The 60,948-nt window shown below is 34.9% G+C and overlaps 4 protein-coding genes across 5 annotated transcripts; 2 read left to right on the top strand and 2 right to left on the bottom strand.

Moving 5' to 3' along the window:
• Positions 1-391: 391 nt before the first annotated feature.
• LOC110778395 (DEAD-box ATP-dependent RNA helicase 8-like) lies at positions 392-19,147 on the bottom strand. The gene is made up of 10 exons (XM_021982958.2): positions 18,612-19,147; positions 9,664-9,724; positions 5,484-5,718; positions 5,130-5,368; positions 3,470-3,721; positions 3,200-3,380; positions 1,630-1,718; positions 1,480-1,553; positions 1,306-1,398; positions 392-958 (listed from the first exon to the last, which is right to left on the bottom strand). Exons 1-9 carry the CDS (start codon positions 18,929-18,931, stop codon positions 1,320-1,322), a joined length of 1,530 nt encoding a protein of 509 aa, XP_021838650.1. The 5' UTR covers positions 18,932-19,147; the 3' UTR covers positions 392-958; positions 1,306-1,319.
• A 6,012-nt stretch (positions 19,148-25,159) lies between these two features.
• LOC110777804 (LIM domain-containing protein WLIM2b-like) lies at positions 25,160-26,776 on the top strand. Its single transcript, XM_021982397.2, has 5 exons — positions 25,160-25,407; positions 25,570-25,672; positions 25,785-25,801; positions 25,921-26,010; positions 26,107-26,776. The coding sequence occupies exons 1-5, from the start codon at positions 25,273-25,275 to the stop codon at positions 26,389-26,391; spliced, it is 630 nt and encodes a 209-aa protein (XP_021838089.1). The 5' UTR covers positions 25,160-25,272; the 3' UTR covers positions 26,392-26,776.
• A 5,262-nt stretch (positions 26,777-32,038) lies between these two features.
• Positions 32,039-40,285, top strand: LOC110778386 (uncharacterized). Of its 2 annotated transcripts, XM_056833979.1 has the most exons (15): positions 32,060-32,444; positions 32,667-33,411; positions 33,507-33,636; positions 33,720-33,843; positions 33,925-34,023; positions 34,104-34,403; positions 34,497-34,604; positions 36,278-36,349; positions 36,465-36,551; positions 36,825-36,896; positions 37,000-37,086; positions 37,893-38,000; positions 38,804-38,872; positions 39,641-39,692; positions 39,931-40,285. In XM_056833979.1, the coding sequence occupies exons 1-15, from the start codon at positions 32,202-32,204 to the stop codon at positions 39,954-39,956; spliced, it is 2,322 nt and encodes a 773-aa protein (XP_056689957.1). In that variant the 5' UTR covers positions 32,060-32,201; the 3' UTR covers positions 39,957-40,285. The 2 variants fall into 2 exon arrangements, with proteins under 2 accessions (XP_021838638.1, XP_056689957.1); XM_021982946.2 differs by lacking the exon at positions 39,641-39,692 and having other exon boundaries at positions 32,039-32,444.
• A 15,239-nt stretch (positions 40,286-55,524) lies between these two features.
• LOC110778381 (ethylene-responsive transcription factor CRF2) lies at positions 55,525-57,557 on the bottom strand. The gene has a single exon (XM_021982940.2). It carries the CDS (start codon positions 56,961-56,963, stop codon positions 55,833-55,835), a length of 1,131 nt encoding a protein of 376 aa, XP_021838632.1. The 5' UTR covers positions 56,964-57,557; the 3' UTR covers positions 55,525-55,832.
• Between the last annotated feature and the right edge of the window lie 3,391 nt (positions 57,558-60,948).

Here is a 60,948-nt window from a genome sequence, read left to right as displayed (position 1 = left end):
AGGGTTGCAACTTTCAACTTCTCATCATCCCCATGTGCTACTTGAATTATTAGTATCTTTGATATCTTCTAATGCTTGGTGCAAATTGAGGGATTAGTTGGGACAGCTAACCTAGAACTTTAATTCCACAACTACATTAAGAATGTGATGACGTCCAACATCACCTGTCTTCTATTCTTAACTGTCAATTTATACCAAACATATGCTCTCACCCATGAAGCGTGGTAGATTTGCTGAACGAGGGCATCTCCACGACATACACTAGTCCATGGCATGCATCTCTCAAGTAATACACTAATTTATTCAACGAGGAGCAAACATCATCGGTCAACAAAAAAAATGACACAACAGTAATGCTCAGCTTGAGGTGGAAACCCAGAAAAACAGAGGGTTGAAGCACCAAAGTGCTGGAAATAAACATCTATTGCATTAAAACTCCACTTCCTTATAGTTAATATGCAACAACACGATGAATACATAGTCTAAAACTCTAAACTCTAAAAGATTGAGAGAGAAAAAAAACCCAAAGAAATTCAAGCTCCAAGCATCCTCTACATGTACCTAAGATTAAATGCTATTAGCTTATATGAGAGTTACATGCCTACATTTTTTTTTGTTTTTTTTCCTTTTTTTTGTTTTTTTTTTGTTTTTCTTTTTGTGGGGGAGGGGGGTGGGGGGTAGGGGAGGGAGGGAGGGAGGGAGGGGAGGGAGGGAGGGTGGGCGAATTGACAACTACAGTTAAATGCGAGTAAAGAATATGAAAACAGCAAGTTACAGAAACCTTTTTCACTGCTAGGATATGTGAACGTCAAACATGAGTCTTCAAGCAGTTGGGCTTCATCAATTTGGGGGAGTCTAACCGACGGCCCCTTAAAATCATCTCACAAATCAGCATAGGTCTTCAGCTGCCTCTTGTAAAAAAGTGTTGCTAGCTTCTTCTACAACCTTTGCATTGATCCTTGAACCAGAAACATGTTCAAACATAAGCACACCCTTGTGGAGAGATATTACGAAGGCTGAACTTAGAAACAAAATATAAGCACGTAGAACATGCGAAAAATGGAGAGGTGAGAGGGAGAAGAAAAGCCTTGATTAGTTAACTGATCATTTACAGCAAGCCCAACTAAATTTTTGGGAAAATCATAAACCAGAACTCCATAACCTATGTTCACAAATACGAATCATTTCTCTATCACCAAAAGATGCTCATCAAGTAGGTGGCTGGGGAGGTAGAATTATGAAATGAGTTACTTATTCGATATGAAATTAACTATTGTAATTAAAATGAGTATTTGGCCCACTCACCATAAAAGACTTTGTTACCGGCAGTAGATACCCTGATCTATGTGCGGAGGAATTTGCTTAATTTCAGTCCCGAGCTCTTGCTCAATCTTGTACCTGAAAATCAAGACAAGACATTAACATCCCAATTGATTTCACCCCGTGCGATGGCTGTGAAAGTCAAACTAGAACACATACAAGTTAAAGCGATCCTCAAATGTGATTAGGTTAACAGCCAATCCAAGGTGCCCATATCTTCCAGAACGACCAACCTGCACAGTGGGTGGATATAAGTACATTACAGAAAAGTATGCATCTGAAAAAATCAAAAGGAAGAACCTAACATACTCTGTGCAGATAGGTTTCCGAGTTTTTTGGGAAATCAAAATTGATTACAACATTTACTGCTTGAATGTCTATACCCCTTGTAAACAAATCTGGAAATAGGCCAAAAAGAAACACTAGCTGTAAGCAAGTAATGCCTATGAGTGCAAAACATGAGAAAAATAAAGTCATCCTACATACCCGCAGCAAAAAGAGCAACCAAGCATGCAATTTGAGACTTTGCCACAGAAGCATATAAATATTGGGAGAGTATGTAAATAACAGAATATTTAGTGATTGACGCAAAGAAAAGAATAATCGCCACTAATAATTTACCCAATATGTAAAGAAAGAAGTCCGGAGTTTTAGAAGACTTAAAATATATAACGTATTTTCACTCTTCATTTGCCATGTGATCAATAGCCTTTCTTATCCCTCCATCCATAAAAGGCTAAGTAGCCATACTTCGTTCAAACAGGAGTCCATATAGGCTGAACTGACTACGCCAAACCTTGAAAAAAGTCTTAAAATAAAATATGAAACAAGCCAATACTTCGTATGCTTGTGGTGATAACTGTAATGAGTTTTTAGGTTGCCTGCGGTAATTATGAGCTAACAAGCCTGTTACCTATTTCCACAACCCCCCCCCCCCCCCCCCCTCTTCCCAAAAAGAAAGGTAAACAGAAGAGGGAAGACAAATTGTTCCTGGTAATTAAGGTTGGTCTCATGGATTCTCAAGATAACACCTAAAGGTTGTCATAAATTTTCGAGGGTCCTTTCTCTACCTCTCCTTCACCAATTGCAAGGGATTTCGTTTGTCGCAAACCCCATTTATCAACATCTTGGAACAGTAATATCTAACATGACCACAAAACATGAGTCTTGCGGTGCTACTAGGCACAGCTCTGTTCTAAGATATTCAGAAGAAAATCTCCTGCAGTCCCTCATGAACAAAAAGAAGAGTTCAAATTTGACATCCTCCAAACATTTTGACTAAGCAACTCATTTCAGTTGTCACTGGTTTATAGGACAGTTTGACAAAATAACTCCATTATTTCAGTTGTCGCCGGTTTATCATTTACTCAGTAGTGTAGTTGGTATGTATGTTTTTCATTACTTAGGATCTAAGGGAAGGGAAAATATCATCATATGCCGTCAATTTCCTTGCAAATAAAAAAATTAGGACAAAATTATTATTCCAAAGAAAAATCAAGCAAACACTGGTTCACTGGCAATACGACAACATTGACAAGCAATGAAAACTTACAAACACTTGCAAAGGACAGCAGTAGAGGAAAGACAGGAGCAGACTTCTTAAGACATCACCCTAGTCCTATAACCAAATAAAAGAGAATACCCAAGGCCTACACTCCTACAGATACAGCCCACAAGCAAATAATCACCACAATAATAACATTACCCTGGCGAACAAATAACACGGAGCAGTCCATCATTAATATAGAATCTCATCGAAACCACTAACACATGGCCAGTGGAGCAGAGGATATGCAAAACGAGGAACTCCCAAGGTCATCCAACAAGTACACCAAATGTCAGGCTTGCTTATAACAGAAGGATCACATGATATTATTACCTGTGCAAACAAGATTCCTGCAGGCACCATTGCGGAAATCATGAAATACTCTGTTTCGATGGTCCTGGAGCATCTTCGCATGGATGTAAAAGCAAGAATAACCAAGCTCTGTAATTTTCTTGGCCAACAATTCCACTCGATTCACAGAATTGCAAAAAATAATGGATTGGTTTATTTGCAGCTGGAAAACCAACCCCGTAACAATGTCAGAAAGCCGTCAGTTATATGCAAAAAGGGTGAAAACATACAACACATAAGATGACAGCAAACCTTTGAGAAAAGCGTGTTCAGGCAATGGAGCTTCTGTCTTTCTTCAACAAAAGCATAAAACTGGGTAATACCTTTGAGAGTAAGCTCATCCATAAGGTTGATGACGTAAGGCTTTTGCAAATATCTATCTTTGAAATCTTTGACAGTTACAGGAAAAGTAGCTGAAAACATCAATATCTGCCTGTTTCCAGGAAGAAAACTAATCAACTGCTCCAAAGAAGGTTGGAATTCGGGGGACAAAAGTTTGTCAGCCTGAAGATAAAAGAGGTATTGAGCATCAGATACATCCACACTAATTGAAATAGCCACAGCGTTTGACACTCAACTTCAAAGAGCTTTTAAGTGAAGCCATTAAAGATCAATCGGAGCAATGTAGTTCGTAAAGCAATTTGTAAGAGAGAGAGAGAGAGATGGAAATTAAAATATATTGAATTATTCTTTTCAAGAAAATATGTAGTAAATGTATTTTTATGAAAGAAAATATGATTAACCCTGTAGCTGCGAGATGAAAACCTTATATAGCAGCACTCTTTTTTTTCAGGGAGGACAGAAAGCCAGAGACCAACTCTAACCTTTCCATGAAGGATAAGAAATCTTTAATACTTCGTCTATTTTTTTATAATCGCAACGCATCCCTCTTGGTACACATTTTAAGGCAGAGATTAGAGAAGGTAAACAGACAAATTAGTTAAAGTAAATTAAACACCCGTAACCCAACCCTTTCCTCTTACCGGTGTGTGTTTAATTTACTTTAATTAATTTGTCCGGTTTCCTTCTTCCATAATCTCTTCCTTAAGACGTGTACTAAGGGATCAAGTCGCGATTATTATTATTTTTTTAAAAGCAAAAGATATACAAAAATGAAAGAGGTAACAAAAATTTCTTACCCTCGCCTTTTACCAGACAACTACTACTCTCCCCACCCCATCTTCCCTGGCATTTTTCTGACTGAAGAAAAGACGGATGACAAAGAAAATAATAGAGAGATAAAGCTGCCAGGCATAACCTTCTACCAGACAGCTGAAATTAATTGATGCTGGAAGAGATTTTCTGTGGAAAGCCCTGTCAGAGCTACTGACCGAGACCCAACAGAATAGCAGAGATAGACAGAGTGAGCAAGAGGACAAGGATAACTGCTTCACGAGCCTGAGGAATTTCTCAGGGTGGTAAAACTACTAATTAAGAGGGGTTTTCGTTATGATGTGTCTGGAAAAAAGAGGGGCAAAGTAAACGATCTGCACGTCTGTCTCAAAGAATCCCCAAACCTCATTGACATTCCAAGACCTAGAAACAAATTATATGCCACCCTGGCATTTTATAAAGTATTGAACACGTTTAGAGTTTATTGTCTGAAAATTCTGGAAATCGGTGGAAATGCCAATGAATCACAACGCCTACCCGACGTTTCCACAACATTTCTGCGCTTCATAGATTAGAAATTTTACTAAGTTTTAACATGTTAAGGTTAAGATAAATTTCTATAAAAGTAAGATGACGATAAAGCAACTTCAGGATGATGACAGGTCAGGGGCAGGGGCGCAGGGCATGCATTCAGCAAGGAAGCCAATAGTCAGCAGCTTGTCAAACTAGATAAAAATTCACACAAAAGGGAAGAACTTGTAGAATAGAAGTGGAAGAATTCAGATCAAGCTGCATGTACCTCGTCCATAACAAGCATGGAGCAGTCCTTCAGAACACATATACCCCTTTTTGCAAGATCTAGTATTCTTCCTGGTGTTCCGACTAGCAAATGCACTGGTTGGTACAGACGCATTATATCGTCCTTCAAACTAGTCCCTCCTGTCGTTACCATGACCTGGACGTTCAAATGCTTGCCAAGTTCTTTACATACTTGTGATGTTTGAAGGGCTAACTCTCTGGTAGGAACAAGTATAACAGCTGCAGTGAACAACCAGGACACCAATTGAGCTACTAGACAAGCGATTATAAATAGATTGTGCAGCTGAGGCAGTGGTCTTAAATTGCTTGAATAACTAACATATCAGATCATCACCTTGAATTACATTGTTGTCTTGGTCAATTTTTTCCAGCACAGGGACGCAAAATGCGGCTGTTTTACCAGTTCCATTTTTAGCTCTTGCAAGAATATCACTTCCTGTCAAAGCAATTGGTATACTTTCCTCCTGGATTGGAGAAGGACGTTCGAATCCCTTCTCATATATTCCCATAAGTAGTTCACGTTTCAAGAAATAATCCTCAAACTCATTTCCTTTTGTAGCAGTGACATCCTAATACAGGATGAAGAGTACATCAGCTTAGAATCATTCGACAAATAGCATGTTAATGAGAATTTCTGAAAATAAAACTACAAACTTCAGTCATGATCAAGAACGCTTCAATAAAAAATGAAATTCATGATTTTGTTTTCTTTCTAATTGGACTATTGATTATTCTCACAGCATTACGTAAATAAATACGATACACCAGTCTTCAATCTCTTGACTTGTCCCACAAATCCATGGGTAAATCAAGCAGCCGACTGAAGACTAATATTTGGAAAACATACACCAAATTACATAAATCTCAAATTAACCGCATCATCTCTGTTACCTTGACTCTTCATTTTACCACAAATACCCGTGTCGGATCCTCGACACTCGGGCATGGGTATAGACACTTGGACACTTCATTTTAGACCAAAATCATGCAATTTTTTCACGAAATAGCCGCGTCGGACACTTGGAAACGTATCCGTGTCCGATATTGGTAACATAGCTCATCATAGTCGTCAAAACCAAACAACGAAGATATCTGATATCTGAAACAGATACATAAAGCCATAAGGCTCTAGTTCTCGAAGAAATTTGTTCCCAAAAAGGAAAACACACATACAACTAGGAAGCTAGGCAGCGTTGACAATAGACTTTGATTTTCATCTCAGCATCTAAGCTTCATTTTTTGCATTAGAATTCCCCTTAACTGAACTTAATTGAAATTGGGTTTTATATTTACTGTAAAATGAACTTGGTATTCCTGTGTGAGCCTTCCCAAACATATTGCCACCTATTAGAACTTATTACTCCGTAGCATTTAATCAAACTTAATTAAATAAATCAAATTTATATGTTGCCTCTGTTGTTTTAGTTAACATAGTTAACAAAAACAAACCCATAGGCCATAGCCCATCCAGAATTCCCTTTAAAACTGGTCAATTACTGGAGTCAAAATCTCAAAATTAACCCGAAATTGCTGAATAAACTTGAACAAAACATAAACCCAAAGGGACTCAAATTTCACTCGATGCAATCCATTTCTCATATAAGAGTATCCTATCGCATTTTACATAAATTTTAAATAGTTTGAGCACACGCCCATGTTACTTAAGAACCAGCCCCGTTTACCTTAACAGTAAAGCTCTATTATAGTTCATAGATGAAATTACGGAAGTGAATCTATGAGAGGATCCTAAAACTAAAGCAACTCATTGAGGGCATCCCTTAAGGGAACAAAGCACAAAGGAAAACAGCCTGAAAGAGTATAGTGAATTAGTGATACCTTGCTTGACAAGGAGACAAAATTTGTGATGGCCTGGAAATATTTGTTTTTTCAGGAAAAACAAAAAAGATGGCTAGCTTCCTTCTGTATTATAGAGTAACATATAGGAACATATGAATGATGAAATTCACCTTTTTTTAGGAAACACTTATTTGAGGAAAACAGAGACACTTGAGCTACCTAAGTACAGATCCATTACTCTTTAGGAGAATCCACCCAAGACAAACTACCCACCTTATAGTGTCTCGACTTCCCTCGATTTTCTATAACTTTCTTCTATGTTAGTATTGCTTGGTTGCTTTCCAACGAAGAGGATAGAATTCATGTCATTTACCAAGTCCCACCTGTCCCAACCTAATAGTGCCACTACTCCATGTCCCAACACCATAAGCCTGTTTTTTCTACCTCACATCTTTCCCAAGAAGTATCACATTTATTTTGAATGAAAAACCAGAATGGATCATGAAAATTCGTCTTTCGATGTCAAAAGAAAAGTGGCTGCTACTAAAAGATAATACATGCTGTTAAGCAGCTGAAAGAGAAGCTACCAGGCAACAACAAAAAATCTCCCATTTCTCCTATGCACTAGCATGCTCCAAGAAAAAGCTAAGCTGTGGAGACCCTAACAAATTCTGCATTCATTTCCTAGTGTAAAGCACTAAATTAACACGTTACGATCTTCTCCTCATGGTGAGGGTTTTCGGTAATGCAGGAATTGTTCATAAGAAAAAGACAAATGGGTTTTTAGTTGTGTTACATATCCTTCATTTCTTTCATCTGTCTACTGCTTAAAGTGATCGTGAAGAAAGTTCCATTATACGGAGTAGGAAAATCTCAAGAGACTTTTCTATATGTAGAGAGTCTACAGTGCTACAGAACACCAGGGTACTTCTCCTTTCAATAATTAGGTATATATTACCAGATTCAAACGCATCACAATTGCAATAAATTGCTAGGCAATTTTTCGCAAAACCACTTTACAAGTTACAAGACATTGTCAGTTTGCCTAATCCATGTATTCTAATTATCCCATTTTCTAGTCAAATGAATAAATTGGTTTAGAATTTTCCTTGGAAGAGATTATTCCCCTTACAACGCTAATGAAGGATATCAAATTTTCCACACTTTATTTTAAAGCCCTGGAAGTCATTCAAAGAAAATAACTTGTAGGAGTCAGTTTCCATATTATTATTAGCGACAGCCTGTAGTAATAAATTCCTAATTCTTAAAACTCCAAAATAGTCGATCTACCATTTTTGTACCAGGAATCAAAAACTCTTTCTTCCATACCATCTCCTATCTCCGAGGACTGGGAGGGTCTGTTGTCTTTCACCTTCCTATAGATCTCATTGCAAAACTCATTTCCGTGTCTTTCTTGAACAAATCTGACCGTATATTCTCTGATTGGCAAGCGAGAGGTAAGTTCATATCCTCAATGGCTAGAAGTTTCATTAGTGACCAGAAAATCATGTCCCATAACCAAAGTCAGGAGTGGGATTGGGTCTGGAAAGCTGCTGGGTACCCGATTAATGATTTTATTTTTTTGGCAGGATTGGTGGGATAGAATTGCCACTAAAAAAATCTCAATTTTCGTCTTAATTCGAATCCTTACTGCTCTTTTTGTCCTTCCTCTATAGAAGATAATGATAACATTCTTAGAATTTGTCCTAGAGCCAAGGAATTTTGGTCGGCTTTGAATCTCACCATTGACTACTCCAAACCTTTTAAGGAATGGTTTAGGTCTTCTCTTAGGTACCCCAAGGTAAACTCGGTTGTCCCCCCTCCTAGTGTTTTTTTTGCCTTTGGGTGTTGGTTCATTTGGAAAAGAAGGAATGCTTGGTCAATTTCTCAAAACAATATCCCTATTGTCTCTTTCTCTAATCAGGTTCTTGGGCTGCTAAGGAGTTGGTTTTTCTCCTAAAACAGCCAACCTTAGAAGTAAAGCCCAACCCGTCTGGTTCCCTCCACCCATTGGCCAACACAAAATCAACCTGGATGCCTCTTTCTGTAGGCCCCTTACTCTGTCAGGTCTCGCGGCGGTATGTAGGGACCACTTGGGTTCATGGGCTGAAGGTATGGCTTGGAGTTTATATGCTCATGACTCTCTTGAAGCAGAATTGCAGGCTATCAACAACACTCTCATTTGGTTACAATCAAAGATTTGGAACCCCTGCATCATTGTGTCTGATTGCCTTGTGGCTGTGCAGCTTATTAGTAACAATTGGGATACCAACTCAAGGCACAAAACCATGAATTTGAATTGCAGGGAGCTTCTTAACAGCATCCCAGGAGCTCGTCTGAATTTTGAGGGAAGATCAACGAACAAGGCAGCTGATGCTCTAGCAAAAAACTCAAGGAAGCAGTTTGTTTTGTGTAATCAAGCTTGTATTCTTAATTCCCTTCCCCTGGTTTGTTTATCTTTTTTAGTTGAAGACTCCCCTAATTTTTCCTGTGTTGAACCTGGCCATGTGTGTGCCAACGATTCTAGTAACTCTATGTCTGTATTTCTAAGGGGTGAAAACTCTTCGAGGCCCAACTCTTCGGCTAATTAATACAGTTCCTTTTATTACCAAAAAAAAAAAAAAAATCACGGTTATCCAGAAACTGATACGCAGTATCAATGTGCATTTGATGTGGAAGTTTGAAACAACCATAAATGGCAAGATTATATGCAATACCTCTGTCATGTAACGAGTATCAGGCGGTGGAAGCTTAAGGTTTGCCTTCCAATCTTCGGAACTGAATCAAAGGCAATATAAAGTCACATAACAACAACCTTCACAATTAGAAATGAAGTTAAGCAACACAACTACACAAGCACATGATTTATTTATCAATAACTTTGACATCCAACTCTATAATACAGTAGCAATCTCATTGTTCTATCTAACAGGAGTTCATACTATCTCTGATCCAACGTTTTTCCTGCTTCAAATTTGAAACATTGATCCCTGCGTCTAAAAGTAAGTCATGTACGCTATTCTGGGATGTCAATTGTCATGTTTCCAATACATAAAATATTTATGGTTAGGTTTGCCATCATAAACCCCCCCCCCTCCCCTCTCTCGCTATAGAGTATCGAGAGACAAATGGGAAGGAGAATACCAAAACAAAGGGTATTTCAGTAAATTCTTAAGTACGAGAGAGTGAATAGTGTGACAATTAGTTCTGAATAAAAAATATTTGTGTAATCACTTTATCATACAAATCTCAGTACACTTTTATCAACATATTTTAAGAGATTGATGGTCAAAGTTTTATCTCAAATGATGAAAACAGCTCATAAAATGATGAAAAATATATTAAACAAATGAATAAATAAAAAGATAACAGATTTTGAAGCTCATTGTTATAGTATTTCACAGCTGATCAGCAGAGCTTAAAGCATGACCTGATTGACCTCAAAGGAAAGGAGAGGAGTATGCGACCATATTTTAAACAATAAAGACATTGACTAAGCAAAACATGTTTTCTGAAAGGTAACTTAGATCAAGATATCATAAAAAGAAATATATTATATACTTAAACAAAACATGTTTTCTGAAAGGTAACTTAGATCAAGATATCATAAAAAGAAATATATTATATACTTAAACAAAACATGAAATATGGTCACTCCTATTTTGTGATATCTTTCTACTCATACACTCCACATTGATCAGGGGGTATCACCACCAAAGCCTCACTCGGTCTTCTCTCCCATCAGTGGTGACACGCTTAGGCAATAAAGCTGATATAGCGGCTACCTGAGTGCAGACCCTTTTGATTAACGATGTCTCGGAAGGAAAAAGTTTCATTTGTTTCCCTGCCATCATGGGCTAACGAAAACCCATATAAATCTAGTAAAATAATTAAAGTAGATATAAGACTCCACAAACCAAACAAATCTTTAACAGAGCATTCTCAACCTCAACTTTGTCATCTTCAACAACAAACCAGTAAGAAATTCACTATCTTTATTAACTTCAGTAAGACCTTTACAAAATTTGAGAATCTACACATATTCACGTAGCAACAATGGAAACTTATTGGGTTTTTTCCAAGGGTCCGATCATCCATATCTAATCTAAAAACTAGTCTGAATTGATCACATAGCCAAACCAAGTCCTATGGTACATCAATCCACAAAAGGGGAAAATTTGTGTCCGAAGCTCACACATCATGCAATGAACCAATTAACACAACCTTCCCACCTAAGAATGAATAATAGCACCAACAACGCAAGGAAGGGATAGGTAAAGCCCTAACAAAAGCTATGAACGCATACTATATTCAACTCGGATTTAAAAATTATAGAGTCCATCCTTCAAAAATAACAGTAGGTGATTTACATCATCAGATCAACCAATCATCTTAACTTCCCAGTCTCCCAGATCCAATACATCCAGGGGCATGAGGAATAAGGAAAGGCCCATTGCACATCTCGACAATAGGATTGTTTAAAAAGTATACAGCTCTTTGGATAAACTTAATTCCATATCGCCTAGTAAATGCAAATTGAAATGTACCTCGGCAACTAAGAAATTATTAAATGAGTTGGGACAACAAACTTTGAAATAAGGCATGAGAATTGACTTCAACACCCATCAAAGAATACGGAAGTTATAACAGCATGCACATTTGCTACTGAAATAGTCAAGTAGTACTTATAACTTGACAAAGAAAAAAATAATCTGAATCACATAATGCTATAGTTTTTTTTATAAGAACAAGGTTATATTATATTAACAGTAGGGAAAAAAAAGGAGAGCAAAACAATGAGAACAAGTCGTCCTCTGTTTTAGAAAGCAAAATTACAGATTGCCCCAGTTTCTTTGTACCTCCCCCACCGAGTAACTATTGAAAGCCGTACTGGCCTTGGCCCATAAAGATGCTAAAAATGTGACTTCGTTCCACAATAACTCACAGGCCAACGAATCTTGTGAAAACACCCTCGAATTTCTCTCCAACCACACACACCACATAATTTCCATGAAAGCATTGCGCCATAGCAATCTCTTCTCCTTACCCTTACCAAACCCTCTAAATCTAATTTGCAGTCAATCAAATATCTCTGAAGGGCATACCCAAGTCTCATCATGGAGCGCAAACAATCTCCTCCAAACTTGCTACTTCCACAATGTAAAACAACAGGTTAACATGACTCGCTATAAGCAGGGCAATGCAAGCACATATTTGGGGAATAACCAAACTTTGCCCACGCTTTTGGAGCATATCATTAGTGCTACTTTTTCCCTGCCGTAAGAGAGGTACTTCCACCACCAAAAGATCATTTTCTTCTAGCCAACAAGTTTCATGCTACCCAAGACAGCGAAAAGAGATGGCTTCCCTGACTGATCAAAGTATACTAGCCTTTAAAGGGTCTTTACTCTTTAGGGCTGTTCATGAACAACAAGTCTAGCACAATAAGATATACAATGTTTTCAAGAACTTCCATCCATCAAAACTTTCTTCGATAAATTTGCAGAAAATCCTTGACTAAACCTAGGAAAATAGCTTATTTATATATATTAAGCAAGTCTTACAAAGTCTAAGGGTGAACATTTAGTCTCTTCCAATAGCGTTCTCTTCCTAGAATAACTTTGTATGCTGAATGAGTAAAACAAAATGAGACAAGACATTTAAGCTAAAGTATGATAAACTGATCAAAAAAGACCTACCCTGTCAAGAATGACAAAAATATTTAATATTCAACAGAATGTTGGCAGCCTTGCCCTCTAGCCTATCTTTCCTCTCTTTATTCTTCGTGAAGTAGAAAATTCATACTAAAGGCGTGCTAACATAAAAGCAATCCGACACAGTTGATACTCCTCCTTTTTAGTCACAAATACCATGAATATCTTTATCTACTCAAATTACAACACTAAAAAAGATGTTGACATTACATCTAACGACCCTAGTAACCAAAATAACCTCCTTTTTTCATCCTCCACCTCGTCAATCTCCTAGCCCTAGCTAGGACTTAGACCTTTAAGGCAATAGCACCAAATATCTTGCTCTATCCAGTACCACATACTACCTCCAAATGCCACAAACTATATAAGTGAGCCAAGTGGCTAAAAATAAAATAAAATGAGGTAATCCATCACAGCTTCACCTATACCTTCAAGTTGAATACCCCACAAGGCACATTAACATGTGGACAGATATTGTTGTTCAACAGTACCCCTCCCTAAGGTCTTAAGTTACCCACAAGAAAGTTCCATGTGAAAGGAAACTGGATTCTCAAATTCAAATCGGACACAAGACAGTAATCCATGAGAAGACATGGTTCAGACACTTTCCAGAAATGCTATAACAGATGAAATTAAATCAAGGTCGTTCCATCGAATAAACTCATTCTACCAAGGATATCAAATCACACCCGACACAACATAGCTATAGACAATTCATTAGCAATTATAGCAATTTGTCAAAGTTGTTATAATTGACACCAAATTCACATAAAAATAGTGAAGTCATATTTTAGTCATTTAAAATATAGAACGCTATATTTCTTCACATAATAACAAGATAAGGTACTAAGAGTACGTTTTCTAGTGTAAAAAAAGGTCACAAAATCAAAAATTGTAGGTTACCATGTCGAAATGGAACTTTTACCAATTATCCAATGCACAGCAGAATGAACACAAAATGTGAAGTGACACCCGTGAGATACCACTAGTCTGACACAGCGAACAGGATTGTTACCGCTATTTTTGTCCTATCACAAGTTTAAGTGAGTCTTTCAAACAAGTATAATTTTTACTCGACATTTTGCTAAATTAACAAAAAGATTAGTTGTTAGCATACCTCACAACTATTTCTAAAGGGTTAATGAAATAGTGACATGAACAATGGAATGTCATCTTTTCGAAACTTCCTAGTGATTGGGATTCTAAGCCTTTTGGAACACCTTTCCGATAGCGTGGTCTTTCCGGAAGGGGGTGATGTGATCATTCGGCCGCATGCCAACATGGTATGAGTGGCTCTTTTAGATTGGATAAGGAGGAGAGAAAGAAGAGATCAAAGGAGAAAACTAGAAAAACCAACCCAAAGTTTTTCTTCAAATTAAATCTTAACCAAACTTTAGAATTCTATAATGAACCAAGTGTAAGGGAAGGGCATAATAGGTAATGAGTGATATTAGGTAGAAGACAAATTAGGTAGGTGTAGTAGAATGGTTACAAATACTAGCACACTAGGTTATGAGAGGTATGTTGAGAAATTAGTAAAGCTTGGGCTTTGGAGAGTGGTGACCTCAAGTCACTAAATCTGGAGATTTGTGGCCTCAAGTCACTACCTTTGTATCCCCTTTTATGTTCACCATCTTTCTAACAAATTAAATATAATTTAGCCATTAATTTTCTGCCCAAAAATATCAGTTCATTACACTTGGTATCAAAGCTGTACAATTCTGGGTAACTGATCTGATTTTCTGGAGGAAACAAAAAAAAAAAAAAGAACATGTTTACATACCAGAAATCCCAGGAGAAGTGGGATGAGATTTTCCAAAAATGTAAGGAAGATCTCGTGAAAAATATTATGGAAGGTCTTTCTCCAATCTTTTCTTCGTTCCGGCAAGAATTGAAGGAAATCGGAGAGAAAATTACTGAAATTAGAGAAGAGATACATGAAGAGGAAGAGAAAGAAGTGGCTGCTCTGGAGAACCAAGCAGATTCGGAGGTGGTTGAAATGGAAGTGGTGGAAAATGCAAGTATGGTGGCACCAGGTGGAGGAGCTGAATATGGTAGCCCAGGTGGTGCTGAATATGGTAGCCCAGGTGGTGCTGAAAACATTTTTGTGGGTGGGTCCAACAAGGGTCAGAGTTGCATCGTCGGCATAGGTCATAAGGATGATGGGAGCCGAAACGAATCTCCGTCGCCAAGGGTGGGGGAAAGACATGTCGATTTTGCTGGAGGTTTTAGCGGTGGAGGACGAGGTGGTCTCGCCGGTGAAGTAGGTGGTGGTCCTGCGAGGGGTTACATAAGAGGGCACAATGGTGGTTGTCAAAACCTCCTTGGAAATAACCACAGGGGAGGTGTTTTCGAAAGGGGTGGTGCGGGAGGAATCGGATTTGGCGGAGGGATGAGTAGATCTTACCACATCAGATGTGAACCAAAGAGAAGAGAATTTTTGAGCGAGGTGGATCTGGTGGTGGTCCTGGTTTCGTCGCCGGTAAGAATTCCGGTGGTCGAGTACAGCGGCAATCACGACGGTACTGGAACTTGAGCCCAGAAGAAGAGGTGTCTTGGAGAAGTTTTAATGGCTTACCTGTTGGCTTGGAAAGGAAGACAAAAGATATTATTAAGGGCAATTTAGTAAGTGCAAAAATGGCTGACACAACTAATAAAGTCAGGCTGCAAACAAGTGATTTACATTCAGGTTTGAATATAACTGTTGAAAGATGAGTCAATTTGGATTGTTTTCTATTCAGTGAGGTCTTGACTGATTTTGGGCCTACAAACTCAAAGCCCAATGCTGAATTTACCAATTGTAATCCCATTTCTTCAGCCCAGTCGTTTGAAACCATAGTTGCACCCATTTTTTTGAACCCCATTTGTCTACCCTTGAACCCACACTACCACCGAATTGCAAAACCAAGTTTCAAACCCTTTCATCCACAACTAAACCCAATTCAACAATTATTAATCCCAGACCATCTACCACATTAATCTATCATTACCCCCACAATTTAGACCAACATCCCATTGTTAATTTCCCCAACTTACATCCTTACAATTCCAAGTCAGAAACCCAAACCTTACTTCCAGCTCATGACAGCTTCAAGGATAATTTCTTCTTAGCTACACTACCAGAGGAGGTACAAGGACTTACCAGTAAAGAGCTTGGGCGCCAATGGAAACCGAACGTCAATTTCAGAAAACAGAATGGCACTGACTATTACCGAGGCTGTAAATTCTCTGCTAATTACTACCCACCTTGAGGACAAGGTGGAAGTTTAGGGGGGCGGTATTGTAATGAACCAAGTGTAAGGGAAGGGCATAATAGGTAATGAGTGATATTAGGTAGAAGACAAATTAGGTAGGTGTAGTAGAATGGTAATAAATACTAGCACACTAGGTTATGAGAGGTATGTTGAGAATTTGGTAAAGCTTAGGCTTCGGAGAGTAGTGACCTCAAGTCACTAAACTTGGAGATTGGTGGCCTCAAGTCACTACTTTTATCCCCTTTTGTGTTCTTCATCCATCAAGCAAATTAATATAATTTATGCCATTAATTTTCTGCAAAAAAAATAGTCAGTTCATCTCAAATTCACATCCAAACAAAAGCCTCAATTGGTTGCATAAAACCACTTCTAACTTCATCTTTAAATCAAAATCCCTAATCTTGAAAGAAAAACCTTAGTCACCAAGTTTTCAGTTATGATAAAGATTTCCAATGAGCCACGGTCTTCGATGGTCATTTTGGGGTAAGTTATTTTCTTTCTCTCTCTTTGATTTATCTTTCCCTATAAGACACAATATGGCTATATATAATCCAAAACCTTCAAATCATACCTCAAAACAAACTTCTATAACAATGTTATACTGTGTTCCTCATAAATTGAAAAAATTTCCTTTCCACCTTTTACAAGAAAGGGTCCACTATTAATTATTTTCTCTCTCCTTTGTTTTTGCCCCTATCTCCTTTGAATCCATTTTATCAATAAAACACAAAGTTAAACTCCATATCTTCCCTTTCTTCACCAAAATAATATACTCCGTATCATAACTCCCATAACAATATCACATCAACTTTTACATAAAACAACAAAATAAATGGCCCACAAGCTACCTCTCCTAAGTTATGATACGCTCTCCTAATATTATTGATACGCTCTCCTAATATTATGTATTAGAAGCTAGTGTTGCTATTATTCTAAGACGAAGAAACTACGAGAATCCATAAATGCTCCAACAACTTTCGGTTATGAACATATGATGTAAGCTCTTGATCAAAGTCCAAAAAAATGAATTTCTTCTAGTGGCCAGCCCAAACAGTCTATTTAGGAACTTGAAATCTCAAAACAAAGGGGATGGTAACCCTTTTTCCTAGGCCTCAAAAAACAATGAGTAGTAGTGCTCCAAGTCATGACTACCCATTAGAAGATCACCATAAAACTATTAAGGCTAGAATAACATATTTTGTGTTGACTAAATTAGAGGATTAGGTAAAGCTCCCAGCATTTCTATTTTCTTTTTGTCAATATTTACTTGTTGAAGGTTAAATGTCTACACTTCTGGCTGAAAAGGCAGCTGAACCCGCCCAGAGTGGCAGACTTAAACCCAAAACGAATGCACTATAACCAACTTCATCAAATTTCGTCGAACTTGTATTATTCTATTGGTATCAAAAAGCATGGATTGTACCTTTAATATCCAATAGACAAAAGCATACCATTCCATCGGTTCAGAACCCCAAACTGTATCTCTACACCAAAACTGCCATATAATGCTGGTTAAATGTGGTTATTAGATAAACTTTGGGTATTGGGAAATTGGAATCATGGTAATATTGAATATCTTCGCATGTAACTTTGAAAGTTTGGTCATTCTTATTTCTTCACCTATTAGTCTAGAATCTGATTAGTTAGTACAGGGGAGCAAAAGGTCATCTAGACATGTTATTGCACATGGAAGGTAGCATTCCAAACCATAACTGGTTGAACATTTAACAATTAATTGCAAAACTGCAGTCATTCACCAAACCTCGCACAAGATCCACCTGAATCAGATGCTTCTCCACCCTCAAAGTACAGGGGAGCAAAAGGTCATCTAGACATGTTCTTGCACACGGAATGTAGCATTCCAAACCATAACTGGTTGAATTAATTAATTGCAAAACTGCAGTCATGCACCAAACCTCACACAAGATCCACCTGAATCAGATGCTTCTCCACCCTCAGATACCATAATAACAAATATGAAATATATAGGCTGAATCAATAAAATGGCCATAAAAAATAAGGACATCTTCTTTCAAGAATTATTGTGTCAAATCTCGTGAAATTTCCCATACAAAACATTTTAGTGCTGACAATAATGCTAATTATATATAGATTCAGCATAAAACCACTGCCACCAACAAATGACTTCTCCATAGTCAATATACGATGAGAAGGTGCCAAGGAATGTTATTGAAGAAAATAAGTGTAAACTATAAAAGAACCCGCATTAATCGGACTCCAGCAAGGATCAAATAAACTTGTTGTCTAAAGTAGCAAACCATTCTCTTTTGAGTAACACATTGTCCATCCAATTTTACCTGACTCACAATATCACACCTCCCCTTAGCCATCCTATCCGCATACAAAAGAAGGTAAAGGAGGCACCGAGAATTCAGACATTTCTACAAGAAGTACTCGGACACAAGACAAAGCAAGCATAAGTTCAAATCAAATGCAAAATACTAATTCCACCCCAGAATTGAATCAAACATGGCAATTCTCCGAATCAGTAGATGTCTTTTCCTAGTTATCTTTCTAATTCTAACAACTTCAAGTGTAAAATCTTTCACGCTGTTTCAAAGCAATTATAGAGCAACTTAAATCACACTCTCTTGGATTAGTTCCAATAACATCATAAAATCATGAAAGAAAACCAATAATAAAACTAAAAAACCCTAGAATTCGGAGGGAAGTTACCTAGAATCCACAGCAGAACGAGGTGTTTGAGCAGATTTCTCAATTTCGTCAGCAGAATTAGCAGGTCGTCTCATCATCCACTGCTGCTGTTGTTGTTGTTGTTGTTGCTGCTGCTGCTGTTGTTGCTGTTGGTGCTGTTGTTGTTGGTATTGATGTTGATTCTGCGGCGGTGCGTTTCGCGGCACATAATGAGGCTGATTGTGGTGTTGTTGGTGGTGGTACGGCGGCCTGGTTTGAAAATTAGGGTTTTGTTGCGCGTAACCTCCACCGCGACCATTGCCGATCCCCGGCGGATAGCGCGGCCGGGAGTTGTGGTTCATCGGAATCTGGAAAATGAGCGAAAGAGCGAGCGAAGAGTGGTACGAAGAAGGTCAAAGGAAGAGTGAAGATGGAGTAGTGGGAGTGGGTAGTTTTTTTTGGATCTAAAAGAAGAAATGGAACATTCTTGGAGAGTAACGAATACTGGGAGTCTCAGAGTGGGTGTTTTTGGATCAGTTCACTGCCTCGACGTTTTTACTTGTGTTGTAACGAGGGAGAGGCTTTTGTCTGGTTTTTAACCTTTTTATCATCATGAGCTTTTTGGGGTTTGATTTGATTCATGGGTAGAAATGTCTTTGTACGGTCGCATTAATAATCGCTTGATAATTTATTTATTTTTTGGTATAGGCAGAGCCAGAAATGATATTATTGTAGATGGATTTTGATATTCCGTACAAATATTGGTACTCTTGATAATACTCCGTATTGCACAAAACTTTTTTTAAGATAAAAAATTTTAAGACACGTATCATGATCGAGGTTTGAGTTTAAGTTTTGTAAAGTCGTGCGGAACATAAAATATTTATTATAAATCATATTTATATTCGACACTATTTTTCATTTTTCGAAAAAAAAAATACAAACAACAATAAATGATAACAAAACAGCATAATTAGCGGAGTAAATTAAGATAACATTAGGAGCGGACAAGATGAAAAAGACGAGGTTAATAGCATTAGGAGCTAAAGTTCAAGAAGAAATTAAAGATAATGAAAATGTATGGATTGTTTAGTTGTTTAGTTGTTTCGCACCAAGAAAAAAATATTAAAGTAATGCTTCATATATTTTTATTTTTTGTGTGTGTTGCAAGTGAGGAAAATTTGGACCTCCACTTAGTTTCACCCAAGCTTCATCCATTCCACCAAATAAAAAGACAAAGTTAAACTACAAAGAAAGAACAAAATAGAAACTACGGATTGAAACTCAAATGCATACAAGGAAACAAAACCAACTCCTCAATCCACGGCCTTGCAGACACAACTCCTCCCATTTTACTTTCAAACAGCTACAACAGGTACTTGACGCAATAGTCCCACGCCACTAAGGTCCTCCAATGTTCTAACACCCGTTGGGGCCGCCTCCATGATCACGAGCTTAGGTGAGAGCCCAACACCATAATTAGCCAACCAATTTGTTGCCCGATTAGCCTCTCTATAACAGTGTTGAACCTCTAACTTCCACCCTTGATTTCGAACCATTTCCTCACAACAACGAATAATGTGGTAATATAGAGAACTATGACATAAGTCTCCTAGCAAACAATTCACCACCACCATGGAGTCAACTTCTGACACCACTTTCTTGTACCTTTTGTTCCATACTAATGTTAATCCCCTTAACACCGCGAGCAGCTCAGCCTTGGTACTGGTAGTAATTCCACAATTAGCTGAAAACAGTCCTAGAGTTTCTCCATGGTCACCCCTGATCAAGCCACATGCCCCAAATAGTCTCGGGTTTCCTTTCGACGCACCATCAGTATTAATCTTAACCCACCCGTTAGGAGGGTATTGCCAAGCTACCCACCTGTCCTGCCGACTATTGCTACTCCAAGCCACATTCTGCTCTCTATCCATTGCCTGCAAAATTAATTTTCTAGTTTAATTATTTTAGATTTTTTTTAAAAAAAAATTTTTTTATTAATTAATTAAAATAATTAAAATGGGATTAACGGTTGATTATGATATGATTAGTGACTAATTGGTCGGAATATGGGATAAGGTAGAAATTGACAACAATAACTAAACATCTAATTACTGTAACACCATCGTGGCAACAAAGACAGAGCTCCGGAGAGATTGAAGCAACAACAAAGCAACAAAACAAAAACTTACATCACCATCGGCGAGCAGGGAGACAGAGAAGGGAGGCGACACGCTCCACCAAAACAATGCACAACAGCACAATCAATCGGGGGAAGAGGGACAAAAGCAATTGAAGGAAATAATGCCCTTGGTCCAAGTTTGCATTAAATGTATTTATGCTAAGTCTAATCAATGTGGTTCAGTATTAATTAAAAAAAGTTAATTATTCTGTGAGATCAATTGATCTGAATGCCTAGCTATAGGCCGCTTTAGTTCAAGTGGAATTAATAAAATGCCACAACTTACTCTTGACTGAACCCGTAGGATCACACAAATAGTATGTGAACGGATCAAGTATTTAGGTGAATATTGAAGGAAATAATTCCCTTGGTCCAAGTATGCATTTAATGGTAAGTCTAATAAATGCGGTTCAGTATTAATTATACAAGTTAATAATTCAGTGAGATCAAGTGAACTGTATGCCTAGCTAGAGGTCGCTTCACACTAGTACAAAAGTGACCTTATGAAACACATAATGGTAACACTTTTAAAGTTGCAAATTTATTCAATGTATACGTAACACTTTAGTAACACTTTCATATTAGGTAACACTTGTTTGTAACACTTGATATTAGGTAACACTAATTTGTAACACTTTGATGTAAGGTAACTCTTGTTTATAACACTTTAAAATTTTGAGTTTTAACTTAAGCGCTAATCCTCAAATTTACCAATTCATTGAAAAAGCCAAAATGCCGCCAAGGGAAAAAAATTAGAATTTGAGCCAAAAACAACGTCAAACCGCCGACAATAAGAAAACAAAAAAATATTGAAAAAGTCAATCTTTTCTCTTCCCAGCAATGATAGTTTTAGGTTTAAACCGGTTCCATATTGCGTAATTTGATCAGAAAATCAGTCATCCTGTCGATCGTGATCTTGGATTTCACCGAATTCTACTTCCAATTTCAAGTATTTTCTGATTTGTGGTGTATGTTTTTAATTTTTTTTGGCTATTTAATCATTATTTTTCAAGAATTTATGAATGATTACAATCTATGTTATAGCGTTTATTTTTCTGATTGGATTCTAATGGTTATTGGCTTTGTGTTTGATGTAGTGTTAATTTTTTTTTTGATTTCTTGGTTCGGTATTTCGAGTTGTGTTTGTTGATTCTGAATTTTCTTGTGTGTTATTGGTTTTTTGTGGTGATAAATTTTTTGGTATTTCGAGTTTGCATTGAGTGGTGGATATTGAATGCTTTCCCAAATAAAAATTTTAATCTTGCTTGGCCTCGGCATCACGAAGCACGGCACTTATGGTTTCGACAGTGCATTGAAGCAATTTTAGTTTTTCTCATGGTTAATTGGTTTTGATCTTCATTTTTGGTTGATTTCGTCCCCTACTTTATGGTTTGTTGATTGAATTCGGTGATTGAATCCCTGCATTTAGGTTTTGCTGAATTACTGATTGAATTCGGTGATTTTGTGTTTACTTTTTGAAATTTAGCTTCAATTTTAGGGGTTTTGCTAGTTTGATTTCGGTGAGTGACATGGGTTTTTGATTGGTTGCATAATTGGAGCCCTAGGAAATTGATCAATTGCTTAATTTGATCTAGTTAGGAAATTGTTTACTTGATTTATTCTTGTTGCTCTTGTTCTGTTGTTGAGGTCTCAATTACTCAAAGATCTCAATAAATGTGTTTTTTTGGGCTAAGTAAAATAAATTATTTTATCAAACGAGCAAGCCCTCGAGGCACGACAAGCCAGGTCTAGGCACAAGTCCAATCTCTAGCGCCAGGTCTAGTGCCCATCATGGCCTACGAGCCTTGGCTTGCGCAGCAAGGCAACGTGCAGCAAGGCAATACGCGCGCCAAGGCAGCAACGAGCATAGGCAGCGTGGCTGCTTGGCACCAAGGCTACTTGCGCGACAAGTATCTTGGGCCACAAGCTATCCATTTTCCTTATCCTACTTGATTTAGAACTTTATGATAATCATAATACCTAAGTATTTGGGTATTCCTAAAAGACTAAGAATTTTAGATTGACTTAAATCCTAATTCTAATGGTTTTAGTATATCTAATTCTAGTAGGATATGAATACTTTATTCCCCTAAAAATATGTGATCTATGATCATAAATTTATACACATCACAACTTGAATTCAATAAATTTAGTATTATTGCCTATCACTTATAGTGAGTTCATGAGGGCATAAAAACCTTAGATTATATCCTAGTTGGTTGAACTTAAGGCGGATCCGAATGTGTTGTGGACTATCTACGGAGGGGTGACATTTCGAGCTCTGTACTTGTTCTTGTTTAGTTCGGGAGCAGGTAGGGAAGGCACGCATCACATAGTATGTATACTAAATTATGCTAGTTGATTACGTGGAAATTAATTTGGATTCTGGATTTATGGTTTTTCCGCATGAATTAAATTGTTCATAGCCTAACAGAAATAACAACAACAACCAACGAATAAGGAAACGATTAGATCACCAACAACCGAGGTGGGTACTGAAGAGGCTGAGGCGACGGGGAATAAAAAGCAGGTCTTCGACCCTGACACTAGCTAGAGGAGAGAGGAAATTAGTGGGGAAGATGAATTGGGGTTTGGGGTTTCTAATTTCCAATTGGATTAGGATAGAAAGTTTGAGTTAAATTCAATAATCGATTGATCTGGCTTTGAAGATATTTTTTGATAAACTGGTTTGGAGGCAAAAAAATTCATAATGAATGTATATGAGTATATCTAGTTCTAATTACATGAACTATAAAATTCTTACTCTCTCATTTAAAAGTTTCCTATGTGCGGGCACAAACTAGCATTCTCTTTGTACTACTCTAATTGTGGCATTTCGTAACAATTGTTAAAATCAAGTGTAGAATGTAGATAAACGTTATTTTTTATTATGGATATTATGCAAATTGTATCACTTTGTACCGTCTATTTTTAGGTTGTAAGGTGCTTATGTGTGTGTGCATTATGAAAGTGGTATTGTACTATACATTTTCATGTTTATGTAAAACTAATAATTGGGGTGGCATACTTTGCATAGTATGAACGCAGTAATTGGTACTCCATATGTAATTTAATTAACTTGCTCTATTCACAAATAAACAATTGTGTAGATGTACAATTGTTTTTTGATTCTGAATTATCGTTGTGAATTTTCCAAATTTATTTCTTTTTAGTTTCAAAAGTGAAATCAGTTGGCCTTGATCAAATAATAGGATGGAGCGATTAGCGATTGATGTACTTATTTATAGTTAGTTGATGGTTAAAGAGAAAGTAAAGTACATTCAAGGAAGAAGTAGTTGTTAGTTTCCTTGTTTCAGGTAAAGGGCGGATGGTTGAAATGTGTCTCTTCCACCAAATAGTATATGAATTTTGTAGGTGTTGTATATGATCTAAAGTACTCTAATTAAAATTAAAGGTGAACATAGCCCCTGTATATGTATGTATGTTTTATAACGAGCTACTCTGTAATACGTATGATAATATACGGCAAATTGAGAATAGTTTTAGGGATAAATTAAATTGAGAGGGAAAACCTTACTTTTGTACACTAAATAATGCTTAATATATTCTTGAATCTAATAACATGATGAATTTTCCACTATCAAATAAATTATTACACTATAATAGTTTATTTTATACATTTCAAAAGAAATATTACTACCTAAGAAAATCGCGCGCTCATTAAACACTAGTATCCCTCGAAAAAATGGATGTCATGTAATAAATAGTTTTTTTTCTTGTTAAGAGTGGGATATTGCATGGTGATATTCATCGTATTATTCATGAGGTGTCACTCATTAAATTATTTTTCAAGACTTGATAAAGTTGTCTTTACTTTTTAGATTGTAAAAGAACAAAAAATTAGAATATTACATGCAATTGTACATAAATGATTAATTTATTGTTGAAAAAAAGTGTGTCGGTGCGTGATAAAAATGAACATGATTTTAAAATAAAACACCACATTACAAGCTACATACGTATGTATGTATATATATATATATATATATATATATATATATATATATATATATATATATATATATATATATATATATATATATATATATATATATATATATATATATATATATATATATATATATATATATATATATATATATATATATATATATAAATTTACGATGTAAGTAACAATGTAATTGGGGTATCTCACATTCTCTAAATTAATAGTTAACTTCTAGGATTCAGTCATACATTACAAAAAAATTGGTCAAATTAGTGGTATCCTATATTTATCGATCTCACAAAACTAAACAAGTTTAATTAGAAAATTATATTCTAAATATATCTCCTAAAAATAAGGTATGATAAAGTAGGTCATGTCCACCAATAATTTAGCAACCTCTAGTTTTTATATCTCAATCTTCAACGTAAGAGATTGAGATCAAAGTTGTTCAATTGAGAAACAATTGTTAAATAATTTCTTCTGTTTTCCTCCATTCGGAGATAATATTATTATATCTTGCGAGGAGGAAGATTGAAGAATATCAAATAAAAATGGTGTTTACTGGAACCCTCGACAAATGCAAGGCATGTGAAAAAACTGTGTATGTGGTTGATATGGTGTCAGCTGACGGAATTCCTTATCATAAGACTTGTTTCAAATGCAGCCATTGCAATGGAAAACTTATGGTAATTATGTGTTTTTATCAAATGATAAATATTTTTGTGTTTAATTTATTTTATTTTTTTCCGATTTAAGCAAGGGTGAAATAGGTATCACTATTTTGAAGTTATCTTAGGCGCTCCCTTATATAATAGAGATTAATTAAGTTATCATTATCCACTACGTAGATGGGAAGGTTTTCATCTTTGGACGGAGTACTATATTGCATGCCACATTTTGAGCAACACTTCAAGAAAAATGGAAGTTATTCCAGTAACAAATCGCAAACATGTAAATTTTCTATCACATGCCTTATATATGCACTTGTCGAGAGTAGTTTTCTTCTAAGATTTATGCCCATGTGCTCACAACCTAACACTTTATTTTGTTGTGCATGTAACAGATGCAAAACCCGAATTGGTAAATGTCTAATACCTTCTCTCTTTTTTAATGAATTCTTTCTAATATTTTTTTTAAAAATTTATAATTATAATATAACTCGTGATTTACATCATAAATGTTTGTTTGTAAATACTTAGAGTAAGAGTGCTAGCAAACTCTCATCAATATTTTCGGGAACCCAAGACAAATGCGCTACTTGTAAAAAAACTGCATACCCTCTTGAGAAGGTAGTATGGTCGTTTTTTTTAATACTTAATTAATTTAGTATTTAATTACAATACATGTTTATTGGTTCTTATTTTCTCAATGACTTTATATTATAGATAGTTGTAGAGGGAGAAAATTATCACAAGTCATGCTTTAGGTGTGCAAAAGGAGGTTGCTTCCTCTCTGCATCAAACTATGCTGCTCTGGATGGATATTTGTATTGCAAACCTCACTTTGCTCAACTGTTCAAGGAAAAGGGATCGTATAATCACCTAACAAAATCAATTACAGTGAAGAGAAATGATTTTTCTCCTCCGTCTCTTGTAGAAGATATGAAGGACGCAACTCCAGAACTTGAAGCGGCAGCACAAGATGAAGAGAGCGAATCATTACAAAACTAGTGATACGTTATAGTATATATCAAATGCGACTTTTGTCCACCTTGAAATTTCACCTTCGTTATTGGTCATGTGTGGATCATGTTACACACAAGGTTATGGTTTAATCTTGCATTAGATGCTCATTTTTTACAATTTTTTATACGAGTTTAAAAGGCAAAAAATAGTGTGCTTTATTTTCTGTATGACACTATAGAGATATGATGAAGGTAAGATGTGAGGTTGAATAACAACTTTTATACTTGAGGACGTGAAACAACATTTGATGAAAATGAATGACATCGAGGTGCATTTGTGAGTCTATGACCATATTTAGATTTGGAATGAGAATGTAATTTTTTGTAAGTTGTATAAATATAATGAACAATATGGTTCTACTTTATGTGAACGAACATGATTTTATTTTTTTATGCCTTCTTCAAAATCATGTTTATACCAAGTATTCAACTGTACCTCTTTATAAATTTAATTTGTACGTAAAAATGTATACAATGACATGGATATGAATGTATATATAACTTAGTAATGCTAATGCTCTGTATAGGGAAATGCAAGTATATACTCTGTATGAAATAGAATAATCCAATTATTTCTTTTGGAGGGGGGATTCAATTATCTTACGAGTGTACCAAGTATTTCATTACACAATCATATTATATATCATCAGATATATTTACACTATTATATATATATATATATATATATATATATATATATATATATATATATATATATATATATATATATATATATATATATATATATATATATATATATATATATATATATATATATATATATATATATATATATATATATATATATATATATATATATATATATAGTATGCTAAAGTTGAGTTTTTGGAGGCAATTTCCCCTCCGACCTTAACAATTAACTAGACATAATCAATGTATTAGAATTATAAGTGTGAATCTTATTGAAAATGTTTATTTAACAAAAAATGTTTAGTGTCTTGAAATCATGTAATTTAAATGGAGAAGTGTCAAAATTTCTTCATAGATTCATATCTTAAAAATTTTAAAATAAAATTTTCATTTATACTCGTATATGAAATGGCTCGAGAACTACCTATTCGTTTATAGAATGAAAGAAGTCCAATATTCCTTAACACATGTGTTGCTCATAATATTGTTTTTAAATTACTCTTTAGTTTGTAATTACGTTAATGAAATTAATCTTATGACATCCAATATTCTAGAATATTGAACTATTCTATTAAAAGCTATTCTATTAAAAGATATCCAATTAACTTAATGCAAGGTAAATACTCAACCCATGTACAACTATAATTTTTTTTCCAGTTGAATCATTTGACATTTTTTTGTATTTAGTTGTCAATTTTTAACCGAACATTTATTCGTTACACATATCCCCTCATGATTGAACTCTCCTTTCACTTATTGATTGATTGTATAAGAGAAATCCGTCAATTATCGCAATCTCATAAATGATTCAGCCGTCAATCATTATAAAAGTCCAATAACATTCATAATAATAACTCTAAAATATGCTCTTAATTATAAAAGTCCTCCCTATCATTTGAAAGAAATTGGGGGCACGCAAAAGTTTAATGGGCCTGGAAATATTACATTTATATTCATGGGGCAGAATCAAGGGGGGATTGGCGGGGGTAGTGGCTGTTCATGGGTGGTTAATCGTCCCGAAACTTGATTCGGTTCGGTAACTAAAAATTTTGGTTCGGCATTTTCATGAACAGTAACCGTACCGTTTAAATCAGTTACTATTTAAACGGTTAACCACGGTTTCGGTACGGTTATCCGGTTAACCATAAATTGCTATTCAATTATTATTTTTGTTTTGGATCGCATTTATCGTGTTATTTTTTTGTACAAAAAGTAACATTTTTAAATAGATGATCAAGTCAATCAAAAATAAGTTTAAACAATGTCTAAAATTACACAAGTTCATCAAGTTCAAATTAAATTAAGAAGTCACGTACTCATTGTTTCAAGAATGGACTAATGGGCTAGGAGCCTAAGAAGTAAGTACACTAACTGGGCTAGCAGCTTACAAACAAACATTTCTTTTACTAAAATACTTTACCTTTAATTTTGTTATTTTGTCACCTCCAACTAAATTAAATATTTTATTTAAAAAATAAATTTCGGTTCGTTTTGCCAAAATTTGTAACAGTAATCGACTCGTTTAACCGTTAATTTTTCCAATTCGGTTACCGTAACCGTTTGTGTTATTTTTTCGGTTCGGTTTACCGCCCGTTTAGTCCGGTTTTTCCGATTTTCGGTACGGTTTTTTATGAACACCCCTAGTCATGCCCCCCCTTGATTCTGATTATCAATTATATCTCGATTCTATAAGGGAACACATGAGGTTAATTTTATTATTACACTTTTGGTGTCCCCCCTATAGAAAAGTCCATTATATCCTTGGTAATTGAAAAAAAAAATTATTTATATAAAAAAAATAAACCAACAATCAATCCAACAAAGAAGAGTCAAACATAAGACCACAAATTAGGGACCCCACTTACGCATAAATTTTATGTTTTGTCAACAAAATCTGTCAAATCAATCTCCCAATTATCTCACGCAACAAATCTTCTACAACAAGAACGCCAACAAGGAAAGAATTCTAATTTTCTCCCTTATTTTCTCCACAAAGTCGGTCAAAAATACAAGACAAAAACGAATAATATTACAAATTATTACAATTGTCAAAATTAATCAAATTGACATATTATACTCTGTAACGCCTAAAATCAAAAGGCATTAAATTTCTTAACAAAACGCCTAAAATCAAGGAGTAGTAAAGGCCTTCATTATTTCACAACTTAATTCAATTTCAAAATGCCTAAAATCAAAGAGCAGTAAAGGGCCTCCATAATTTCACAACTTAATTCAATTACAAAACGCCTAAATTAAAGAGCTATAAAACTCAATCATTTCCCACAAGCAATTAACGAATTGGACAAACCTAATACAAGAAGAACTCAGTGAATATCTTGGAATAATCGCCATGGCCGAGGGAGATCCAACGACTACTCTTCAGCAATCTACTTCAACAACAAAAAAGAGAAGAATCAATGATAATCCAACACAACTTACACCTTCATCAGAAGATAATATCACTCTTCTTAGCTTGAACAACTGCAAAATCATTTCGATTTGAAGAAATACTCCGTAGTTAAAAGAATTGAGATGATTCTAGAGATTTCTAGCGACGATCAGCTCAGATGAGCGGTGGTACACGGAGCGGAGTGAGAAAATGGGAGTGAAGCGGTCGTCAAGTCAGAGAGGAGAGGAGAGAACAGTGACCGAAAAAGGATGGGAAATTTGGAGAAGGTGGAGGAGTTGAAGAGAGAGAAAATGCGACCGAGAGTGAACTAGAGACATCATCGAGAAACAAAATAGGAGGAATGCCTTTGATTCTCCGTATTTGACGGAGTATTAAAAGAATTCTCAAGTTTTCTAGGTGCCACACTAAATAAGTGACGTAGTTTTCTAGGTGCCAACAAGATTTGAATTTTGATATACAGGTGAACCAGAAAACATCATCTACACTTTTAAAAATAAAATTTTGGTAATGGTGATTTGGGACACATTAATTAAACATACTTCTCATAAAAAAGTGAATAAGGTAATATTATAATAATATTTAATTTAAAAAATTACAATAATATTAATAGATTGATATGTGTAGTTTTAGAGTTATAATAATGGACGCAAATAAATATCACGGTATTTTAGAGTTATATATAAGACTAGTTTGCATATAAAAGACAATATTAATTATCTTATAGCCTAGTTGGTTTTGCAACTTGACTACAAAGTCTCAGCGTCCATAGCTCCGTGTGCGAATCCTAGCACACCCGCTCAATTGATTTTTATTATCCTTTTCCTTTTTAGTATTATTTTAGTGTCATCAAGTAGCTCGTCAAGTGATAGTCTTTTAGCAACAAAGATTATACATTAGTTTTTGGGTACATAACATCATACGTAGTACAACTTAATTTCATATATAGGTATACGGGGTAAAAATTCATAAAATCTTTTTACTTTCTCTAATTTAATAATTCTTAGCTAAAAGTTAGGCAAAATTGTCAAAAAGTACCTTTTTTTTGCCTCAGTTTGTGAGCTAGTACCTTATATTTTCAGTACATTGAATTAAAAACTTGTTTTAAAAATGGTACCTTGTTGCAACATTCCGGCCAAAATCACAATTTTCCGCCCATTGATTCTGGTTGTTGCCACAATTTTAGAGGGTAATCATCGCGTGTTCACACGCGCTCATCATCTTACCAAATTCAAAGTAGTTCCAGCTGCTTTCCCTCCTAATTAAATGAGTGTAGATCTAAAATTCTTGTCTAAGTGTTGCCGAAAAATTGTGATTTTGGCCGGAATGTTGCAACAAGGTACCATTTTTAAAACAAATTTTTAATTCAAGGTACTATTTGACAAAACTGAAAATATAAGGTACTAACTCACAAAGTGAGGCAAAAAGAAGTTACTTTTTGACAATTTTGCCTAAAATTTATAAATATGTTATACAAAGTAGTAGTACTTAAATTTACAATATTTTAAGTTTTTAATGCTACTTCGGTGTTTTCCTATTTGCTTTTACTTTTATTCGCTTTTTCAATTATTTTAATCATTTTATAATATACGATGCACTTTGTGTCCGGAACAAAAACTTAAACTTCATCTGTCACTACCAAAAAGGTAAAAAATTTCACATCCTTGATTTATAACTTTATATACACGGAGTAGTACGTAATTACGTATTGACTATTGAGCAGAACTTGAGAGAATATGAATGAACATTACGGAGTACTTTAGCTTTGGAAATATCCTGTGCAATCAAATGTATGATTAGACAAAGATAACACATCTAGTGTCTTGCCTAGTTTCCCCCAAGTAAAATTTCTGGTTTCGCCACTGATTATATTACCAACATTAGACCATATCATAGAATGAAATCCACACCCAAACAACTCGTACATTGTTAGCCCAAATTACATTAACACTTCTCTATTTATACTTGTTAATGTTGGTTGTTTTCGATTCTCCAGCGTACTAAAATCTCCACCATTCTTTGCCACAATAGTACGAACATACTAAATTTTGTTTCTTACTCTACCAACCGTATTATATCCTAACAACTTCTTAAAAATTCATTAAAAAAAACACTCTAACATCCTTCAAATAACTTATCAAGTTATTGCAAGTCCTTCTCAATGTTCTCATACAAGATTTTCACAGAACAAAAGGTCTTGCGCGCACAAGGTGTACAATAAATTTATTGTACACCAAGACAACTTTTATGCAGTTTTTCGTAACTTTAACCTATTTTTCTGTAACTTTTATATTATAAAATTAAAAAGTTGATAGATAAACATTTTAAAGGGTTAAATGATTAATTTATACATTATTAGTGATTTTGAAGAAATAATTTTTTATTCAAATAAAAAATTTATCATTAAAAAATAGATAACTTTTACATATATAAATGTAACTTTAAAGCATTTTAAGTCAACTTTTACTTCGGTGTACAATATTTATTGTACACCCATTGTAAATACAGAGTAAGAATTTGTGTTCACAGAATCATAGTTGTAAAAATTAGATTGAGCCAAAAGATCTTTCATTGCTAAGGGTGCAAATCGCAAGGCGCCACGTCTCCAAATTGGCGGATAAACACTCCCTCCCTTCTCTAGCCGTTCCTTTTCTTCCCCTTCAACTTTCTGGGCTAACAATTTTCAAATGTTCTGCTTCTGCAACATCATCATCATCAACCTCTAATTTCCTTCATTCATGGCGAAACTTTCTCTATCCTCTGCGCCATCGCCAGCGCTATCTCGCCCTTTTCTTCCTCCTCTTCTACCCTTTACTAGAGCTACTAGAAGGGTTTCCTTCACTCTCACTAACCCTAAGAAATTCTCAGTTTTTGCCTCTGAAAATGACCCTACTGATGATAATAAGCTCACTCAATGGGACCTTATGGAGCTCAAATTTGGGCAAATGTTAGGAGAAGACCCTAAACTTACCGTAGCTAAGGTCAATTCTCAACCTTTTTCTGCTATTTTGTATTTTGCTCAATTATTGTGTTTTGCTTCATTTTTGCAATAATTTATGTGTTGTAAAGAACCATGAATTTGTTATAGTACTTAATTTGTTGTCTGGTTTGATTGATATATTCAATAAGAGTAAAATTGTATTTATTTATGTTTTCTGCTGATTTTAATTACTTGTTTTGTTGTTTATGTGGTGATTAATTAGATAATGGGGAGGAAGGTGAACCCGGATGCATCTTATATTGAAATTGAGAAGAACTTTCATAAAAACAAGGGGAAAATAGTGGAAGTAAAGGAGGTTCCATTTGATGTACCTGAGAAGCTGGGGTCGAAAAAAGTGGCAAACGGGTTGAATTTGGTGAAACCGGTACCTAAGAAAGGGATTATTGTAGGGGGGGGTGAGGATAAATCAAAATTGCCTGAGATTAAGAGGCCGACTAAGTCAATTAGAAATGAGACGAGTAGTGCTAGTAAGTCTAATGTACCAAATGTTATATTACGAAAACCGAGTGTATATAATGAGAAAGATGATGAAATGTATAATTCTTTGAGGTTGAAGATTAAGCCTAATTTGACATTATCGATGAGGACGGAACCAGTGAAGGAGAAGTTTAGTGGGATGACGTTGTTAAAGAAGCCTAACTTGAGTGAGGCAAATGAGGAAGGTGATATAAATGAAAATAGTTCTACGGATGGATCAATATATGGTGGCATGACGAACAAACCAGGAAACAGCTTTGAGTCTAACATGGATAATGAAGGACAAAGCTTTCCAAACTTTGGCGAAGTTACGTTGTTGGAGAAACCCCATTCCATGGAGCCCCAGAGTATTGAAGGGATTTGGATCAATTCTATGTCTAATGAAATGGGGGATTATACAGTAGGATTTTCAGATTCTGAAGGTGAATTGGTTTCAAAGCAAGATGGACTAGGAGAGATCCCCCCAACAGGTACAATATGCATTTTCTTTGATTTTGCGTTTGATTCAGTGCTGGCGGTATTGCAAAGGACTAGTTGTTAATGCTGTTTAGTGTATGTATTCAAGGAAGGGAGCACCTTGAGCAGACAGATGCCGGGTTTTCAGGGAATCAAAATGAGACGAGTGAATCCTCAAGTGTAAGAGAAACTGCTTCTGAGTTCTCTGTTAAGTCTTCTCTCCTTGGTAAACCCAAAAGGTATAACATACCGGTTTATGTATTACTTCCACATATTTCATAACCTTGGCTAGTTTATATGCTAATAGGGTTTTATATTATAGATTAGACCAATCTGTAAAAGAAATGTCATCGTACCCAGTTCGAGAGCGAACGGTTTATGTACATCCTGAAAGTTTTGGTGGCGAAGGCATCCAAGAGGAACTGGCTCAGTCACAGCCTCTGGAGGTTGAATCTCTTATGCTCAACCGGTTGCAACTGACCATGATTTATGGTGGGGCAGATTCTGAATCCTTTATGCTCTTGTAGGCAACTGAAGAGACTGCATGGACACAAGTGGAACAACTTTTTGATCTTGGAGATAGGGTGGAAGTGGAATTGATTAGCTGTAGCATAAGAGGATTTGTGGTATGGATTTGAGAGAAGCTTGCAATATTAATTCTTCTTTGTTTTCCTTATTTGTTTACATTACAGTTTTTTCATTGCAGGTATCTTTTGGGTCGTTGATAGGATTTTTGCCATACCGTAATCTGGCAGCAAAGTGGAAGTTCTTAGCTTTTGAGTCATGGTTGAGAAGAAATGGTTTAGATCCATCCAAGTACAGGCAACATTTAGGCATTATAGGAAATGATGAGGTTCCTAACAAGAGCAGTTCTTTTGAGCCATCACCAGTTCCAGATGATAGTCAAAAAGAAAAACTTGAACTTTCAGCTGATATGGAACTGGAAGATCTTTTGAAAATATACGACGAAGAGAAGATTCGGTATCTATCGTCATATATTGGTCAGGTTTGATCAAATTACCATTCTCTCAGTACTAAGTTATACATACGCTTAGATTCCAAGGACTACTTGTATTTATTATGTATTGCATCTTTGCAGCATATCAGAGTGAACATCTTGTTGGCTGATAGGAAGTCCAGGAAGCTTATATTTTCTATGAGGCCAAAAGAAAAGGAAGAAACTGTTGAGAAAAAAAGAAGCCTCATGGTAGTGAGCTTTTCCATCTTTCCTGTATTTGCATTTGATTCTTTCTTTTTGTTAATGCAACATCAAGTTCTTTACAACCGGTCTTATGTTTATGTTAGTAAACCTGCCTTTTGACATAATTACCATAGCTATTAGTTCAAACTGTGATTAGGGAAGTTTCAGTTGGTCACAACGAATATGGGCTTTTCTATGTTAGGAGTGGTGTATATGCAAGTTAATTCTATGATTTCTGATTTCCGATTTCCTATCAGTTGAGAGACGATATACGGTTTCATTTAATAAATCTTACCAGTTACTATCTCAGCTGTTCAACCTAGTGCATGTGTGTGTGTGTGTGTGTGTGTGTATATATATATATAATTTCCGTTTGATTGGTTCTCTCTCCATATGTTGTAGATGGGTTTTCTAGTGCATATTTTTGGATCTTGAATTTGACGAGTCTTTTATCTGGAGAGTCTTTATCTACTCAAATTACTTGCTGGATCTGGTTATAGATTACCATATTACAGACAAACAATGTATTTGCTGTGCGTGTGCGTGTGATGAAAGGGTTTCCTGAAGTAAGGTAAGACTCGTAAGAGAATCATGAAGCATACTAACCAAGAACACCCAGCTGTTGCAGAGACGAGAGAATCACAAGATTAACTCTAAGTATGAAGTGGTTGACTAGTTAATACGGAGTATACACTTATACTCCTAAAGTAATCAAGTTAAGTGAAAACTGTTTAGGAATATTCTTTGAAGGTTTGTCTTCATGTAACCTAGAATACAAGTATACAACACAGGTTTCACGCTATTGGTTGTCTGTATAATGCTAGTAAAGGGATCAGCTTGAGCCATTAAAGATGGGCTGCATTGGAGAATTAGTAAGATAACAACCCTTAAAACAATTTAAGGTCCCACATGTAATTGAGAATCCTATGATTACTATCCTTGCTTTTCTTAGGTAGTCCCCGAACAGGACGAATGGATTAACTATGTTGCTTACAATTAGTATGAACAACTCAGAGATAGAGTCTTTCAGACTCTGCAGGACAAGAAATCAATTGTGTGCTAGGTTTCATCTATAATTCTATACTCTGAAGTTTAACATGCTTTGACAGTATTACTATGTCGGGTGACCTCCCAGAATCCTCATCCTATGCCTTTGTTGGGAGCAGGTAACATATTGATGGCATGGTAGGGAAGTGTGCTGAATAACTTACAAACTATGTAATGCATGACTATGTTGATGACCCTGCTTAGGCGTCATGTGGCATATTGCTGTCATTTTGTGTCTGATAACTTGATTACTGTTACTTCATTAATACTACTTTCATCCTGTGTTCAACGTTTATTTTCTCAGTGAATCTCTTGGGAAAATAATCTCTTCCTGTTTGAGGTGGATTGCATACATCTTCTCTCCATGAAAATAAGCACTCTAATTTTTTTTTTTTTAGTGAGGATATTAGGTTCTCTTAATACATTAATGAACAGTCATAGATATCTATGTACAGGAAGTTTGTTGCCAATAAAGATGTCTTGAACAGATGATCCTAGAAAAAGGCTATAAGCTTTATACATATTTCAATTACAGCTTTTAAAAAAATTTAAGCCAATGATTAATCACAGTCGACTTTCAATTTATTTATTTTGAACTTCAGTGAAAGTATTATTGTACATTTTGACTGTAGGCAAAACTTAGCCTTGGAGATGTTGTGAAATGCTGCATAAAGAAGATAACTTATTTTGGTATCTTTGTTGAGGTAAGGAATTGGGTTAAATTATGTTTTTTGTCCCCCCCACCCCTTCATTTCTAAGTTCAAGATTGATCTTCTGAGGAATAATTAAGTCAGTAATCTGGTAAATAAAATATTATAGGTTGAAGGAGTACCAGCTTTAATACACCAGACAGAAGTAACATGGGATGGCACACTAGACCCTGCATCATACCTTAAAATTGGTCAGGTAAGGAGGCTTGTTTGTGTGATGAAAAATGCATTGTAAGTAAGAGGCATCCTCATGTGATAAATAGCTGTTGGTTTTTAGATATTCATGCTTCCCAACAGCAGATTTTGTACAAACTTCAATAGCCACTATTCTAGCTCTTTGCATATCTAGTAGCCTTCAACTTCTGGCTTCCTGTTCAAACTTCAACCAGGAATGAATTGTCTTTATTATACTGGAGCATGTTATTTAGATAAAAATCTAAGTCAAAGTACGATGCTACTTTGCTTTCAGATTGTGGAGGCTAAAGTTCATCAGCTGGATTTTCAACTCGAGCGCATTTTCTTGTCCCTAAAGGAGATAACTGTAAGCATGCTCTCTTCTTGGTGCTCTGTTTTAGCCTTTTAAATTTAGGCTAATTAAATTTTTCGTGGAAGTGGCGATAAGTTCTTGTATTTTCTTGTGGCAGCCGGATCCACTGAATGAGGCATTAGAATGCATTGTTGGGGGCAACGGCTGCATTGGGGGAGAAAATGATTTACAAACAGACTCAGAGGTTCGTTTTGTAATGTTTGACATTATTATGCCACATTGTGGTGCCATCTTACGAATGGAGAATTTTTGAGTGTGCATCTCTATTTCTTAGCATCTCGGATGTCCTTATCCAAAAGTAGAAATATGCGTCTTTTTTTTTTGACGGGAATAATATGCTTTATTATCTTGTTTTAAACTTTGTTATTGGACTAATCCTGTAATATAATTCTAAAGAGGTCAGTGTCTTAATGTGTTATCTTTTATGCCACATTTTGGTGCTAACTGCCATTTAAGAATTGATAATTTTTGTGTGGATGCAATTATCTCTATTCCTTAGTCTCGGATGTCCATACTCAAAAGTAGAAATACGCCTTTTAAGATTGGGTACTGGTCTTAAACTTTCGTATGGACTTGTCCTGTAGTATAATTCTATATAATTCTAAACAGTGTTTATATTGTTTCGTCTAGGCCTTAATCGTCGTTAACACTTTGTATAGAGTAGACAACTAGACATGCATAAAAGCCTGAAGTCATTTGAGAAATTTGGAAATTTTCTAACCTTGGTTGTTTTAATTTCTTTAGTAACCGTTACCTGATGAAGTAAATTTTTCCGTCAAAGTTACTCCATGAAATAAAAATTCTTTGAAATAAAATTGCAAGCACTCGCTGGATCAAGGTGGAAGTAATATGCTTATTTTCTGGCAAAATGGTGATGCTATTTGAATGAGTTGTGTTAAATACTTGAATTATTAGTTTAGCTATTTGTTAACAACTTAGTACGGTTGAAAGTTGAAACTCACATTATTTTCTTGATCTTTTTTTAATCAGTGGCCTGAGGTTGAATCACTTGTAAAAGAACTTCAAGTAATTGATGGAGTTCAGGCTGTTACCAAGGGCCGTTTTTTCTTGAGCCCTGGTTTGGCGCCAACATTTCAGGTGAGCTATATTAGAGCATCTTTAATGGTTAGCTAATATCATTGTAGCTTGGTATGCCACATCAATTTTTCAAGCAACAACATTTTCTAGCAACAACATGCTCCAATGGTTAGCAAGTAGCTTGAATTTTGTTTTAACTTCTTTTTTTAATTTTTTTTATTCTATTCTTACGTTTACGTTCCTAATAATTAGGGAAAAAAAAGTTACTTTTTTTCCAAGCTAATTAGCTTGGTAGAGCTAATTTGCTTTGTCTAGCTAATTTAACAAAATTGCTCCAATGGTTAAGCTACTTGCTTGAAAGTTTTGGAAATTGCAAGCAAGTCCCTAAATGCAACCATTGGAGTTGCTCTTAGGTGTCAAAGTTTCTCTTTATATGATTATATTCCAATGGTCTCTTAGAATGGGCTCTCAGAGCAAAGGTCCTAGAGCCATATGCTGATTGTACCTTGATAACTGTGTTAGGGCTGATAGTTTACCAAACAGATTGCTGATATTTTTTCCCCTTGATTCTTGTTCACTACTTCATTGCATCCTTACTAAGTTGGAAAATCAAATGTTTCAATGAATAGTTTCCTTTTTGTGGGTTTACCGTTCATAGAAGTATTAGTCTTTTGCACTCTTTCACAAGAAGCACACACTCCAATGCTTGTGCTCTTGAAATCTTTAGTTTTGGGGACATCTTTTATCAAGTCCTTCAGAATAACGGGACACTTTAATCAAAGTCTACAGTTTTATCTGCTGTGAGTATAGTTTTGTTATTCACCGTTCTTGTGTTCTAATATCTAAATGTACGTGCTTTACAGGTTTATATGGCGTCTATGTTTGAGAATGAGTACAAACTACTTGCTCGATCTGGAAATAAAGTACAAGAGGTAATATACGATTTTGTTGCTATATACTGCTAGAGATGGCCAACATGGCGGGTTGGGCGGGTCGGGAGCGGGTTCGGTGGGTCAGGAATGGCTGGTCTTGGGTTGGGTTAGGAAAATTGGACATAATACGGGCTGTATCATGGATTACGTCGGTCGGGGGTGAGTTGGGTTGTGCGGGCCGTGTTAGTCTAGAATATTATTTGAGCATCAAAAATAACAAAAATAATCAATTTTTATATTATGTGAGCCTAAACGTACACACATAGAACAAATACCATAGCATCAACCTCCCTAACCGAGTAACTATTTATTCCTCTTCCCGTGATCCTCCCCGTTTCAACAAAAAGTTCCAAATCTGCTAGAGTACCTGGTATACAAAGGTTGTTTAAGACACATTATCAGATACATCAAGAACCTACGCCCAATCTCTTTCCTCCCCTTCAACTAATCCTTAAGATCCAAGTTCTTCAAAACCACTCGGATGGGTTCCGGCAAGCCACAATCTCTGGTACAGATGCAGAGGCGAGCGATGCGACTGCTACAATTGCAATCAGCAAACTCTCGCAATTAGATGGTGGTTAATTGTATAAATTAACCACTATCCAATTGTCAATCTGGTCAACTGAGTTATGATTTTTTTGGATAAATTTTGGATCATTACTTGGATATCTGCATATAGACACATTTGAGCTAGAGTAGCATCATTCCATAGTTGATTCTGAAGTTGTCAAATTACGCTGATTTTTTCTTGGAATTGGGTGACATTAGGATGGAGATTCATCTACCGGACTTCCTTTGTCCCAAATCTCAATGTGCATGTGTAAGAAAAAAATCTATTAATTAAATGTTATTATTTTGAGTGAACTAGAGATGTTGAATGTCAGTTTCATCTTCCTAGGATTATCTTGGCACTGAAAACATACTATGTCTTTTTCATTTTAAGTCATTGTAAAAGTTTCTATGATTAATACGAATATCTGATTTGTGATTATTGAGTATTCTTTGCTTATGGTTTAGCCAACTTGTTTAACACTGTCTTATCTCTTTGATCTCGGTAGTTGATGGTTCAAGCGTCGCTGGATAAGGAAGAGATGAAATCAACAATTCTCAATTGTACAAACAAAGTTGAGCTATAGTTTTCCTTTTTAACTCCCAATTTGTACATTCTCTCTTTCCACAAATAGCCAAATAGTCCATGATTTCATCTTTCCCCTTCTATAGTTTGGGGTTAACTTTTCTTTTTCTTTTTTTGTTTATTATTTGTAATATTTAACTAGCTCTTATCAGGTTGTACAATTTTGTATGTATAATTAGCAGTTCCGTTACAGATTACATATAGTTGCAATTAACAAAGAACACAAATGATCATATGATAGAGAACCAAGTGGTTATGATAATGCTTTGCTTGTATTATGATTTACAAATGAATGCCCTGGTTGCCTATTTATAGGCCACCTTCCCTAGTTCAACAATACGAAATGCCTATATTTTTCTAGAATGTTCCCAACTTCAAGGAACTCCCTATATACAAGGAGACTTCTAGAAAGTACCTATTGCATATACAAGAGAGTTCTTGACTCCCCTTATCTAGAACATTCAAGCTCCATCCATCCTAAAATGCTCTAATTTTTAGCATCCTAGAAGCTTACGGACCAAAACGGACGGGCCTGCTGCAAATCGATCCCTTATAGGCCTTATCCATCCCGACCATCATCTCATTGGGCCAAATCTGATGGGACCCCAAAGTTACAACCCAAACGGATATTCTTTGGAGTTCCGAACACCCATTATTATGTTACTGTTAAGTGGGTTAGTAATTTATGCCTTATCGCAAATCTTGGCCATACTACCCCATGCATCTGAAAACAACATTGCTTATTCTGTCTTCAATAACTATAGTGCCTTTGAACGTAAATATTTTTTTCATTACGCCCTCTAATAATACGTAGTAGTTGGTAGGTGTGAGCAAAATAGGTGTATAGTCGATCTCAGGTCTTGGATATTATTTCCTTAAAACTTTAACAACTAAGCTAATTTACGTCTATTTTATGATAATACTATTAGATGATTTTACATGTGAAGTAATCCGTAGTATATAGGAATAGGACTGTCAATTTAACAAAAAGCAAAAATGAATCCACGAGAAAAATGAGAAAAATTATCTAATACGGAGTAGATGGTAAAACGGCCTAGTAGTAGAAAGCCGGTGCATAGTAGTGGGCCTCAAGAAGCATGGTACGGACATGGTTCTTAATTTCTTATGCTTGCATATCAGGTTTTGCTATCAATTATTACGGAGTAATTATTAATGTTATTATTGCAAAATTAAATTTTGGCAACAAAAAATGTTGGTTTTCTGATAATGTCAATTTCCAACACAACTCAAATTCAAAATTGAGTGAATGGTTAAATGGTTTCTGGCAAAATTCCACCTGCAGATAACCTGCCATACATACTGCATTTGATTGGAAAAAATGTGCCCTTTTCCCATTGTTAATTCCAGCTAGCATTAATAATTTGATCAAAGAGGGAAACAAGATCATGGCTTATATGCCCCCATGCACAGTAGTCACTACTCACTACTTACTACTTAGTGATCACTCATCACTATATCACCATTATTATTAGGCAAATTTGCCAAAAAGGATATTTTATAACTCAAATTTTGCGAGAAAGGACCTTATATAATTTTTTTTTGTGAAAACACACCTTAAAGTAATATTTTTTGCGAGAAAGGACCTAAGGGAAGTTTCCGGCATTAACTGAGCTTTTCCGGCCATTAACTTGCACGTGAGCAGCACATGTGCCTTACGTTGGCTAAAGACACTGATTTTCCCGACTCTTGAATTTTCAAACTTGATTTTATTTTGGTTTTTTTTTCAACTTTAGGTTTTAAAGCTTAGAATTTTGGAGGAAAATTGGGTGTGCTTAGCAAAATAAAGCCACACGTGCTTCTCACGTGCAAGTCAATGGCCGGAAAAGCTCAGTCAATGCCAGAAATTTCCTTTTGGTTGTCTTTCGCAAAAAAAAATTACATTAATGTGTGATTTCACAAAAAGAAAATTATATTAAGGTGTTATTTCGCAAAAAAAATTATATTAAGGTGGTAGTATTTCACAAAAAAAATTATATAAGGTCCTTTCTCGCAAAATTTGAGTTATAAAAGGTCCTTTTTAACAAATTTACCTTATAATTATACAATTTTTTTTTTTTTTTTTGCGTTAATGAGGCACAAGGTTAATATAAATTACAAATGGGGATTCAAATTTGAAACTTTCGTACATAGACCCCCAGTACCATTATTAGTAAGATTGTCCCATTGCATTTTTTGGGTCAAACTTTAAAAAAATTGACTATGAATTCCCATTATCTTATAATAGTCGGGCGGAATCTTGTTAGATTCGTTTCAATATATTTTTGGCGTATCAATTCTTTTACTCCGTAAAAAGTCAAATATGACAATCTTTTAGGGATTGAGGGAGTACTGTCTTTGTCCCAGCCTGTCGTATATATACTTTATGATGGAGTATTTCGTTGTAATTGGGTTAACTAACCTGTGATAAATGTTGTTTAGTCGGATCACTTCTTGTTACCCATTAAAAAAAATGTTGAAGGTTAGGTATGATTAGCACACTAGTAACCTGACTCGTTATTTGTCACACTCGTCAATATTAACGTATATACTTGATCGAAACCTACATGTTAATATGTATTTCCTCCGTTATTTTTTTGAATGTACATACTCCGTATAATGTTTTCCGATGTGATATGTTAATTATTAATATCTTTTATTATTAACAGGTAATAAAAAATAGGAAAAGTTGATATTATAAATCTATACAATGAGATCATTATAAAAAGAACTCACATGATTATATTTTTTGTTAAGAATAAATAACAATTGATAGCAAAAGTAGATTATATAAATAGTGTCAAAATTCAAACCAGGTCACATACAAAAATGGAGGAAGTAATATATAAGGAGTACTAGACTTTAACTAGGTTGTTGATAAAATAAAAGTACTTTGTATTTTTTTTCTAAGCTATGTTGTTAGAGGCAGGTCAATGACATTGCTCAATCAGGTCAATACAATAATAATATACATATACGCAGTATCATTTTCTATTAATTCATGAAAATAAAGTAGGTGTTATAGCTCCGCCTATTTCGCATGTATTAATTTCTATATATCTCGTATTTTCGATCGTATTACCCACTATAATCCCGCTGTCTCCGACATATTTTAGAGGCGGGTCAATCACTTTACTCAACCGGGATTTCACTTTTTATACATATACAATACGAAGTATTTTAATGAACGCGTAATGCATACCATATATCGAAATTAATCAAAGCAAACGTTATGAATTTCATGTCTCAAAATCTAGAAGATATAGATACATAAGGTTGGCCTACAAGAATAATTAGGGAGATACTCCATGATTTGGTTGGAATAGAATTGAATTGGGGTACATAGTGTAGTACTTTTAGAAGGCAGGATTGGAATTGAAGAAGTGAAGAACAATCACAAGATATATGTGAATATTGTAAATACTTGATTTCATATGACAGGCAAGATGCATGACATAGTTCATATGATATCAAATCAAAGGAATTATATAATGTGGGCCCCAAATAATTAAGGATATATATGTAGATAGATGAAAAATCAAAGTCCCTCCATATGATCGAGTATTATTATCAGTCCGTAATATCGTTGTCGGTAGGTTAACTGAAAAAGAGTCCTACAAATTATGGGAACCTACCCTACGTACACAGTACACTTGCTGCTTGCTCCCATTTACACATCTACGGACTACGGAGGGAGTACTTCAACTGGAAAACGGAATGTATCATGTTCATGTATGTACCCACCAACATCAAGCTATCGATTGGTACGTTTAATTGATATGATGACGTACATGCATGTACTCGATCTATTCGTTAAGCCAGTCTATGGACCATTATCAATCCGCAATGGAGTCCTAAGTACTACGGCCCTGTTTAATTCATGACCTTATTATTAATTTCAGATTTAATCTGATCAGATCAGATCAGATCAGATCAGGAATAAGTACCGAATACGAGTGTTGAAGTGAATAAAATAATTATGAGGAAGGTGACGTAAAATGTTGATTAAGAAATGAGTCTGAGGCTTCTACTCATATGTGTGCATGTGTTGCTTCTTTTTACAACAATCAAGCCTTAGTCCCAAAATGATTGTGGTAGCCTAACATGAACCATTACATATAAGAAATTGTCTACGGAACGTGAAGTAAGAGAAATAAAAGGGTAGGTTGAAGAGAATGAATAAGAGGCATAATATAGACCGGTTTAAATAAGAGACATACAATGCTTTTTAAAAAAAATTATATATAATAGGAAGTAGTTTTCAAAGAAAATAGAAAAAAATAGGATAAGAGATGGAAAAGAAGTCATGTTGAGTCATCGGCATGTATTATCTCCTTACACTTAACCCTATCTAATATGTTTTACTTAATCCCCATCACTCTCAATCACCTTCTTCTATGTTTGTTGGTCTTCCCGTGCTCGTGAAAATTTTATCCGTTTGCCACCTTTCAATCCTTCTAACCGGCGCATCATTTGGCCTCTGTCTTAAATGATCAAACCAACTTAGTAGATTATCCCTCATCTTGTTCTCAATCGTTGTAAGCCCCACTTTCTTCCTAATTAATCACGTACCTCACTCCTCCATATATTGATTCGTTCTTGTATGCCCACACATCCAACACAACATACGCATCTCCCCCACATTCATCAATGTGGCATTATTTCACAACTCATCATTCCGTACCATATAATAGCTAGTGTAAGTTTAATTGTCGTACAGTAGATTTTTTTTTTTCCAATCTATGTGGCATGTCTGGATCACATAGTAGGCCTAAAGCAATCTTACCTATCATCCAACCTAATTTATTCTATAGGCAACGTCTCCATCAAACTTTCATCCTTTTGGATAATAGTTCCTCGACAGCGGAAACAAAATTTGAGCCTTCTATGGTCCTCTCCCTACCTCTCTACTTCTATTACCGCTAAACTTACGCTCCAAATATTCGACCCTACTTCTACTCAACTTAAAACCACGAGATTCCAAAGTACGTCTCCATATTTCCAACTTACTTTCCAATGTATCACTTTTTCCTGTGATTAAAAATTGTAAACATAAATATATAGTACATAATAAGGGGAACATTAATAGTAGGCTTACTCTTAATGTGCCCACTCTGGCACTCTTAGTCTCTTTCTTCACCCACCTCATTACCACTCTTAACAAGAGTCAGCTATCAAAAAATCCAAGAAATACACTAACTCTTATACACTACTCTTATATAGCTTTTCCTTTTTTTTTTCTTTTTTTATTGCAAAAATATCAACAATTAAGCATAATGACCCGCAATATTCCACCTCACTCCCCTTTTTATTTTTTAAGAGGTACCTCTTATTTTGAGGATGTCATAATCAATCTCTAAATAAGAGCGAGCTTAGAGTTACATCTTACGGAGTATTTGCTAAGAATTAGCTCTTACATTTTATCTCTCCTTAAGAAGGGACTAAAAGTTTGAACATCAATTGTACTCATTCTGAATTTGCCCCCTCTTTGTCTTTCTTCTTATACACCTAATCACTATTTTTTAACAAGAGTTAACTACAAACACACCACGAAATAGACTACCTCTTAAACACTACCTCTTATATAGTCTTTTTAATAATTTTAATTTTATTTTTAATACAAAAAGCAACTAAAATACACCACATTCTTTCACATCATTCCCTCTTATTTCTAAGAGCTACAAAGTACCTCTTAATTAGAGGATATTCCAATCAACCTCTGAATAAGATGTAGATAAGAGTTGACTCTTATTTATTGAGAGATACCTCTCTTAGAGTAGTGCAGTAAATAAATTAAACAAGTACAACAACCTGATAGAATCTCCATACGAATGAAGAACACTAATCTTGAGTGTTGACACACACAGAGATTAACAGAAATGATGAAATAGATACGTTAGAATAACGAACTGAAACGTTTGACTACTTACCTGCCCCCCTTTGAATCTAACTAACTTTTAAACTTTTAAATTTAAAATTATAATAAAAATATCGGGGTGGTAATTAAGAAGGCAATCTGAGAATTTAGGAAATCAAGAGAGAAAATGACGTGAGAAATTTGTCGAGAAGCAAACTGCAGGTGTGTAGCTTGGGTGCAGCTATATTGTGGGCTGTAATAAGAAGGGGTCGGGGCCGGTTGTGGGGGTGCTGCAGAACCGTATTTGCGTATCTGAGTTACAGTTACAGGCATTTCAGCTGCATGTGTTCTGCGGGGGGACCTGGTGAGCGAGAGACTCATCACACAATACAAGTGGTCCTCATTCTCATATCCGTATATCTTGTCTACATACTGTAAGTGAGCCGGACTTACAATTACTTATCGTATCAAACTAAAGTACTTCGTATGTTTTTTGGGTTCTTCAATTTACTTCAAACATGTTACATGGGTCGGATCTGAACACTCTGACATGAATATGGGATGTAATAGTATACTTGAACACGTATCCGTGTCTGACATGAGTATCCGAATCCGAGTGACATAAGTGTTGACTGAATGTCTGGATATACGTGTAATGATCTTTCGCTATGATGATTTTTATTTCTACAAGACTACAACTAGTTGTATCGTACATGGTGCATCATATCCGGTTGTACTATGCATGAGCTCTTTTAAAATATTTATCCATGGTATTTAATGAAATTTATAGGATATCACCCACATATCGAATCTAGTTAGCGTGAGAACCTACTCTGGTATTGGAGTCGACCTTTTAACACGAATGAGATGAATTAGTGATTCTAAACATATATGAAATGAATAGTTTGTCACAGATAGGGGTGGGCTTATGATAATGAATACAAGGATCTTATAGAAAGAGACTTGAAATAAAAGGTGAACCAAGTTATATAAAGAGATGCATGGTTGATGGTTCCCACCATCCTTAACAAAATGCCCCCTCGCCGGTAGAAAGGGATACATTTGTAAATTTTGCATGAATAATTTTACTTGATGCCAATTCCAGCTAGCTCATGCACAAACTCTTGCCTTTGTTCTTGAATGGCCCTTAATAATAGCTTAAACAGTCGCCTTGTCAAGTGGATGGAGAATAAATTTACCACTCTTCTTTGATCATCATGTTGCCTAGTCCAAGTCCACTAGCCCGATTTGGCCCGATCAGAAAATATGCGGGTTTGGGAATCCCAACATATGAGCCCGGTCGGAAAAAAATCTGATTTGATCCGTAAAGCCTGTCCCAATTTAATTTGCATATCCCGTCATGAGTTTTCATGTTAAAGCCCGGGTTGGTAGGCCCGGCCCAACTTTTGATAACCACTTTTTTAAAAATTACGTACACTAATATATAATTTGTATTCAATAGTGAAAAGAAAGAAGGTTATTAATTGGTCTTTTTTGGGTATGATTGCCCGTGAGATCCTTTACATTAGTACTATTTAGTTGTTGGTTTGATTATGTTAGCTTTGTTCATAGCCAGGGAGGTCAACCTAACGGCTCATGCAATGGCTCGCCTTAAGCATTTCGAGTTCTTTACATAAATGTGGTAGCTAGGGAATTGTCCAAGTGTGATTGAGAAATGTAATTTCTACCGATTGTGTTTGACTGGTATTGAAAACTAGAGGTCGTGACCGTACGTCCGTACCTAAAAAAGATTGTGAAAAGATGTTCTATTAGGTACTCCCTCCGTCCCGGAATACTCGACCCGGTTTGACCGGCACAGAGTTTAAGGGACTTGAATTGACTTATTTAATTTAATAGGTAGTAGTTGATAGTGGGGTATTATTTTAAAGTAGTTAGTGGGAGGTGGGTTGAGAGGTGGGGTTGGGGGAGAGTAGGGATTGAATTTTTAATTAATTTTTGTATAGAGTAGGGGTAGGTGGGTTAATAGGGGTGGAGTGAGAAATAATATAATATTGTTAGAATATTTCCATTTTTAGAAACAGGTCAAGTATTAAGGGACGGCCCTATAAGGAAAACAGGTCAAGTATTCCGGGACGGAGGGAGTAGTATACAAGTACCTTAATGGTTAAAATACTTCCCAAATCATACAAGTACGTGGTGTATTATTCTCAAACCAACTGAGTATGTACTTTATTTATTTTGACAAACTTAGAAAACATAGGAAAGGACATGTACATTAAAAATCAGCTCAGAAGGCAGATTGCTTTACACTTTTGTTGTCTCACAAGTTCCATACTACGTAATACGTATAAAATTTCAAAATGAAATTAATATAATGTGGTACCGGGTATGGGTTATTAAGAATTACTGTACAGGTAAAATTATTTGGTGTTTTGTAATGATTTTTATTTTTTGGGATTTCAAACATTTTGTTTTTATGTTTGGTAAGAAGATCTCTGCTCTCACGGTTTCTAGTATTTACGTATTTGGGAATAGGAGGAGGATAGAAGGGTGGCAAAGTGATATAATTGCAAGGGTAGAGGAAGACCTAAGAAAACTTGGAGAAGTAAGGAAGGTGATTGAGCACGATATGAGTTTTCTTGGGATAGAGAAAAATATGGCGTTGGATATGATAGAGTGGAAGGAGAGAATATACATTGATGACTTCATTTGACTTATATAGCTTTCATGTTTGATGTTTCTGTTTCTGTTTCTTTCTCTTTTTATTTTATTTTTTATTTTTTAATTTTACATGCTATTTTGAAATGTAATTATTTTACTTATTCATTTATTTTAAACTTTACTTATTTTTTATTATCTCTTACAATATTTCTTCTATAATATATATATATATATATATATATATATATATATATATATATATATATATATATATATATATATATATATATATATATATATATATATATATATACACATTTCTCTCTTATCTTACTTTCATTAATTCCACTTTCTCTTCTTTGCTTTTTTTCTTTTTACTTCCTGCTCCAATCTGGTTTGATTGGTGACAATGACGATCTCCTACGACGATTCATGTTAGCCGACCCCAAATCATTTTGGGACTAAGGTTTTGTTGTTGTTGTTGTAGTATTTGGGAATAGGAGGAAAATATAAGGAAAAATGCATTTCCAAGTACCCCTCACTACTCACTAGGCAAGATTCGAACCCTGAACCTATATGGCAAGGCTTGCTCCCAAGTTGCGTAACAATTGCTAGTTTTGTGGTGTATTTATAAGCTACGTAATAATCTAGAAAACTAAGGATAACAAGTGAACCAGATTCTAGTGTGAGTGTGTGACCATCAAATATATACGAACATGTATCCGTGACCTTCTTCCTTATTTCCTTCCTTCAAACAGCTAAAATTGAAAAGGACTTATCAATGAAATTGTATGCATTTTATGCTGCTATTCCAAAATATCTTTCCTTTCCCTTTACAGAAGATACTTCAATTGTTATCATCCTATAGGACATCATTTTCTGGAACAACTACATTATTTTGGGGTGACCACTTTGGATTTTTATTAATTATCTGATTTTCTTTCTTATGATTTGACTAAGGACCTTCTATTTTCTTTTTATTGACCCAAAATTCACTACTTTGTCAAAGATTTTGTTTAATACGGATTAGACGTTCTAGTATTGCTTTCGTATCGAACATTTTTCACAAACCTTGCTGAGTTTGTACGAGTTTGGTACTTAAATTATCAATTTTCCTATTTGTATGGATTTTATAAGAAGTCTGTCTATGAATTGTTTAACATGGAAAAAAAACACAGGCGTGCCGCGTGATGACTAGTAATAAGATGGGATCCTAATAAACCATTCTTTGTTTCTACTACCTCCATTTCATAAAGTTCTTTACGCTTTGAAAAATGTGTCCAAATTATGAAAACTTTGACCAAAAATTTCCACTATTATATACAACAAAATGTTACATGTAAGATCTTGTTAAATTGGTCTTGTTATTCATTTTCAGAATATCAACTTTTTATAATTTTTTCACATATGAAATTAAATATATTAGTAGTTAAATATTGCATTGGAGTCCGTGCAAATAGTAACTGTAAAGAGCTTTATGAAACAAAGGTAGTATATGATGATTCGTTTTATATGCAAATGCATCAGTTTAAGGACATTGTATGTTAAAGATGGGCCAGGGTCGCGCCCGTCTTCAAAAGAGAAAATTCACTTAACAAAACCGTAAGAGGTTTCACCTTAAAATCACTAGTATCCTATGCACGCGATGTGTGTCGATATTTTCAAAAATCTGATTTGATGTATACGCAAGTAATGTTCCAATGTTTTATAAAAGAAATAACAATTTTTGTAAGGGTATTATCGATATCTTACCTGGACACCTAAGCGCTAATTAAATTGATAAACTAAAGTTTGATTATAATGAATTAAAATAATACTTCAACGACCTTTTTCTCTAATTTGTTAATTAAATCATAGTTCTATATATACATAATTATGCACATTTTCTATAACATGTAAGAAAAATTATTTAAAATTAAAGAAAAAAAAAACATATTTATACGTAACAAAACCTATCTAGGAATTAATGTAATAGGAGTAACAAGTTAACTACAATAAACATAAGGTGCTTGTATAACATTTTTTACTTGTTTTTTTTTTTTTTTTTTTTTTTTGCCGCAAGGTGCCTGTATAACCATATAAAATTAGGGTGTGATTAAGAGTAAGACTAAATTTAATTTTTGGGAAATTTGAAGAAACACTACCTTTAAGTTTGATGGTTTTGTGAATTGCTATCTTTTCAAAAGAAAATTATATTTTACTACCTTATAAGTTTGGTTTGTTTGACTAACACTACCATTTGACGTTTGTCATTAATGTTTTCCGTCTCTGTACCCCACTACAACAGTTAGTTATTATGGCAAATTAACAAAACAACAAATGAACATAGTTATTTAAAAGAATAGAAGAAATACACGATGGAAAACTTTAACGTAAACGTCAAATGGCCGGTACTGTTAGTCAAACAAACCAAACTTTTATAGGGTAGTGTTTCACAAAATTTCCTTAATTTTGTAATAAAAAAATGTGAGATTGAAGGGATAAAGTCAATTTTTTTAACTGCCTTGTTTTCATGTTCTAGAGGAATTCAATTAAATTGTTTTTGACTTTTCGTTGTCACATGCATTAAAATTTCCTTTTTTGCAAGATGATATTAAATAATCAATTTTTAGAATTATTACAATTAAGTTTTTTAATTAATAAAAATTAATTATAAACTTATTAAGGGTATTATTGTTTATTCCATAAGGGACAACAAAAATTCATTTACTAAAATAACGTCGAAAGTTTCCTCATAGAATAGAGATATGACAATAAGAGAAGTCGCTAGCTCCTTAGCCTTATTAAGTTAATAAACTCACATACGAAATATATTGTTTTGGATAGCTATACTTCAACATTATAAAATTCAAAATTGTTAAGATTCAAAGGATTTTTTTTGGAAAAAGAAGATTTTCAAGTCTATTTTACATTATCCTTTTAAAATAAAATAAAAGTAAAGTAAAAACAACAAGATAAAAGAACCCATGCCCAAATTCCCAGTAATCTAAAAACCAGTTTGGCCCAAATGAGATTATGACTTTGATTTAGTAAAATAAAAAAATGGCAAATCACAAGTTGTGGGCAGCACTGAGACAAGTGGGCCCAAATTGGGGACCTCAAAACATCCCCATATAAAATGAAGGACTCCCTTAATTTCTTACTTTCTTAGTACTCCCGTATAGAATACTTGGTACTCACTCCGTCCCGGAATACTCGACCCGGTTTGACCGGCACAGAGTTTAAGGGACTTGAATTGACTTATTTAATTTAATAGGTAGTAGTTGATAGTGGGGTATTATTTTAATGTAGTTAGTGGGAAATGTGTAAAGGGGTGGGGTTGGGGAGGAGGAAGTAAAAACACATATCTGATATGTGTGTCCAAATACATATCAGAACATAAGACAAAATAGGAAAAAGGACAAAAAAAAAATTAAATGGTACTTTTCTAAACACAAATGGTACTTTTTTTTACAGAATGGTATTAGAATGGTACTTTTTTTACATGAATGGTACTTCCTTTTTTGTCTTTTAGCTATTTGTCTTTTAGTTGATATGTGTTTGTTGTTGCATGCCCGATATCCGCCTCGACGCACTCGTTGGGGAGAGTAGGGGTTGAATTTTTAATTATTTTTTGTATGGAGTATGGGGTAGGTGGGTTAATAGGAGTGGAGTGAGAAATAATATAATATTGTTAGAATATTTCCATTTTTAGAAACAGGTCAAGTATTAAGGGACGGCCCGATAAGGAAAACAGGTCAAGTATTTCGGGACGGAGGGAGTACTAATTTTGAGTACAATAATTATCTGCTCTTCTTTTTGACAAATTATGTACTATATATTGTCTTGAGCAATGTTAAAGCATTTTGTTGGCCTCCACTCTCCAGGCTTTTTCTTCTCCATTTTGAATGCTTTTCTCATCTCCCAGATATAGTAAGAAGCTCCAAACCTTCATTTAGCAATCATACTTCATACTAGCTAACATTGCAACATGCGCCCTCAATTAGCCAAAATTTAGAATATAGCGGTCGGAACGAGAACCTAATCTACTCCGTATTATGTTTATCACAGCTAGTTGATGGTTGTTTCACTTGGTTTGTTTGACCGTCTATTTGTGTTAGTTTTTTATGTTGGTTGTTTGACTATAGACTTTGTAAATTTATACTTGATAAAGTTGGTTGTTGACCTCTGGTTGTTTCATACAAAATGACTTCAAGAACATTGGTATATTTTGGAGTATTATTTTTGTTAGGTAAAAGGATTGTAATGAGTAAGGGGCAAAACTATAATTAGCAAAATGAAAAGCCAACGACGAATATCAAAATGTTAGTATTACTAGCTTTTGAATTTTGACCAAAAAAAACCGTATTTAAAGCCAATAATTTTAAAAAACAATTTACTAAACACCTGTATTATATTGGTTATTTGACCAAATAAAAAAAGTAATAGATAACCGTCAATAAAAAGGCTAACTACCAATTAAACTGCACTATGGATGTTAGTAAGTAGTAACTCCATCTGTTTCTTATAGTAGTATGATCGACTTCTAAGACTATCATACAAGTAGAAGTTGTAATGTTGGTCAAATGAAGTTAAGGGGAAAGTTAAATAACGAGAATACGTGATTTTGTTGAGAGAGTAATTTAAAATTAAGTAATAGGACGCCCTAGTCATATGAAGAAATATCGATAAAGATAACTGAAATTGACATTACAATAGTTCGTAAGGTAAAATCTTATGGAAGAAAGGTTGTATTCAAAACTAGAAATTAAATTTATGTCCTCTGTGTATTATCCTATACCCAAAAACTAAACTTACAAAAGCGTACTTTTACAAATAAAAATATTGACGGTCCAATTATGGAAAATGTGCAAGTACTAGTACTCCATATATGTTTGTCCTTGGATTGTGGTTATATGACTATATCACTTAATAGTTGAGACTAATATATTTCAATGATCTTGAAATAGTTTGTACAAGTGTACAACGATTCAAGGAGTAGCAAATTTCAAATAATAATTCAAAAGATTTCAAATAATTACGAGTTAATTATGATTTTATAATCAATGAGTTCTTGGTCTAGTGGTTAAGATTTGAGAGTTGTGTATAATAGGTTTCACGTTCGAGTCCTCTGTCCCCATTTATAATTTATAACCAAAGAGTACAAAGTAACAATAGTTTTATAAGGAAGAAAATTACGGAGTATTAGAATTTTATTTGGACCAATTTAATATTCATTTGTTTATGTGCTTTCCCTTATAGTATTGGCATACAAAAATAATATTGTACCGGAGTATTTGTTTTATGATTCGAAATCATGAATAATTCCGATACTTTGTTTTAAAAAAAAGGAAAATTTGACACAAATAATCCCAATTATCACACATCTTCTAAAAAAAAATCTCAACTTTGAATTATTTTAGAATAATTTAAACTTTAGGGGTTACTTTCTCAAAATAATCCGAAGTCTTTTTTTTCTTGTCATTACTAATCCATTTTGGGTCTATTGTACATAGACAAATTGATAGTTTGGATTATTTTGAGAAGGTAACCCCTAAAGTTTGGATTATTCTAAAATAATCCGAATCCTCTAGAGTTTTAACAAAACTCTATAAGGTAGAGTTGTATCTAAACCATACATTTTAAAATCAATTGTTCATATTAGTGGGAGGGGGGAATTAGGGGTTGAATATTGATGAGAAAAAATAGGGGGATTTTGAAAGACAATATATGAGCCATTGATTTTTCATTCAATGGTTGATATTGCTCCAACTCTACCTTGTAGAGTTATTTTAGAACTCTACAGAATCCAAAACCGTGAGAGTTGTGATTATTTATGTCAATTTTTGCAAAAAAAACAAAGATTAAATAGAAATAGGGAAAAAAAAAGGGCTTAATTATTCAGTGGGGCTGAATATAACTAGCAACTCGTGAGCATCACTTATCAGAATCAATTTTATGCAAAGTAGATTAGTGGCAACATTATTAATATTATTATTTCCCTCATTTGGATTGTTTTAAACCCACGTTTATAAATTAGGGGAATTTAGAATATGAGATAAAGAAGTTCTTTTGAAGATTACACAAATTTAGTGAGGGAATTGGTCCCTATAAGATAATATTTTCGAAGATGCTATGGCATGATGATTGATGGTGCTATATTGGCTCCATTACGAAGGTAGAGAAAAATAAAGCACTTTTGTGCCTTATATGGCATAAAAGGCAAATTTAAGACTTTGCTAAATGCTAAATAAAGGGCGCAAGCTAATACAAGCAAGCAATCAAACCAATTAAGGTAATTAGCTGATTAAATCAACTAATGTCATCAGCTAACAGTTAATAAATAAAACGAATTACTTTGTGTATTTTTAACTCTATCACTCGATGCCCATATAATTTAAAGAATTACATTCCAACTTTATTACAGTATAACTTTTAACATGAGAAAACGTAGATCCTATTACAGGAAATATGGTCAATGCAATCAAATAAAACATACCTTATAAACCATACATTTTTTCCAAGTGTAGGGAATGGAATAAGACGTGTATTTGTGTGGGATGATTTTTAATTATTGATGTATTGTCTAATTATTATGGCGGCTTCACTCTATTAAGTGGCCTTTCCACCTCATGACCAAGACATATTTTCACCACTTATTCCATTAGCAATGTACTTAGAATATATTTTAGTGAGTTGACGATTGACATTTTTGACAATTCATGATAAGTCAATTACATTTTCCACACTTCATTTTCCAAAAGCATTTGTATATATGTGAAAAATTATCACCATTAAATGGGTTATGAACTTACGATACACTTCTTTATATACACGTAATCTATCACTACACTATCTTAGATAAACGACTCATTATGATAATGACATAATTGTAACCATACTGTTTTTTTCTTAACCTTAAAACAATCCACTGTCTTCTATTTTAACATCTATATTTAACGGTCTATTTATTATTTCCTTATTTCGTACAGAATACACAATACAAAGTACAAGTATTTGTTAAAATATTTCAAGAATATAACGGATTCATGAAAAGAAAACTAGAGAAAAGACATTAAAATATATAAAAAGTCTCATTAACATGACGGGTCTACGTACTTACGATAAATACACTTGGTTGGTAGTAAGATACTTGATATGATTCTAAACACATAATAAACGAATTTAAACCAACAAATATGAATTAAATAGCAAACTAAAAAGCTAATTCATATTTTCACCCTTTCATTTTTATTTTTCTTTTTCTTTTCTTGCTCGATTGATTTCCGCTGTTTACAAAACCTCTTTTGCCGAATTGCTAGGCAAATAAGAAACTCGAAAAAAAGCATTTTAGAAAAAGAAAATCAGACTCAGATAGCAACGAGTGGGTCGGACCCAAATATATCGCCAATGTCCGGAAAATAATCATTACTTGACCAACCCGATAACCCGAGGAAATCACCATCATCGTGATGATCAAAGAACATCCCCAGCTTACAATCATCAATGAACACGTGTCCACCATCACTCCCAAAACCCGGTTGCTCAAACAAGTCGGGCACGCTTGGAACTGTTGTGTCAAAATCAAAGAAACCACTTGGGAACAACGAATCAACGCATGACACATAAGGTGACGAAACCATGGGACCCAACGGCTGCACATTTTCCTCCTCTTTGACTACCTGGGCCTCTTCCTTCGGGCTGATGGGTTCAGACTCGGGTTCGGGCTGAAACCGGAGTACGGAGGTTGGGGAACAGATAGAGGGAGCAAGGTGGGAGCCATCTTCGTCATCATCAACGCAGGATGACGTGGTGGAGAGAGAAAGCTTCTTTGGTTTGAGTTCCTGTGGCGGTTGTTGTTGGTGGTTGTCTGGGTTATGAGGAGTAGAGAAATTAGTGAGCGCGTTGGGCCCACGAAGCTGAATAGCAGCGTTGTCGTAAACCATGGCAGCTTCCTCGGCGGTGTCGTAAGTTCCCAACCACAACCGTTGGCGTCGGAGAGGATCTCGAATCTCCGCCGCCCATTTCCCCCACGGCCTCTGCCTCACTCCTCTAAACTTCTTCCCTCCATTTCCATTCCCATTAGTCCCCTGTACCTGTTTCACAGAGGAACATTTCCCTCTCTTCTTCGGCCTCTTCGAAACGGCACCGTTCGCCGCCACCTCCGCAACGGCCCCACCACTCTCCCTCAAACCTTCCGAAGAAGAAACAGTAGGAGCAGAAACATAAGAGGAAGAAGAACAAGGCTCAATACTAACCTCATTAATAAACCTCTTAATACGACGTCGTCGGAAGTCATCGGAGGCGGCGACGTCGTATTCTTCATCACTGGAAGAATCAGTGGCATCCGCATCAGTGACAGAGATTCTCACTATTTTTGGGTAAACAGAGTGATTATTTATGTCAGGGTATGACTTATTCCGGATTTGTTTCTGAAGAATCGTCTGATTTCTATGCTCCGTATATTTAATCGGAGGAAATGTTTGAGGAGACTCCATCATTTATCTTTTTATCTTTCTGGGTTTTAGTTTGAATTTGTTTTACATTTAAGGAAGAAAAGGGAAGAGAAGAGAGGAAACAAAAAGAGTAGGAGAAGAAGAGGGCGTGCGGAGTGAAGCGTGATATAGTGTTAAAAGCGGAGAGAATCGTTGAGACTCGAGGAATAAAGAAAAGAAAGGGGAAGAAGATGATAAAGTTGTGGAAACTAAACAACCGCTTCTTTGAGAAGCTAGCTTTCAAAATATGTTTGAGGTATAGCTTAGATAGATGAAATAGAGAGAGAAAAATTCAACCAAGCACAAAAATCTCTGTTTCTCTCTCTAGATTGGGGGAAAGTTTTATGAAGAAAGTTGAGGAGAGAGAAAAGCAGAGATAGAAAGAGCTTTTTTTTTTTACTGGGAAAAAGAGGAGGCGAGAAAGAGAAAGAGAAAGAGAAGAAGAATATTTGGTTTCCAACTACTTTGATATAGCACGAGTCAGTGAAATCTGAAATGAAAGAACAGTGAAGAAAGGAAGGAGAGGAGGATGAAGAGGATAATAAGCGAGTATGAGAGAGAAATTAACGGATTACTGTTGTTACAATTGTATGATTTCACGAACAAACTCTCTAAACTGAATAGTGTTGTTTTTTTTATAGGACTCTAGATTTTATTTATTTTATTCTTTTTTGTATTTTGAAAATAGATCAAGTCTCCTATTAGACCGTAATCTTTTGATACTAGGAAAATACTCAGTAACACGGATGATTACACAATTTTTTACAAAAATTTGTATTTGAATTTTTAAATAAATGAGTAGGTCTTATGTGATTCACGAGTTCGAATCTTCTGTCTCGCAATACATGTATCACTTGTATGTCTTTTTCCTATTGATTAATAGTAATAGGAACAAACTCTCTAAACCAAATAATATATTTTTTTATAGGATCCCGAATTTTACTTTTACTTTTAAATTTTGAAATTCGATTAGTCTCATATCAGATCTTCCGAAATTAGTGAATAAAATACGGAGACCAAAACAATATGAATATACTCTATTTTTTTATAAAAAAGAACTTATTGGAAATTTGAAATATGAATAGTCTTCTACGGAGTATCAGATTGTACTCAACTGGTTCAAATACTACATATGTTGCTTAATATTTTTACTATGTACTACCTCTGTTTCTTTTTGTTTGTTACGTATTCATTTTAGGGTGTTTCACAATGCTTGTTACGTGGAAAAATCTTTCCTTTTATAAAATTATTCAATTTCCCAAGTATATTAAGTTAGCAATCTTTGTACTTTTCCATTATTGGTTCATTTTGATAAATAAAATAATTTTATTGATTGTTGCAATGATTAGTAGATTGAGGTTTTACTTGAGTTTATTTTTTTAATAAAAAAGAAAAAGAATATATTTATTATACGTTAATAAACGTGCAAAAGTCTAAACGTAACAAACAAAAAGAAACGGAGGGAGTATATAATCGTAATACTAAAAATTTACCGTCAAATTTTTTATACTTTAAACACATATTTCAAGATGTAAAGAACGTTTAAGAAAGGAGGTAGTACAAGATACGAAGTACTCCATAAGTAATACACCATACTCCGTAATAGTGCCGGTATTTCGTATTTGAAAATTTATTATGTACTCCGTATTTGAAAAATGAATGGGAAGTGAGTACGAGTAGTTAATTGGAGTGCGAGTGGCAGGGTAATGGGGTCACAGAAAAGAGTGGGGTTCGGTGAGATAAGTGTGCTCCTCTGCTGCTTGCCCCCATCTTTCTCTCTCCTATTACTCTTTCCGGTGAAGCTCCGAGATATTTTGCGAGGCGCCGCATCTGATGGCTTGATAAGATTTTGACACGTAGCTAGTGGGACCCAGTCAGACTGTGTATCCAATGGCTTCAAGGAGAAGGTGAATGCTGACTATACGGAAAAAGTAAAATTAAAAATATTTTTGGGGTGTTGTGGGATTTTCTGAGATTCCCCGGGGTGTGAGTTTGAGATTAATATCACGTGATGTTTACCGGTTATTCCAGTTGCCCTTTCGATTTGGCTAAAAAATTTACGAGTACTGTGCTGAGTGCTGACTATTAGACATTTAGACCTGGTTATTGGACAGGGTAGTCCAATAGATATAGGGTTAGGGTTAAGTTAATAGGACTTTTATTGGGCAGGACTCTTATTGGACAGGGCCTTTATTGGACAGGGTTATTTTATAGGGTCAAACTTATACTACAATTATTTTGAAAATTAAAATAGTAATGATACAAAAAATTACGTGTATAGCTTCGTATTTACTTGTACTTGCACATGGCTCTTTTGTTTTTCATTTTTCATTGCTCGTTTATTGACCCGCCCACTAATGACCCGCTATTGACCCGCAATCCGCTTTTTACCCGTCCATTATTGACCCGCTAAAAATGATCCTTTCAATACCCGACCCTCTTTTGACCCGCACCGACCCTAACCCGCCCCGCCCAATAACCAGGTCTACTGACTATACCGTGCTGTTTTTTTTAAAAGAAATACTCCCTCCAGTTTCGAAATAATATGACATTTTGAATTTTTTATTTATAAATTTTAATTTGACTATCATTTGTAATTTATTGATAAGGAAAATTATAATCGTGTAATTAAGGTCTTGTTTGACTCGTCTCGTATGTACTTCCGGAATGCAAATCATAACTTTTACGGATACAAATTAGAGATATTAATGTTCAACATTTATATTGGCAAACGTGAGAAAAGAAAATTGTCATATTATTTCAAAACGGAGGGAGTACCTATATTAGTCAGTTTGTTTGACTTAAAAAAATACAATTATCAAGTTTTGTTTGTATAAAATCAGCTTAAAGTTTTTTGTAAAAAAAGATAATTTCGGTACAAAGCAAATTTCCTACAAAGTAAGTGTATTTTTTAATAATATTTTTAGTACATATGAAAATTAGTACGTTAAATTAGATTTCGAGTTCGGGTTGATAAATTTTTGTTCAGGACCCAGAGCCCTCGTGTTCAAGTTGATCCGATAGGCTGGGAGATTTACAACGTGCATTATATTTTCATTCATTAGAGTAATAAACATAAATATATCACAATAAAATATACAAATCATACGCACAAATAATAAACTATCACACATAACTTTATAGGTAATCAAATTCAACCATATACTACGTATATAATGGCGAAAAAGTCAAACAAAAATCATATTACACACAACAATAGTAACAACAACGTATTAATATGCTTAAACTTGCTAATAATCTCATTTATAAATATAAATACAGTGATTTCAATTGATCGAGTTATAAATGGATTTGATAGGGTTTTGACCCATTATTTGCAGGGTTTTGGTTTTTGGTAAAATAGATCCGATAACAAAAATTTATTCAAGACTCAATTAGGGCTGAAACGAGTCGAGCCGATCCGAGTTTTACCTTGTTCGAGATAAGCTAGCTTGATAAAGATGTATATTGTTCGAGCTTGTCTCGAGCTTAACCGAGCTTCGCAATTTGTTGTTCGAGCTTTGTTCACTAAGCATTAGGATGTCTCCAGCTTGGCTCAAGCTCGCTCGTTTAGCTCAAGCTTGAACCATAGTTTGAGCTCAAGCTAAACGAGCTTTATTCGAGCTTATTTAATGAGATTTGAGAAATTGTCAGATTGGTTTAAATCATATAATCAAAGAGAATCTTCACAAATATATGTATGATTGGAATATTTTTTGCGATATTAGACTGCATGATAGATTCGCTCCCGATTTATACATTACTTGACATTTAAGGGTGATATTTTTTATAAAAAACTTATATTTTATTCCATTAAATTATTTTTCCCAGCGAGTTATAAACGGGCTTATAAACAAGTAATTAATGAGCTTTAAACGAGTGCTTGTGAAAATTAACGAGCTGGACATGATGTTGTTCAAACCTGGCTCGTTTACTTATCGATTCAAACTCGTTCATTAATTAATAACCGAGTTTGACCGGACTTATTCGC

Source organism: Spinacia oleracea, chromosome 6 (assembly GCF_020520425.1).
Source record: "Spinacia oleracea cultivar Varoflay chromosome 6, BTI_SOV_V1, whole genome shotgun sequence".
In the NCBI taxonomy this organism is placed as follows: domain Eukaryota; kingdom Viridiplantae; phylum Streptophyta; class Magnoliopsida; order Caryophyllales; family Amaranthaceae; genus Spinacia; species Spinacia oleracea.
The sequence above is the reverse complement of the archived record's forward strand: the minus strand, read 5'-3'. Positions and strand labels throughout refer to the sequence as shown.

Excerpts from the sequence above, each read along its gene's own strand:
- LOC110778381 (XM_021982940.2), bottom strand. The coding sequence starts at position 56,963 with ATGATGGAGTCTCCTCAAACATTTCCTCCGATTAAATATACGGAGCAT.
- LOC110778386 (XM_021982946.2), top strand. The coding sequence starts at position 32,202 with ATGGCGAAACTTTCTCTATCCTCTGCGCCATCGCCAGCGCTATCTCGC. Across the intron at positions 33,412-33,506 it reads AGGAGAGATCCCCCCAACAG|GAAGGGAGCACCTTGAGCAG; the intron begins GTACAATATGCA and ends TATGTATTCAAG. Across the intron at positions 38,001-38,803 it reads GTTTGGCGCCAACATTTCAG|GTTTATATGGCGTCTATGTT; the intron begins GTGAGCTATATT and ends CGTGCTTTACAG.
- LOC110778395 (XM_021982958.2), bottom strand. The coding sequence starts at position 18,931 with ATGAACCACAACTCCCGGCCGCGCTATCCGCCGGGGATCGGCAATGGT. Across the intron at positions 9,725-18,611 it reads CGTTCTGCTGTGGATTCTAG|TTCCGAAGATTGGAAGGCAA; the intron begins GTAACTTCCCTC and ends CCTTTGATTCAG. Across the intron at positions 5,369-5,483 it reads AGACAACAATGTAATTCAAG|CTGTTATACTTGTTCCTACC; the intron begins GTGATGATCTGA and ends TGTTCACTGCAG.
- LOC110777804 (XM_021982397.2), top strand. The coding sequence starts at position 25,273 with ATGGTGTTTACTGGAACCCTCGACAAATGCAAGGCATGTGAAAAAACT. Across the intron at positions 25,408-25,569 it reads ATTGCAATGGAAAACTTATG|ATGGGAAGGTTTTCATCTTT; the intron begins GTAATTATGTGT and ends TCCACTACGTAG. Across the intron at positions 26,011-26,106 it reads CTGCATACCCTCTTGAGAAG|ATAGTTGTAGAGGGAGAAAA; the intron begins GTAGTATGGTCG and ends TTTATATTATAG.